General features: G+C 38.3%; 1 long non-coding RNA gene across 3 annotated transcripts; it reads right to left on the bottom strand.

Moving 5' to 3' along the window:
• Positions 1-20,112: 20,112 nt before the first annotated feature.
• LOC123598745 lies at positions 20,113-61,061 on the bottom strand. 3 transcript variants are annotated; one of them, XR_006712766.1, is made up of 4 exons: positions 60,873-61,061; positions 48,635-48,735; positions 22,850-22,890; positions 21,159-21,262 (listed from the first exon to the last, which is right to left on the bottom strand). It is a non-coding gene; the product is annotated as an uncharacterized LOC123598745 (long non-coding RNA). The 3 variants fall into 3 exon arrangements; XR_006712765.1 differs by lacking the exons at positions 21,159-21,262; positions 48,635-48,735 and adding an exon at positions 20,113-20,555 and having other exon boundaries at positions 60,873-61,049; XR_006712764.1 differs by lacking the exon at positions 48,635-48,735 and having other exon boundaries at positions 60,873-61,050.
• Positions 61,062-72,089: the final 11,028 nt, after the last annotated feature.

Raw genomic sequence — 72,089 nt, 5'->3', positions numbered from 1 at the left:
AGTCTGTTTCTGTTTTGTTTGTTTTCTTTTTTAGATTACACATATAAATGAAATTATATGGTATTTGTCTTTCTCTTATTTCATTTGATATATACCTTCTAGGTCCATCCATATCATCATAAATGGCAAGATCATTTTTAATGGTTGAGTAATATCCTATTGTTTACATACCACATCTTCTTCATTCACCTATGAATGGGCAGTTGGGTTGCTTTCATATCACGGCTGTTGTAAATACTAGTTCAATGAACATAAGTGTGTATGTATCACTTTGAATTAGTGTTTTCATTTTCTTTGGATAAATACCCAAAAGCAGAATTGCTGGATCATACGATGGTTCCATTTTTAAATTTTCTGATGAGTACTGATGTTGAGCATCTTCTTATGTGTCTATTGGCCCTGTTTGGAGAAATATCTATTCAGGTCCTCTGCTCATTTTTAATTGGATTTTTTTTAATATTGACTTGTGTAAGTTCCTTATAGATTTTGGATGTTAACCACTTATTGGATATATATTTTGCAAATCTCCTCTCCCATTCAGTAGATTGCCTTTTCATTTTGTTGATGGTTTGCTTTGTTGTGCAAAAGCTTTTTAGTTTGATGTAGCCTCATTTGTGTTTGTTTGTTTGTTTGTTTGTTTGTTTTGTTTGTTTGTTTTACTTTGCTTTGCTTTGCTTTTCTTGCCTTCACCTGAGAAGACAGATCCAAAATAATATTGCTAACACTGATGTCTAAGAGCTTACTACCTCTGTTTTTTTTTCCCCAGGAGTTTTATGGTTTCTAGTGTTACATGAAAGTCCATACTCCATTTTGAGTGTATTTTTGTACATGGAGTAATGAAGTGGTACAGTTTCATTCTTTAGCATATAGTTGTCCAATGCATCCAGTTTCTTGAGAATAATAGCTTAATTCTAAGATAAAACCATTTGTCAATACAGGCAAAATGTAGTTTCTCACGTTATTGAAATTTCTATTTTAATTTTTTTTTCCAGAGTGAGGGAAGGAAAGCCAACTATAGTTTACCATGGTTGACTATAGATAGATAGAATGTTTAAATTTGTAAATAAAAATTAATGCAAATGCAAGCTCTGAAATATTTTAGCACAATGGAGCAGGGTGTGTTGGGGTAAGGCAGTCAGTCTTTTTGGTGGAAACCACAGCAGGAAATCTAGATTACCTATCTCCAGCACTTCCATTTACAAAACAAGTGCCTAGCAATAAGTGATTGGTATTGATACAATTATGATCTGCTTAGAGTATCATGGATATTGCATTCTAGGTGGAGAAGCAGGATAAACAGAAAATGGAGAATGAAATGAGCAACTTGACTGCAAAGGAGACTTCCATCTACAGTATTAAAAAGGTAGGGGCGCCTGGGTAGCGCAGTCGGTTAAGCGTCCGACTTCAGCCAGGTCACGATCTCACGGTCCGTGAGTTCGAGCCCTGCGTCAGGCTCTGGGCTGACGGCTCAGAGCCTGGAGCCTGTTTCCGATTCTGTGTCTCCTTCTCTCTCTGCCCCTCCCCCGTTCATGCTCTGTCTCTCTCTGTCCCAAAAATAAATAAACGTTGAAAAAAAAAATTAAAAAAAAAAAAAAAGGGAGGAGCTGGGAGACACCAGAAGAGTGAATCCAACAAAAGAGCAATAAACAGATAAATCAAAATTAAAACTAGGAAATGGTGAATGCCATCTTTTGATGTGAAAGTGAAACTTTTGAGTTGTATTTTCTTGCTATGAATGCTATCTATGGAGATGAAATGTTGACAGTCTCTACTCTGCAGAAGGTAACCATCTTGGAGAATAGCATTCTCAGATCACATTCCAGAGGATACTTGATGTAGCGGAAAGAGGAGTATGTGGAGTCAGTATCTTACTTGCCAGTGACATTGGCAAACTACTTCACCACTATGGACTTGTCTTCTCATCTGAACACTGAAAACAATTCTCTTTTCCCTCTAGAGAGAAGCATACAGCAAGACTTCAGAATGGGTACCATTACCTTTGCCTATAGAGCTGAGTGACTACCATGTGCACCCACCCCACCTTATCAGTCTGCATGCCCCTCCACGACCCTGTGCAGGAGCAGCTCCAGGTGCTGTCACTCATCTTGTCAGTCCTACCATGGTGGAAGCTCTGGACGAGGGGAGACTTTGGCTACCCACCCACACGCCATCCCTCCCTGGTCCACACTCAAGAGCTGGCACCTCTGAAGACACTGGAGAGAGAGCCCCATTAGCTCTCAACTGAATGCTGCCAATTATTTTATGAACACCTTAGAAACCAAAATCTGGAAGAAAGACAATATATATATTTTTATAGATCTTTACCATGGAAATAAACAAATTAACCTTCCTTCCTTGGCAATAGCATGAGAAATGTCTTTGCTTTAGTGGAAACCTTGTCATAGCAGTCTTGGCTTTTCACCATCAGCAGATGTTTTATAAGCTAAGGCCTCAGACAGAGATGAATTAATGATTTTTTTCTTACTTCAAAGCCTCACAAAAGATAGTTTGCCTGAGAATTCATTAGAAGAACAGGATTTGTCAATGTTTCTATGGTTTTATTATTTAATGACAAACAGTTTAAAGCCACAGGTAATTGTTTTTTATGTTTCATTGACTGCCTTTGATTACCATGCTAATTATATTGTAAACAGACTCCGAGATTCTCAGAAAGTTATGACTTTAATGTTATTTCAAGGTAAAAGACCTGTTCAGGGATCATCAGAGCAGGACTCACTCCATTCTTCTGAGGATGAAAAAGCAGAGTGAGACTTTCAGGGAAGCCTCTGAAAACTAATTTCAGTTTCACATATATTATGGTGCATGCTTGCAACACTAGGAGCCAGGGAGATTCCAACTATAGAGGTCCAAAACAGACAGGAGTGTGTTCACATGTGTGAGTTGGTGTGATAGGGGCAGGTGCCAGGTCTTTGGAGACTCCTCTGAAGGCTGTGAGTCAATCTAATCCCACCTTGGAAGACTTAAAGTAGAGCCCATGCTGCTGCCACCTCACAAGGACTCCCCTGGGCTCCCATAGCACTTCCAAGGTCCCACAAATGAGGCATAACTGGCTGCTAATTGGAAAAAAAATGCTTCATTATTGTGATATCACAAGGACCAACAAGCCAGAAAATAAGAGAAAAACCCTGACCTCTTATTCTTTCTCACAGGTTTGGGGGAAGGGTTTATGTTCCATTGCCACTGACTCCCTGCTTTATGATTTCATTTAACGGTTTCTTCTAATATTTACCTCTTGTTTCTTCTTTTCTGATTCATTTCAGCAAGGACAAGGAACAGAAATAGGCTGTGCTCAAAGGTATACAGTGGCCCCCACATTTTTGTACACAAGTCCCGTAAAAACCAAGATCATGTGCATGCAGAAGAGCATCTTTGTCCATGGCCGGATGCTTATAATGTAATAAGGTTCAGCTTTTCCCTTTCTACATGATGTCACCCATACTTGTACCACAGGTCAACCTAGGGACTGTATAGAGCTCACCCCCTTTGTCTTTCTTTTGATTCTTGGTAGAATAGAGAGAGTCTGGGCTTGCTTTTCCTTTGATCCTTGGTGGAGTATAGAGGATCTGAGCCTTGGGAATCTGGGGCAGGGACAGGAAAGATCCCAAAGATCAGTGCTCTCCTCCCATGATGAGTAACTGTGGCTAAGCTAGGGTTGCCTCACCAAGCACCAACCTCCCTAATTGTCTGCATTGAGGTATGATCACATCACTGGTTCTTACTGATGCAATGCCAGTGGAAATCCTGTGAATCATTCTCAGGCTGTGGTCGTTAAATACTGGGTGAAAGATTCTCCATCTCATCTGCTTTCCTCATCCAGCAGCTGGATGGTGCCAAAAGAACTGAAGCTACAAAATGGCAAGTCTTCAGAGGAAGCAGCATGTGTTGCTAAGCTGAGTGACTGCCTGGGGCAGGGGCTGTCTGTCTAGGTGCATGTTGAACTTTGCATGAGTGAGAAAGCAACTTTATAATATTAATCACAGAAATGTGTAAGCTGTCAGTTAAGATAGCTGTGAAAGTAAAGCCAGTGAATAGAATACATGGTCAGACTGTTCTGAATTGAAATATGGTCTCTTCCATGTTACCTTTGATCCTGGGAAACTACTTACACCTATAAGCCTATACAACAATACATATTGTATTGTATACAATATATACATATTGTACATAACAATACATATTTTTGAACATAATATATAAGTAGACAAAGAAGACACATTAGTTAACTTAGCTAAGAAGGGTAATTGGCTCACAAAATCTAAAGATAGATCAACAAGGAAGCCATGAAAAGGGCAGGGAGGGCTTTCCACTGGGAAATGAGAGCCCCAAGGTCTCAATGCAGGGTTAACATCACTACATTCCAGTTCTGCCTCTCGTCTTTGCTGTCTGTGGATACCATCCTAATTTTCATTCACTAGCAATCACTTTTCTCCAAATGGCCAAAATTGTAAAAACACATATACTAACAACACCTAGGTTATATCTCACAATCTTCACTTCAGGAAAAGATGTATCTAGCTTTCAGGTTTTCAAGTCCAAACATCTGTCATCAAGACCAAACATCTGTCAGGTGTTTGTGTTTGGAGAAACTGGCTATAGCAGGTGGTATTGGGAGGCAGGTGGGGCAACATGGGACAGGCTGTATCATAAAAGGTCAGCTTTTGTGGAAGCCAGGTGCATAGGAAAAGAACTAAGCCATGAGTGGTGTCCACCATGTAATACCAATCCTACAGAGTTAGTAGCAGGACAAGCGAATGGATGCAGGTGTGACCATGGGATCTCCCTCAGCTCTGAAATAATAACTCCAGCCACAGCTTTTCAAATGCCTAATGAACCTCACTACAATCTGAAGTTGATTTTTGGTAAATCCAACCAGATGGCCTTCCTGGTGTCTCTGTACTTGGGAGAGGCCCCACCAATAAATACCAAAGCTGAAAACTAGATGCAAGTGTACCTCTACTATCTCTGGTTACAGTCCCCAGTTTTCTTATTCTTTAGATAGTAAATATTCATAAAAATCCCTGGGGTTTCCCCCACATGCCCAGCAGTGAGCCACCTTTGGGTTCAGTTTAGCTATTTTCCTCCTTGGAATGCCCATCTGCACTTCTCCTCATCTCTCTCTCATTCCCTCCTCTACAATCAGCTCAGCACAAAGTCTCCAGGAAGCCCCTCAACACCCCCAGGCTGTGTGGAGGCCCACCCAGTTCACAACCCCTTATGTTTTAATTGCACACATCTATCTGCTTCTCCCACTGGACCATGCCTCCTGAAAGGCTGTGTGGACTGTCTTCTCATGTCTGTATTTTACGACTGACATCTAGCACAGTACCTGGCATGTGGCTGATGCTCTAACATCTGTTAAGCTGAATTAATTACTACAGAAAGAAAATATAATTCATCTAAAGCATCTGCTTTGGTACCTCCTTTAAATGCCTCCTTCCAGCAATCTTGGTCAAGATATTCTTTGTAGCTCAGTCAGAGCGACCCTCCCCACACAGCCCCTTATGTCCCCTGCACCCAGAGGGAGCTCACCCTCTGGAGCCTGAGGCACTTTGTAACTCTGTGGTTTTCACTGGTTTCTCTGGAACACACCTGGCCTGAGCACATCCACACAGTACAGCATAGGGACTGGGAACAGATGCCAACCAGACCTGATTTTCACTGGGGGAACTGAAAGTAACTTCTTTATACAAAAATAAATCTTAAACTATGCTGTATTAAAACATAGTGTAATAGTAAAAAGCATGGATCTAGGGAAATTTTATCAGAAACCTTTCCCTTTTCTACTGAGTGACTTTGAGGGAGTCACTGGCCCACACTGATGGCAGCTGTCATGTCTGTCAGATGAGGTTAAGAAGAAGATCTAGGGAGCTGTTCAGATTAAGTGTGATCATGACTAGGGAAGCAGCACCAGGGCCACAGCACAGCACAGAGCTGCCACTTGTCATCATTATTGCCCCAAAATGATTTCTCCTAGTTAATAAGTAGTATTAGTTAATGTTCCATAGTAGATGAATAAATACTGTGTTAATTATTTTATAATATTTTATAACATGGAATTATAAAGAGTAATAGTAATAGCTAACACTTAGCCAGGTCCGTTCTAAACACTCCTCATAAATTAAATAGCTTAATCCTCGTAACAATCCTAGAAGTAGGCTACTAGTTACTCATATCAAGGATAAGAAACTGATGCCTACAGAAGTTAAGTGATGTGCCCAAGGTCACCCAGCTTTGAGAGGTAGAGGTGGAATTCAAACCAAACCATGTAACTTCCGTCTTTGTGTTCCTGGGTGTGGTATGGACTAAATATTTGTATGTCCCCCAAAATTCATTTGATGAATCCATAACTCCCAGTATGGCTGTATTTAGGCATAGAACTCTAAGGAATAATTAGGATTAAATGAGGCCATAAGAGTGAGGTCTTAATCTGACAGTGTCTTTATAAGAAGAGACATCAGAGAACCTGTCCTGTCTCTGTCCACCACTTAAGGATACAGTGAAAAGGAAGCCATCTGCAAGCCAAGAACAGAGGCTTCTCCAGAAGCTGTCAGCACCTTGATCTTGGACTGCCTAGCCTCTAGAACTGACAATTTTCTTTTGTTTAAGTCACTCAGTCTATGGTATTTTGTTATAGCAGACCACGCTAATACAAAGTGGAATACCAAGAGTTATGTCTCTCATAAGCAAAAATAGCAATTATATCACTGATAATTAGCAACAACTTATATCATTAAAAAATAATTATATCTAAAGAAATGGGGCAAAGCTTCATGTCCAGGAAGAGAAGCAGCATCATAAAGAGGGTGATGGATCTATGGCAATAACGTCAGGTGGCTAGAGGGAGCTTGGAATCTGAGCAGAAGGGAACCCTAACCACCAGTTCATCCCAATATTGCACCCACCATGTGCCTGTCACTCTGGTGAGAGCTGGGTCTGACATGAAGCAGGAGGCACAAACTCCCACCATGGAGTTAGAAGGAAACTGAAAGGATGTATGTGTTCTGCAGCATTATGCTCCTTGACAGTGTGGACATTGGGTGGCTTTGATGATCCAGATTTGGTGACAGTACTCTGGACTTCTGTCTGCTCTTCTCTTCTCATATAGGATGCAAAGATCTAGGCATCTGGACATTGGGCATCACTGCACTTGTGAGGATTTGTCCTTTACACTCCATATGATTCTGTTCATTTCTACCTCTTTTAAAAGGCATAGTGCCATCTTTTATCCTTTGATCTACAAATAGAGCAAAATTTACATTCCTGTTATATAGACTAAAGAGATATACTTCTTTTTCTCCACTTAACAGAAAGTCTGTGCATCCAATGTTAAGAATGTAACGAAAACATGACATCACCTCACACGTCCCTGGAACACATGTCCAGTCTTGCCTTACAGAAGTAGGTAGAGTTCCAGAATGGGGTCACTGGAGTGTTATGGGAAGGAATGGAACTTCAGAGTGGGCATGCTCTGCCCAACCTTCTCCAGCTTTTATTGGCTGTGTGACATTAGGCAAATCATTTAGTTTTCCAGATCTCAGTCTTTTCAATTCTACAATAGAGCTAAAATCACCTACCTTGTGTGTTGCTATAATAATTAAATAATTGAAAATGTGTCACAGGGTTAGCCCATGTGGAGAACTCCACACCCCACAAATGCTTCCAAGAACTACTGGTTTAAGGATCAGCCTTACACATTTCCTCAGTGTCTGTACCTGGAGGGAGTGGAGGGTTCACGAGGCCATTGACATATGTGCACTTTCAGATGACCACCTGAGGCTGTGAGGGGGCCACCCATCAGGGAGGAACTGCTTCTTCAGCATGAATGGAGACTCTGGTATATGGTAACAAGGTGGGTTCAGTCACTTGAGTGCAGAAGGAAGCACTGTCCTGGCTGCCCCACAGCCGTGAATGATGGAAACATTCTCATTCCACCACACAAGTGGCAGAGTCTATTCTTAACCAGTTCTGCAGTTAACTCTGTTATGCTTTCCCTTGAGGCAATCATTCTTGATTTTTTCCCTCTTAGCCACCCATTGCAGGTGACTCAGACACCTGGAAGCAGAGTATGAGGTGGATGGGGTGGGATGTGTGAGGACAGAGGACTGGCAGCCCAAGGTCATACCTGCTGCTCTCAGAATGCCTTCTCTGGGCTTTGGGTCCAGGGACAAACTGTATTTTAAAAATATTTCTCTTAGGCCACAATCAGTTATCATACTTCTGAGTGCACAGACATGAACCAGCTCACATCATGTCGCAAACCACTTTAGCCACCCACATGAATATGGTTGGCATGAACAGTCTAAGCCGTCCAGAGACCCCAGAACTTGCAGTGAAGACTGCAATGTCATACTGTGGTTTTGTCCTGTTTTCTAATTTTTAGTTAGAAAAAAAGTGAAAAGTGGCAGAAGGTATAGAAGGAAGGTTTGATATCTATCTCAGAGAAATGAACTTTTTTAAAATTTGAGTATAGTTGACACATAGTGTTTGTTGCATTAGCTTCAGGTGTCTAACTTAGCAATTTCACACATTTATACATTATGTTATATTCACCACAAGTATAGCTACCATATGTCCCATTACATCACTACTACAATATCATTGACTGTATTCCTTATGCAATGCCTTTTAGTCCCATGACTTATTCATTCCATAAATGGTGGCCTGTAACTCCTACTTCCCTTCACACATTTTATCCAACCCCCTTCCCTCTGGCCACCATCAGTTTGTTCCCTGTATTTATAGGTCTGATTCTGCTTTTCATTTGTTTGTGAATTTGTGGGATTTTTGTTGTTGTTGTTGTTGTGGTGGTGGTGGTGGTTTTAGATTCCACTTATTAGTAGAATCATATGGTATTTGTCTTTCCCTTACTGACTTATTCCACTTAGCCTAATACTCCTTAAGTCTGTCCATGTTGTCTCAAATGGCATGATTTTTTCAATACTAAAATTTTGTAAACCTCCCAGTACAGGGTCCATTTACAGAGAAGCAAAGAAAAGGATAAGTGTTCCCCAATAATGCTCACAGCCTCCTAGCTTGCACGACCAGACTTCTAGAGACAGGCTTGAGCCTGTCCTGTCTGGCTCAGAGTTCCCCTAGGGTATGCTGTGCAGAGCCCAACAGGGTGCTGGTTGCCAAGATGTGCTGGGCACCGCCTGGCACAGAGAGTTGGCTGTCTGCAGAGGTGCAGCCTAAGCACAGAAAGGGACAGCTCTAAGTGTTGATTTTGGGACAGAGAGAAAGGGGTGTGGAGCCCAGAGCTCTGACCAACTGAGAGAGCTCAGAAAGGTCTGAACTGGACATGTCCCTCTCATCCTCCCTGACAAAGAATCTGAAAGTATTTTATAAACTGTGAAGCTTTCATTAAAGGAAAGGGATCTTTGACATGACCCAAAAGGGACCTAGTCTAAGATATAATTGTGGGGAATATATTTTTATTATTAATTAATTCATTAATTTCTTTATATGTATTTATCATGCCATGTTATATGCTTTGTCATGTCTTATATTAGAAACAAGGATAAGATGAGAGGTCAGATTTAGCTCCCATGTAGAGTCTAGTAAGGGAAAAAAAAGTAAAAACAAAGAATTGTGATATGATTGAATTTTACAGACACTTTTATTTTTTTTAATTTTTTAAATGTTTTATTTATTTTTGAGACAGAGAGAGACAGAGCACGAGTAGGGAAGGGACAGAGAGAGAGGGAGACACAGAATCCAAAGCAGGTGCCAGGCTCTGAGCTGTCAGCTCAGAGCCCAACGCGAGGCTCAAACCCACAAATTGTGAGATCATGACCTGAGCCGAAGCTGGACTCTTAACCAGCTGAGCCACCCAGGTGCCCCCAGACACTTTTCATCACCACTGACAAGTTTTGCACCAGGCTCTTGACTACAAACATGAGGAGAGCCTGGTGGCTACTTCCTTAGCACAGCCTGGCCATATCCTGGATATTATAATGAGAGTGAGTCCTGAGGACTCTCAGAACTTGGGAAGGCATACTGGGAAGGGGGCCATGGGCTGAGCCTTCCAAGGGAGCTGACATCTTTGCCATATCTTAAGAGAGGAAAGGAAAGTTATAAAGTGGCTATATGGCACAGAAGGGCATTTCTGACAGAAAGACCAGCTGTTCAAAGGTGCAGAAGCAGAAATAAGGCATGCTGAGAAACTTGCCTGGCTCCCAGTACATCTGTGATGAGCTGGGTGGATTAACCCTACCATATCCTTATCATATCCTGGAGTCATTGATTCATGGACTTACCTGACCTATCTCTGTGGGTGGGGCCTCAGGGTGGTAGAATTTCTTCTAAAACAGGTGGTAGAGAAGGTTCAGGAGGGAAGATAGAGCCAGGCTTCCCACCACCTATCCTGCTGTCTCTCCTGTTCTGTGGCGCATCCAGGTGAGCACATCTGCACCTGTACTAGTCGATGAGCCTCAGTATGGAGGGACATATCCTATTCATCTTAGAATCCTGGCTTTGTCAGGGCGCCTGGGTGGCTTGGTCGGTTAAGCGTCTGACTTCGGCTCAGGTCATGATCTCACGGTCCGTGAGTTTGAGCCCCGAGTCGGGCTTTGTGCTGACAGCTCAGAGCCTGGAGCCTGTTTCAGATTCTGTGTGTGTCTCTCTCTCTGCCCTTCCCCTGTTCATGCTCTGTCTCTCTCTGTCTCAAAAATAAATAAACGTTAAAAAAATTGAAAAAAAAAAAAGAATCCTGGCTTTGTCAAAACGTCTGCCTCAGATTCTGAGTTTTCTAAAAGTTTGTTGACTGTGAATCGAAAACTGGACAACTTTCCATTCTTACTGAGGAACAAACCCTTAAACAGGTATTAAGTCACTTTAAGGGAACAAAATAAACTTCTAGAATAAAAGCCCCTCATGCAAATAAAGCTGGTATGGGGAAAGGCTGTCTGGAAATTAGACTCTGAACATTCAGAAGAGAATTGCTTCTATCAGATCTGGCTCATATTATCAAGGGTCCTTGCTCTATCGACACTTGTTTGTTGAAAAGTTAAACACTACAGAAAATGAAGCAAGATATTCCAAGTTTTCAGGCAGTTGAAGTCATTATTCAGAGTCATCAAGTGGCTGACATTTCATAGGTGTGGAATTAAACAGATGTGATTTGCAGACCCACTACAAGTTTCAGTAATGAAATGTAACTTTAAATATTATAGTCCCCAGAAAGATCTCACCATTTCCACATAGGCTAAATTTGATAAAAGCATCCTAGATGTCTCAATTTTTATCTACCTGAGAGACAAGATTTCCTTTGACATATCTAAAGGAATTCAGTTAGCACCATTTGCTTCTTGGCTGCCCTCTTGTGAATTCCAACAGTGGGCTTCATTATGAGTTGTGTTTCAGATTGGCCAGATTGTCTTTTAGATGTGGATGTGTTTTAGACACATGAGACTATTGTAATGTGTCTCGAGGAAATAAAACAAGAAATTAAATTTAACTACATTTCTACAGTCTTACTGCAGTGTACGACTCAAGGGGAAGTGGAGGCAGGGGTCATTCTTGGCTTCCTAGCCTGTCACATCTCTAGTCCTTCAGACTATGACAGTTATAAAGTGAACAGATGGCACAGAAGGGCATTTCTGACAGAAATGGGTTCAGTCCCAAGAAGCCTGGGTTCTGGTTGAATTTCAATGGCCATCAATCACTTTGGTTTGCAGTACATAGTCCTCTATTCCAGACTATATTTGGAGCATTATGTCTGGAGAAGCACTGTGGTCTGGGGGTACTAATTTAGATTTGAGGTCTAGCAGGTTTAAGTTTCTGCTCTTAGTAATTGTGGCAGAATAAATGGCCTCCTAGTATCTGCATGTTTGGTCATATAACTTTATGCTTTCCACACTCTCTGATTATGGAATTGGCATGTGACTTGTTTTAACAAAAGGATTAATAACAAGGCTGACACAAAGATAGTCTTTACAAAACACTTATGTATTTCACTTCTTTCTCATTTCTCTGTCATTGTTTTTAAGCAAGTGAGCAAACAAACAAAAACAACAACAACAACAACAACAAAATCCCACCCAGGCTGGCCTTCTGAAGGGAGATGTGAGACATATTCATGTGAGAAGCTAAAGGAGACGCCAGTTGTACCATTTGAGGCTACTCTAGACCAGCCTGCAGCCAACTGACCCACAGAAATGGGAGAAAGCCCAGCCAAGAGCACCAGAGCTGCAAATGAATGCCCAACCTGCAACTGAATGCACACACAAGAGACCAGAAAAACCACTCGGCTAACTTGGGAAACTTGTGAGAGGCTTATTATTTCAAGTCTCTGAGTTTTGAGGCTTAGTTTTGAGGTTAGTTTTTTTTTATATATATAAACTAAAAGACAATGATACAATAGCTCTGATAATTTGAACAAATCATATGATATCTCTGAGTTTCTAGACACAGATACTCACACACGAGCCCATCTCTTTGCATTGTTATAAGTGCTAAGAAAATATACCTGGTATTAAGTAGGTCTTCAACAAATAAAAGTCACCCCACCTGGCACCCTGAAATTGCCTACTCATATTACTGTTTCTTATCCTTTCCTTTGCAAAATAATTGTCTATTTGCTATTTGATAAAATTCAACTGTACTAAAGTGTTGTTCAGAAGATTCTGCCCCACATCTATTTCTGTTTTATTTCCTCTATATCTACAGTTGTGAACTTTGCTCAGACAGTATTGATTACTGAAGGAGAGATGATGAGACTGACTACTATGCATCTGAACATGCATGGCACCGTTCTGGATGCTTTCCACTCATGATCTCACTTAACCCATTCTTCTCAATAGGTATAATCATGTCCTTTTGTAGGTGAATATACTGAAGCTTGCTAAGATTAAGAAGTCTGTCATCAATATTACACAATTTGTGCCTAAACTGGGGTTTGAGCTTATAATTATCTGACATTCAAACCGATGCTTTCCTGCTTTTTCCAATAACTGCTTAAGATTAGGTGGACTGGACCAGGTTAAAACACTAAGGAAGATGGTAGATAAAATTTTAGTCAGGAGTCAGGACAATAAACTGAAGTATTAAGCAATTAAGTGAACAATTCTCAGAATGTCAGAACTTACTGCTTGGATATAATGTGCCAAGGGGTTAGGTTGGGGCATGTATACAATTGATAAGTCAAGTGCTTGAATGTTACCTTATATTCTGGGGGAAATCATTCACTGAGAAGACATGGGAAATAAATGGAAAAGGACCTGTGTCTTCTGGCTTGGTTAATGGAGATCCAAAAGGGAGAGTTTGGGGGCCCCTGGGTGGCTTAGTTGGTTAAGCATCTGTTGATTTGGCTCAGATCATGATCTCATGGCTTCTGAGATCGAGCCCAGTGTCAGTCTCTGTGTTGACAGCACAGAGCTTGGTTGGGATTTCTCTCTCCCTCTCTCTCTGTCTCTCTGTCTCTCTCTCTGTCTCTCCCTCTCTTTTTTTCTCTCTCAAAAAAAATAAATGAGTGAATAAATGAATAAATAAATAAACTTTAAAAAAAAGACAAAAAAAGGAGAGTTTTAGTAGACAAGTTTAAAATGTGATAGTAGATCAGGGTTTGAACTCATGTTCTTATCCATTCTAATAAAGAACAAAATGCATAGAACTTTCTCTTGTAAATAAAATCACAAATTCCTCTAATATGAAACTATTTGAATTAGAGTAGATATAAAAGCAGCCGAATTTCTTAAGAACTATTGACAACTATTAACTTTTTCCCTGTTTTTAAAACCTTTATTTTTAATTTTGAAGTAGTATAGTTTTATAGGAAAGTAAATTATTACAGACAGAGCTTATTCATATTTTACCAGTTATATGCTTGTGTGTGTGTGTGTGTGTCTCAATGTAATTTTATCACACGTGTAGTTTTGCATAATTGGCACAAACATAAACATCCTGAAATGTCAAACCATGACAATACTCTCTCATTCACCCCCTATAGCCACATCCCTACCAGCTCTATCCCTAACCCCTGACATCACTACTGTGTTGTTCAGATCTACAACTATGCTATTCCATGAATATACACTATAAGAAATCCTGAAATACATCTTATCTTGATTTTTCCCACATAACATAACTTCTATGAGGTTTATTCCTGTGGTTGTGTGTATTGATGATTTATTCCTTTTTATTGATGCATAGTATTTCATTGTACAGATGAAACAGTTTGTTTAATTGTTCATCCATTGAGGGACATTTAGGGAGTTTCCAGTTTGGGGGATATTTACAAACAAAGCTACTATAAATTTTGGTTTACAAGTTTCTGCCTGGAAATAAATTTTCATTTTTTTTTTTAGACTTTATTTCCAAGAAGGAAATCGCTGGGTTGTATGAAAAGTTCATTTTTACTTTCTAAAGGAACTGTCAAGATATTTTCCAGAATGGTTGTACTATTTTCCCTCCCCACCAGCAATGAATGGGAAGCTCCAGTGTCTCTGTCACCTCACCAGTATTTACATGTATAGTATCTCTCATTGTAGCTTTAATTTGCACTTACTAAGAGCTAACAATATTGAACATCATTCCATGTGTTTATACGACATTTATGTAGTATAATTTCTTCAGTGAATTATCTGTGCATTTCTTGGTCCATTTTCTTTTAAATAATATTTATTTTTATTTTTGAGGTGGGTAGGGGCATAGAGAGAGAGAGAAATCCCAAGCAGCCTCGGTACTGCCAGCACACAGTCCTACATGGGGCTCCTTCCCACAAACCATGAAATCATGACCTGAGCTGAAATCAAGAGTTGGACACTTAACCAACTAAGCCACCCAGGCATCCCACCATTTTTTTCTCAATTACTTGTATTTTACTGGTGAGTTCTGAGAGTTTTTTGCATATTATAGATATGAGTCCTTTGTTAAATACATAACTGGACAATATTTTCTGAGTCTATAATTTGTATTTTCAAACTCTTAACAGTATTTCACAGAGCAAAAGTTTTTAGTTTTGATGAAGTTTAATTTATGAATTTTTCATTTTATGTATAATGCAATTGGTTTTGAGTTTAATAATATTTAATCTCATGTTTTATTCTAAAAGATTTATAGTTTCATATTTCATATTTAAGAATGGCGATCCATTTTGAGTTATTTTAATATTAGGCATGAGGTTTAGGTCGGGAATCAGGTGTTTTTTGTTTTTTGGGTTTTTTTGCTTATGAATATCCAATTGTTTCAGCATCATTTATTGAAAAAGGTGTTCCTCCTCAATCGGGTTGCTTTTGCTCCTTTGTTGAAAATTAATGGAGCATATTTGTACAGACTTATTTCTATTGATTCGTGTCTGTCCTTCTGCCAATACCACAATGTCTTGATTACTGTAGCTATAGAGCAAGTTTCAACATTGGGAAAAATGATTTCTTTCACTGAATACTTTTCAGCCTTGTTCTGGCTATTCTAGAATGGGTCCTTTTCCTGTAAATTTTACCACACTTTTGTCTACATCTACAAAAACCTTGTTGAAATTTTAATAGGAATGTTGTTAAACCTACATATCAATTTAGGGAGAATTGACTTCTTTACTATGTTTAGTCTTCCAGTACTGGTATGCTACTTTTCATAAAGCATTTAGGTATGCTCTGATTTTTTCCATTAGCGTTTCATAATTTGCACTGTATATGTCCTGTACATGTTTTGTCATATTTATACCTATGTATTTAATTGTTTCAGTAATATTGCATGTTTATATGTGCTTCCACTTGTTCATTGTTAGCACATAGACATATAATTAATTTTTTGTGGGTTTATCTTATATCTTATGATCTCACTTAACTCACTTGTTAGTTCTATGAGTTTTTGTTGTTATTATTGTAAATGTCTTAGTATCTTCTAGGTAGTCATGCAGTTTGCAAATAGAAATAGTTTTATTTCTTCTTTTCGGTTTTGCATGCTCTTAATTTTTGATGCCTAACCACAGTGAAGAAAACTCTTAGAAAATTGTTTAATGTGTGTGGTGACAAAGGATTCTTCCTGATACCAGAGGTAAAGCATTCAGTCTTTTACTATTATGATGTTATCTGTAGACTTCTACAAATACTCTGAGTTCGAGGAATGTCACTTCATTCCTAATATAATTAGAGTTTTTATTGTGACTGAGTTAGAATTTTTCAAAATATTTTTTTTTCTGTATCAGTTGATAAAATCATGATTTTTCATCTGGAGTTTATTCATATGATGAATTGCACTGATTGATTTTTTTTTTAATATTGAACCAGCCTTGTATATATGGAATATATCCCACTTGTTAGAAGACTATATAAGCATTGATAGATTGTAAAAATTGTATTGAGGATTTTGCATCCATGTTTATGAGAGATATTGGGAGCATGCATGTGCGTGTGCATGCAGGGTGTGCAGGCACATACTGTTCGGTTTTGATAACAGGGTAATCCTGACCTCACAAAACCAGTTGGGAAAGATTCCCTTTTCTTCTTTTTCCTGGAACAGATTGTGTAAAATGTTAATTCTTTTTCAAATATTTTGTAAAATTCTACAGTGAAATCATTTGGACCTGAAGAAATGGGAAAAGGGATTTTAATTACAGATTAAATTTATTTGATGGTTATAGGTCTAGTCAGATTATCTTTCCATCTTGACTGAATTTAGGTAATTTGTGCAGTTTTTTTAATGAATTGGTCTGTTTCTTCTAACTTGTCAAATTCGAGTTTAAATTTGTTCATAGTATTCCTTACTACCCTTTTAAAGATTTTTTTAAGCTTATTTATTACGTGAAAGAGAGAGACAGTGCAGGTGGGGGAGGGACAGAGAGAGAAGGAGAGAGAGAGAATCCCAAGCAAGCTCTGCACTGAGAGCGCAGAGTCTGACACGGGGCTCAAACTCACAAAACCGTGAGATCATGACCTGAGCTGAAACCAAGAGTCAGAGGCTTAACAGACTGAGCCACCCAGGTGCCCCTTACCCTTTTAATGGCAGGATCTATTATGGTATACCAGGTTTTATTTTGATATTGGTGATTTTTGTCTCCATTTTTATCCTTGTAAATATTGTTATCGTTTTATATATTTTTTAATTTTAGACAAAATTTTGCCTTATTGATTTTTCCTGTTGTTTTCCTGTTTTCAATTGCATTCATTTCTTTTTTTTTTTTTTTTTTATTTCCTTCCTCTTCTTTTGGGTGTATTTAGTTCTAATCTTGAGACAGAAGCTTACATTGTTGCTTTGTGGCTCTATTAATGTTGATTCAAACTTGATGGTTCAATGTTATTCAGTCTTCCATATCCTTGCTGTTGTTCTCCCTAGAAGTTCTATAATTACTGACAGTGGAGTATTGAAGTCCCCAACTGTGGATGGAGATTTGCTTATGTCTCCTTTCAAAACTATAGTGTTTGTATCATAAATATTGAATCTCTGTTGTTGGTACATATGCATTTAGCATTATATGTCATTGGTGAATTAATCTGTTTTATTATGATGCAACATCATGTTTCATCCTTTTATCTGAACTCTTTTATCTGAAATCTTCTTTAATTGATATAAGTATAGCCACACTTACTTTTTATAGTTAATATTTGCATTATACATCTTTCTCCACACTTTTGTTTTCAAACTATCTATGACATGGGTGTCTGAGTCTTGAATTTCTCATATGCAGTGTATACTTAGTTCATGTTTTTTAATCCAATCTCTTTAAATTTTTCAGGCCATTACATTTGAGGTAATTATTGATATGTTAGACATACATCTGCCATTTTATTACTTTTGCTTAATCTTTCTGTTGCTCATACCTCTGTTTTCTTCCTTGCTTCTGTTACTTGAACAGTTTGTGAAATTTATTTTTATTTATTTTCAATGATTTTGAGCATGGTGTTTTATAGAGTTTTTAATGTTTACCTTAGATATTGCCATATACAAATTTAAAATACCAAAACCTACCAGTGTCCATGTTTTATCACTACGTGTGAAGTATCGAAACTTTATTTACATTAGGTTCCCTTATATCACCACTTATTAAGTATAATTGCCTTAAGTCTTTTCTCTACATTGAGCACTGCATCAGATGATGTTACAATTTTTGTTTCAAACTTAAAATATCACTAAGGAAATCATAAACAGAAAATCTATTATGTTTACTTCTACTTTTACACATTTAATTATTCTATTTTTCTTCATGAATTTTCCAAGATGTTTCTTTTGTTTTGTTTTTTGGGGGAAATCTTCCTTCAGGTATTCTTTAAGGATCAGTCAGTTATCAACAAGTTCTCTTGGCTTTTCTTCATCTGAGAATTTCCTCATTTCTCTTAAATCTTGAAGGAAATTTTTGCTGATATAGGACTTGGAATTTAAAGTTCTTTCTTATAAGCACTTTAAAAATGTTATGTCACTTCTTCTGGCCACCATGGTTTAAGAGGAGAAATTTTCCATCATTTAAATTGTTTTCACCTATGAGAAAAGCAGTTGCTTTTAGAATATTTTTTCTTTGTCCCCAGTTTACAGAAATTTAAACATGATGTATCATGGCATGATTTTTTTTAGTTTATCTTGAAATCCTCTCAGCATATTAGATCTGTGGGTTTATGTCTAATGCCGTGTTTGGGGATTTTTAAGTGATTATTTGATTAAATGCTTTTTTCAGCCATGAATTTGTACTCCTTCAACTCTGATGATACAAATTTTAGATATTATTATTATTATTTCACATGTTGCCAAGGCTCTGTTCAATTTTTCTTCATTGATTTTCTCTCTATTGTTGATTAAGTAAATATTATTGATGTATCTTCAAGTTTACTGCTTCTATTATCTGTTACCTTGAGTGTAGTATCTTGTCCAACCAGCGTGTTTTTTTTAATTTTAGTTTAATTTTCAGTTTTATGATTTCCATTTGGTTCTTTTATATATTTGCTGAGTTTTTACATCTGTTTCAAGAGATTTTCTACTTGATTATTGAAGTTTATTTATGATGGCATCTTTAAAATCCTTGTCAGACAAAGGGCTAGTATCCAAAATCTATAAAGAGCTCCCCAAACTCCACACCTGAAAAACAAATAACCCAGTGAAGAAATGGGCAGAAAACACGAATAGACACTTCTCTAAAGAAGACATCCAGATGGCCAACAGGCACATGAAAAGATGCTCAACATCACTCCTCATCAGGGAAATACAAATCAAAACCACACTCAGATATCACCTCACACCAGAGTGGCCGAAATGAACAAATCAGGAGACCATAGATGCTGGAGAGGATGTGGAGAAACGGGAACCCTCTTGCACTGTTGGTGGGAATGCAAACTGGTGCAGCCACTCTGGAAAACAGTGTGGAGGTTCCTCAAAAAATTAAAAATAGACCTACCCTATGGCCCAGCAGTAGCACTGTTAGGAATTTATTCAAGGGATACAGGAGTACTGATGCATAGGGGCACTTGTACCCCAATGTTTATAGCAGCACTCTCAACAATAGTCAAATTATGGAAAGAGCCTAAATGTCCATCAACTGATGAATGGATAAAGAAATTGTGGTTTATATACACAATGGAATACTACGTGGCAATGAGAAAGAATGAAATATGGCCCTTTGTAGCAACGTGGATGGAACTGGAGAGTTTTATGCTAAGTGAAATAAGCCATACAGAGAAAGACAGATACCATATGTGTTCACTCTTATGTGGATCCTGAGAAACTTAACAGAAACCCATGGGGGAGGGGAAGGGAAAAAAAGAGGTTAAAGTGGGAGAGAGCCAAATCATGAGAGACTCTTAAAAACTGAAGACAAACTGAGGGTTGATGGGAGGTGGGAGGGCGGGGAGGGTGGGTGATGGGTATTGAGGAGGTCACCTTTTGGGATGAGCACTGGGTGTTGTATGGAAACCAATTTGACAATAAATTTCATATATTGGAAAAAAAAGAAGAAAATGAATAAATAAAAAGTTTTCAAGTAAAAAAAAATAAAAAAAATAAATAAAATCCTTGTCAGATAATTTCAACATCTGGTTCTTTTTGGGACTAGCACCATTTGATTATCTTTTCTCATTCCACTTGTGGTTTACCAGTTCTTTCTATGACATGTTATTTTTTTATTGTGCTCTCTATATTTTGTTTATTATATTATATATTATTGTATGGGTCCTATTTAAATCTTCAAGTTTAGTAGATAATTGTCCAATTTCTCTCTGCTTTATTCTTCAACTGTGACTGGTTCTCCCCCTCGTTCCCTGCTAACACCATCTGCAGTGGTGGAAGGCACATCTCTGGGCATTCAACAGTCCCTACAACATTCTGGGCAAAGGAAGGGCAGAAGCCACTGGGCATGAGTTGTCTTATGCCCCTGAGTGTAGGGCTTCTTTGATGCTGTCACTGTGGATAGATTGGTCCTTCTGCCAGTAAACTGGTTGTGTGGTATTGACTGGGATGACCAGGGCTTGGCTGATGCTGGTGTGGATTTGACACTTGAGTCTAAGTTGTGGAATGAAGGGAGATGGTGAGACTAGTTCAGACCACCCACTGGAACTCCCTTTGTGAAACAGGAGTGGGATTCCACACTTGATCCTGCTTGGGCTTCTCTTTTCCCAATCCTGTGGACATGGAGAGAAGACTTTTCATTTGTCTTTTCTTGGGGGTAGGGGAGGATGTTGGCTTTCAAGCCTGCATGATGCCCAATTCAAGAGCACATGGGAGATAAAAATGAGGTACTGGTAACTCACAAAGCACTGGTACTCAAGCCCTAAAGTCCTTAACCTTTTACTTTCTTCTCTCTAGTCTTCAGAACTATCTCATTGTTTGTTATATAACTTGCAAGGAATTTAGTTGTATTTGTAGGGAAGTATAGACAAGACCACCCATCAGAAAAAGTAAATCTGTACCATCTTGTTCTGGAACTGGGCAGGAATGTCTTTTGTCTTTTATAAAGTTGAATATAATATGACCTATTGTGGGGAAATGAGAGACAATCCCATTTAATCACTGGACTCAAATGCAAAGCATATGTATTCCCCATTTCTTGAGAAAAGGCAAGAGGAAGGCTATCTATCTATAATAATGACCAAAATATTTCTCCAACATTTCCTTGCAACGTCTGGAATTATAAAATAATTTTCCCTTGAACTGATATCTGGGTATCTTAAGTTATCTTTCTTAATGGTGAAAGATGTTTGCAAACTTAGGCATTAACATTTTGGTGAAAGTAGTTTATTTGGCCATGACAGTCACTTCCAGTTAGAGTCTATGAAGTTGAATGAAAAGAGAAAGGCTAATACTTCATGGGGACCCACACTGTGGATCCCTGGAAGACAAAAAGGCAAAAGACAGCTGTAAGAACCAGAAAGGGTAGCTTGGGGGAGGGAAGGGTGTTGGAAGAAGACAACTGAGTCTGATGCTACAAAGTCTCAGGTTCAATTGCTTAAGGTAGTACAAAGGACTGTCCCCATTCACCCAGAGAATACCTCACTTACCACTCTCTCTACCTAGCCCAGCTTTACCTTCTTGGTGGTTCTGTTAGTTGGTAATTGAGTTGGTTTAGGTGTCTGTGCTGTTTCCCCATTGGCATATAATCCCTATGTGTATAGCGTCCTTTTCTGTCTACTGTACCCTTGGCACCAAGAAATTTGCCTCAAACACAGAAGCTGAGCTCAATGCCAACTCCAGGAAAATCAACACTCAACTATCATGGGACAGCATCCAGGTTCAGTTAAAACTGTGAAAATGTGGGGGAAAGATGAATAATTACTCAATCAAGTGGGGCTGAGCACAGGGCCTAACTGCTGCAAGAGGGGGAACAAGCCTGGGGACAGTAAGAAGCGCACCTTCCATCCCAGCATTTCCATCAGCACTAGCCCTGAGGCTGAGAGGAGTACTTGAAGATGGAGTAAGGGTCTGGGGGTTGTCTGGATCTATTTATTAAGGAATTAGGTCATCTTTGATAACCTAGGCAACATCAGTTAGGTAAGATATGAGAATAAACATCAGCATGTCTAAAATAAGAGTGCTAGACACTGAAGTAGACTTCCATTACTGATGGATTTTCAGTTATTAATATTAGCATTTTGCAAGTGAGACATCTATATTTTGGAGGAAGCTTCCCAAAGATCACACTATCTCTGTGTTGGCATGAAGATTTTGAACCAGCTCACCCTGACTACAAAGTGGAGTCTCTGAACTACATGTTCCCACTCTCCTACTGTTCACACCTCAGAGCATATGGTCAAGGAAGATGTAGAGCAATAAAATTAAATATAAGTATATTTAAAAGTATTGGAAGGGGTGACTGAAGAGCAGGAAAGGGCAGTGTTTATTGAACAGGAATATTTCAATAAAGGCTAAATAATTTTGAATTATTATTTGAATTTTAAAATTCAAGTGCACGTATATTTTCATTGAATTAAAAAGATAACAGTGGGATTAAGTATAGTAGTACTAGAAAGATCTGAAGACACTGGCCAGAATTCAGTGCAGAGTAGTAAGACAGAAAACATTAAAAATAATTCATGTTCAGTGTGCCTGGGTGGCTCAGTCAATTAAGCATCTGACTCTTGATTTTGGATCAGGTCTTGATCTCACCATTGTGAGATTGAGCCCCATACCAGGCTCCACACTGTGTGAAGCCTGCTTAAGATTTTCTCTCTCTCTCTCTCTCTCTCCCCTTCTCCCTCTGCCCCTCCCCACTTGTGCTCTTTCTCAAAATAAAAAAAAATGATGTTAATCCAGAGATGAACTTGTAATGAGCTTGGAAATCATCACTACCATCCTTACCAGAAAAAAAGCTAGGTAAACTTGAACCCATCAGAAAACTGAGGTCACAAGGCAAACAACCACCCTGAAATCTGGAGAGACAGACACATCCAGAGAGATCCAGCACCCAAGAGTTGCTTACCTGGAGTTGTTTACATGGTTTAAGCCTCTGAAGTCACAAACCTGTAGAAATAAATGGTCATTTTGAGAACTTACTGGAGGTTGAATGTGGACTAATTGAATGGGAAACTCCAGGGAAGCTTCTGTATTAGTGGCTCTCACACCTCCATGACTCTTTCTTTTATAAGGTTCTTATGATAAGGATCTGTGAAAAATACACTGGAAGGGGAATGGAAATATTAATTGTCAAACATACCCACAACCTTCTTCTTCCCCTTAGTCTCCAGGGGGAATGACTTTACCAGGGCACAATTCTGAAGCCCTATCCAATCTGGGAATGGTATTCTTCCTGAGTCCAATTTCCTTTGGCCTCCCTATCTCACATAAGAAGAAATAAAACAAAGTCAGCTGGGCACAGGCATGATGCAGTCAAGGAAAGGAATCAGAGGGAAGGGGAAGTGGGAGAAAGTTGTGTCAAGACTACTGCCTGAGAAAAAGCCACTGAATTACTGAGCCTTCATCAAAAGATTCTAAAATGCTCCCATACCCAAACCCTTTCCCCACACCAATTCTCCAAAATTACAGTGGATTACATTGGAAAGAGCTACAAGACAACTTTTCTTTGAGGGTTAGTTTATAGGGAAGCCTCAAACCAAGATGAGAGATGAAAATTTGAAGACACTAGCGCTGACAACTACAGCAAGAATTAAATACATCTCACCTCCTAGAAATAACAGCAGAGGGAGCCTGGGTTGCTCAGTCAGTTAAGTGTCTGACTCTTAGTTTTGGCTCAAGTCATGATCTTCTGGGATCAATCCCTGCATTTGGCTCTGTGCTGATAGCACGAAGACTGTTTGGGGTTCTCTGACTCTCCCTGTCTCTGAACCTCCCCTGCTCTCTCTCCCTCTCTCAAAATAAATAAAATTAAAAAAAATAGCACAAATTCTCACACTGAAGACCTGCTATCTCAGCACCAGTTACCCACTAGAACATGTCTGCTTGCAACAAAAAAAAATCACAAAGCATGCAAAAACATAAGAACAAACAGTTTTTGACAAAGAGACAAAGAAAGTATAAAAGCCATATTCATATGGGACACAGATGTTGAAATTAGCAGGCAGAGAATGTAAAAGAATCAACATGTTAAGGACTCTAATGCATAAAGTACAAAATTTGCAAAATCAGATATGAATTGTCACCAGAGAAATGGAAACTATAAAAAATAATCAAAAGAAAATCATTGGCATCAAAATCACAGAAAAAAATAATGAAGAATACCTTTTACAGGCTCATCAGTAGGCTCAGCACAAAGAATCAGTAAATTTTAAGAAAAGTTAATAGCAACTTTCCAACCTAAATGCAATGACAAAAAATTTTTTTAAATATAATAGCTCTAAGAGATCCAAAAAGTCAGGGAAGTTATTAAAAAGTGTAACGTTCATGTAACTGAAATACCAAATAGAGAAGAGAGAGGATGCCATAAGAAATACTTGAAATAACAGTGACTAAGAATTTTCCAAAATTAATGACAGGCCAAAAAACATGGAGCTCAAAGAACACTAACAACACAGAGAGAATCTTGAGTGAAATCTGAAAAAAAAAAAACTTACACAGAAATGAGGATAAAAATTACATTAGACTTCTCATAAGGAACCACATAAACAAGAAAAGAGTGGAGTTGTAAAATATTAAGGAGTGCACTTGCTGTGATGAGCATTGGGTGTTGTATGGAGGTGTTGAATCACTATATTGTACACCTGAAATTAATATTATGCTGTGTGTTAACTAACTGGAATTTAAATAAAAACTTTCAAAAAAAATAAATAAATAAAATAAAATGCAAGGGGAAAATGTCATCCTAGAATTCTATATCCAGTGAAATTATATTTCAAAAGTGAAGGAGAAATATTTTCTTAGCACATTATAACTGAAAAAAAATCATAGACAGCAAATGTTCTCCGGGGGAAAAAAAATGTTAACATAATCTTTTCAAGCAAAAGAAAAAAATAACACAGACCAGAAATTTGGATCTACATAAAGTGAAGATGAGCATCAGTGAAGGAATAAAGGTAAAATAAAATAATTTATTGTTTGTATTCTTAATTGATCTGAAAGATAATTCAATGCTTAAAATAATAATAATAATAATAATAATAATAATAATGGATGATTATAGTATATAAATAAGTGAATTCAATGACAGCAACATTCCAAGAGATGGGTGGGGGAAATTATAAATATAAGGTGACTAGAGTAAATGTTAAATAGTATAGTACTATTTGAGGGTAGATTTATATTAGTTAAAAATGTATAAAGTAAGCTCTAAAACAATCACTATTTTTAACTATAAGTAATATGATGAGAAGAGATAAAGTAGAGTCATATAAAATGCTCAATTAAAACAAAAGGCAGAAAATGAGAGGAAAAAAGAAACAAAGAAAAAATGCAATAGACAGAAAGTAGTTGCAAGATGGAAGATATTAGTCTAGTTATATCACTAATCATTTAAAATGTGAATTACCTAAGCACACCAAGTAAAACATAGAGACTGTCAGAGTGGGTTAAAACAACAACAATAACAACACCCAATTATATGTTGACTCTAAGAATCCCATTTTAAACATAAGGACACAGGTTAAAAATAAAGAGATAAAGTAACATATGCCCTGTTAGCACTAATCAAGAGAAAGCTGCAATAGCTATATTAATTCAAGAGAAAGTGGACTGCAGAACAATGAGGCTTAGTAGAGTTAAAGGAAGGACATTATTTAATTATAAAGGGGTCAATTCTCTAAGAAAAAAAAGCAATCCTAAATCTGTGAGCATCTAACAATAACAAAAAATATATATAAAATTTTTGAACAATCACTGATTAGAAGTGAAAGGAGAAAAAATAAATCGACTGTAATAGTTAATGATTTCAACATGCTTCTGTCAATAATTTACAGGTTAAGCAGGCAGGGAAAAAAATGTGTAGCTGAATAGCACTGTGAATCAAGTTAATCTAGTGGACACATACAGAATAGTCCATACATCTGTAGAAAAATACATATTCTTGTCAAGCTAATATGAAACATTTATGGCCATATTCTGGACCATAAAAAACACACAATTTTAAAGTAATAGGAATAATAGAAAGTATGTTCTTAGATTAAATGGAAAAAAAATAGAAATCAGTAGCAGAAATAGCTGGAAATTTCCCCAGTGCTTGGAGATTATACAACACATCTCAAACATTAAATAGAAAATTTTTTTTTTTTTTAATTCAAGAGAAATTAAAAATTTTGAATGAAATAAAATGAAAATGCAACTTATCAAAGTGGGGAAACAGCTAAAGCAATATTTAGAGTAAACTTTGTACAATTAAGTGCATATATTTTTTAAAAAGAAAAATCTAAGGGCCCAGTGTGGCTCAGTAGGTTAAGAATCCAACCCTTTATTTTGGCTCAGGTCATGATCTCATGGTTCCTGGGATTGAGCCCCACATAGGGTTCTGCATTGACAGTGCAGAGCCTGCTTAGGATTCTCACTTTGCCCCCATCTAAATGAATGAATGAATGAATAAATAAATAAATAAATAAATAAATAAATATTTAAAAAGAGAAAAATCTAACATAAACTACCTGAGCTTCTACTTTAAGAAATTAGAGAAAAAATAAACAAAATAAGCTGAAACACTCAGAAGAATGTAAATAATAAAAATTAGAAGAAATTCAATATAGTTGAAAACAGAAAAACAGAAAACCAACAGGATCAAAAGCTAGGTCTTTAAAATAAACGATAAATTAAAAAATCGTCCTATCCATCTAACCAAAAGAGAAGTACACTTGGAGTATAAGTTAACGGTATCAGAAATGAAAAATGAAAGTGATCCAACTACTGCTGATCTGTGGACCTAAAAAAAAAAAAAAAAAAAAAGATAAATGAATACTGTGAACAACTTTATGCCTCCAAAGTTGACAACTTAGATGAAATGAATCAATTCTAGAAAGAATTAAATGAGAAAAACCCACTCCGGGAGAGAGAAATAACTTGAATAACACCATACCTACTAAAGAAATGGAATTAATAACTAAAAGCTTACAAGGCCCATAGAGTTCCTTTGAGGAATGCTACCAGCTATTAGAAGGAAAATTAATATCAATTCTACAAAGTTTTTTTTTTACATAATAGAAGGAGGAGGAACACACTCCAATTCAATTTTTTGAAAATGGAATTTATATAAAAACAAAGCAGCTAAACAAATTAAAACTATGATATTAAGAAAATACTAGTAAATCAAATCCAGTGAGATACAAAAATAATAATACATCATGACCAAATATGGTTCATTCCAGGAATATAACCTATTTAACACTTGAACATCAAAAAACAGTCTAATACATTACATTAGCAGACTGAATAAGAAATGAACATATTATCCTATTAATAGATGCAGGAAAGTCTTCAACATAATTCAACATGCATTCATCATCATCATCATCATCATACACTCTCAAAACCTTAGGATTAGGAAGGCTCTTCCTGCAATCTCTATCAAAATAACACCAGCAGGCCTAAGCAGGGAGGATGATGGCGTAGGAGGATGCTGGGCTCACCACATCCTGCTGATGACTTAGATTCCACCCACATCTGCCTAAATAACCCAAAAAACTGCCAGAAGACTACAAGAATGGACTCTCTGGAGCCAAGTGTAGACAAGAGGCCCACGGAAGAGGTAGGAAGGGCGGAGAGGCGGTGCTCACTACACGGACTGGCGGGAAGGAGCTGGGATGGTGAAGGGGCTGCCCACCTGGCAAGGCAGAGGCCCTGAATCTGACTTGCAAAAGCGGAGGGGCTGGAGGGAGTGAGTTCTGACAGCCAGCAGAACTTAACTTGGAATGTTACAAGTCAACAGCACTGCTGAGAGAGCGGGAGGGCTAGAGAACAACAGGAGGGAGAGTTGTTGCGCCCCAGAGGAGAGAGCTCAGCTCCGCAGGGAACAAAGGTGCTGGGAAGCGCCATCTACCTTGCCCATCCCCTTCCAAAATCCCAAAGGGAACCAGTTCCCATCACGGAACTTGCTTGCACAGCGCAAACACCCAAGCTGTGCTTCTGTGGATCCATCCCTCTGACAGGTCTGCCTTCCTCCCAGTGCCACAGGGCCCCTCCCGCAAAGTCAAACCGAGTTGAGGCTGCCCCTCTTGCCACTGTACACCTTGCGGATCCATCCTGGTTAATACACCAGATCCCATAGAAGCAGCACCACAATCCTGGCAGTGTGCAAGTAGCCCAGACAGGGGCCACACCACTCCACAGTGAGTCCTGCCCCTGGGAGAGGGGAAGATAAGGTACACACCAGTCTGACTGTGGCCACAGCGGTGGAATGGGGGCAGACATCAGGTCTGACTGTGGCCCGACCACCAACACATGTTACTCCAGACAGCACAGGGGAGGTGCCCTGCAGTTCCGGGCCACTCCATGGACTATCTAAAATGACAAAATGGAAGAATTCTCCTCAAAACAAACTCCAGGAAGTAGCGAGAGCTAACAAACTGATCAAAAATGATTTAGGCAATATAACAGAAAATGATTTTAAAATAATAGTCATAAAATTAATCGCTGGGCTTGAAAAAAGTATACAGGACAGCAGAAAATCTATTGCTACATAGATCAATGGACTAAGAAACAGTCAGGAGGAGCTAAAAATGCTACAAATGAGCTGCAAAATAAAATGGAGGCCATCACAGCTCGGATTGAAGAGGCAGAGGAGAGAATAGGTGAATTAGAAGATAAAATTATGGAAAAAGAAGAAGCTGAAAAAAAGAGAGATAAAAAAAATCCAGGAGTATGAGGGGAGAATTAAAGAACTAAGTGATGCGATGAAACGCAATAGTATCCATATAATAGGGATTCCAGAGGAGAGAGAGAGAGAGAAAGGGTTTGAAGGTGTACTTGAACAAATCATAGCTGAGAACTTCCCTGATCAGGGGAAGGAAAAAAGCATTGAAATCCAAGAGATACACAGAACTCCCTTCAGACATAACTTGAATTGATCTTCTGCATGACGTTTCATAGGGAAACTTGCAAAATACAAGGATAAAGAGAAAATTCTGAAAGCAGATAGGGATAAACATGCTCTAACATACAAAGGGAGACTGATAAGACTCGTGACGGATCTATCTACTGAAACTTGGCAGGCCACAAAGAAATGGCAGGAGATCTCCAATGTGATGAACAGAAAAAATATGCAGCCAAGAATCCTTTATCCAGCAAGCCTGTCATTTAGAATAGAAGAGATAAAGGTCTTCCCAAACAAGCAAAAACTGAAGGAATTCATCACCATTAAAACAGCCCTACCAGGGATCCTAAGAGGGATTCTGTGAGACAAAGTACCAGAGATATCACTACAAGCATGAAACCTACAGACATCACAATGACTCTAAACCCATATCTTTCTATAATAACACTGAATGTAAATGGACTAAATGCTCCAACCAAAAGACATAGGGTGTCAGAATGGATAAAAAAAACAAGACCCATCTATTTACTGTCTACAAGACACTCATTTTAGACCTGAGGACACCTTCAGATTGAAAGTGAGGGGATGGAGAACTATCTACCATGCTACTATAAGTCAAAAGAAAGCTGGAGTAGCCATACTTATATCAGACAAACTAGTCTTTCAATTAAAGGCTGTAACAAGAGATGAAGAAGGACATTATATAACAATCACAGGGTCTATCCATCAGGAAGAGGTAACCATTATAAATGTCTATGCGCCAAATATGGGAACCCCCATATATATAAAACAATTAATCACAAACATAAGCAACCTGATTGATAAGAATATGGTAATTGCAGGGGACTTTAATACTCCACTTACAAAAATGGATAGATCATCTAGACACACGGTCAATAAAGAAACAAGGGCCCTGAATGATACATTGGATCAGATGGACTTGACAGATATATTTAGAACTCTGCATCCCAAAGCAACAGAATATACTTTCTTCTCAAGTGCACATGTAACCTTCTCCAAGATAGGTCACATACTGGGTAACAAAACAGCCCTACATAAGTATACAAGAATTGAGATCATACCATGCATGCTTTCAGACCACAATGCAATGAAGCTTGAAATCAACCACAGGAAAAATTCTGGAAAAACTCCAAAAGCATGGAGGTTAAAGAACACCCTACTAAAGAATGAATGGGTCAATCAGGCAATTAGAGAAGAAATTAAAAAATAATGGAAACAAATGAAGATGAAAATACAACAATCCAAACGCTTTGGGAAGCAGTGAAGGCAGTCCTGAGAGGAAAATACACTGCAATCCAAGCTTATCTCAAGAAACAAGAAAAATCCCCAATACAAAATCTAACAGCACACCTAAAGGAAATAGAAGCAGAACAGCAAAGACAGCCTAAACCCAGCAGAAGAAGAGAAATAATAAAGATCAGAGCAGAAATAAACAATATAGAATCTAAAAAAAACTGAAGAGCAGATCAACAAAACCAAGAGTTGGTTTTTTGAAAAAATAAACAAAATTGATAAACCTCTAGCCAGGCTTCTCAAAAAGAAAAGGGAGATGACCCAAATAGATAAAATCAAGAATGAAAATGGAATTATTACAACCAATCCCTCAGAGATACAAACAATTATCAGGGAATACTATGAAAAATTATATGCCAACAAACTGGACAACCTGGAAGAAATGGACAAATTCCTAAACATCCACACACTTCCAAAACTCAATCAGGAGGAAATAGAAAGCTTGAACAGACCCATAGCCAGTGAAGAAATTGAATCTGTCATCAAAAATCTCCCAACAAATAAGAGTCCAGGACCAGATGGCTTCCCAGGGGAGTTCTACCAGACATTTAAAGCAGAGATAATACCTATCCTTCTCAAGTTATTCCAGAAAATAGAAAGGGAAGGAAAACTTCCAGACTTATTCTATGAAGCCAGTATTACTTTGATTCCTAAACCAGACAAAGACCCAGTAAAAAAAAGAGAACTACAGGCCAATATCCATGATGAATATGGATGCAAAAATTCTCAAGAAGATACTAGCAAATCGAATTCAACAGCATATAAATAGAATTAGACACCATGATCAAGTGGGATTCATTCCTGGGATGCAGGGCTGGTTCAACATTCTAAAATCAATCAATGTGATACACCACATTAATAAAAGAAAAGATAAGAACCATATGATCCTGTCAATCGATGCAGAAAAAGCATTTGACAAAATTCAGCATCGTTTCATAATAAAAACCCTCGAGAAGGTCGGGACAGAAGGAACATACTTAAACATCATAAAAGCCACTTATCAAAAGCCCACAGCTTATATCATCCTCAATGGGGAAAAACTGAGAGCTTTCTCCCTGAGATTAGGAAAATGACAGGGATGCCCACTCTCACTGCTGTTGCTTAACATAGTGTTGAAGTGCTAGCATCAGCAGTCAGACAACAAAAGAAGTCAAAGGCATCAAAATTGGCAAAAATGAAGTCAAGCTTTTGCTTTTTGCAGATGACATATTATACATGGAAAACCCAATAGCTCCACCGAAAGTCTGCTAGAACTGATACATGAATTCATCAAAGTCACAGCATACAAAATCAATGTACAGAAATCAGTTGTATTCTTATACACTAATAATGAAGCCACAGAAAGACAAATAAAGAAACTGATCCCATTGACAATTGCACCAAGAAGCATAAAATACCTAGGAATAAACCTGACCAAACTGTAAAAGATCTGTATGCTAAAAACTATAGAAAGCTTATGAAGGAAATTGAAGAAGATATAAAGAAATGGAAAACATTCCAGGCTCATGGTTTGGAAGAATAAATATTGTTAAAATGTCATTGCTTCCCAGAGCTAGCTACACATTCAATGCAATCCCAATCAAAATTGCTACAGCATTCTTCTCAAAGCTAGAACAAGGAATCCTAAAATTCATATGGAACTACAAAAGGCCCCGAATAGCCAAAGTAATTTTGAAAAAGAAGACCAAAGCAGGAGGCATCACAATCCCAGACTTTAGCCTTTACTACAAAGCTGTAATCATCAAGAAAGCATGGTACAAAAACAGACACATAGACCAATGGAATAGAATGGCAACTCCAGAACTAGACCCACAAACGTATGGCCAACTAATCTTTGACAAAGCAGGAAATAACATCCAATGGAAAAAAGACAGTCTCTTTAACAAATGGTGCTGGGAGAATTGGACAGCAACATGCAGAAGGATGAAACTAGACCACTTTCTTACACCATACACAAAAACAAACTCAAAATGGATAAAGGACCTGAATGTGAGACAGGAAACCATCAAAACCCTAAAAGACAAAGCAGGAAAAAAACCTCTCTGACCTCAGTCTCAGCAATTTCTTACTTGACATATCCCCAAAGGCAAGGGAATTAAAAGCAAAAATGAAATATTGGGACCTCATGAAGATAAAAAGCTTCTGCACAGCAAAGGAAACAATCAACAAAACTAAAAGGCAACCAACAGAATGGGAAGAGATATTTGCAAATGACATATCAGACAAAGGGCTAGTATCCAAAATCTATAAAGAGCTCACCAAACTCCACACCCGAAAAACAAATAACCCAGTGAAGAAATGGGCAGAAAACATGAATAGACACTTCTCTAATGAAGACATCCAGATGACCAACAGGAACATGAAAAGATGCTCAACATCGCTCCTTATCAGGGAAATACAAATCAAAACCACACTCAGATATCACCTCACACCAGTCAGAGTGGCCAAAATGAACAAATCGGGAGACTATGGATACTGGAGAGCATGTGGAGAAATGAGAACCCTCTTGTACTGTTGGTGGGAATGCAAACTGGTGCAGCCACTCTGGAAAGCAGTGTGGAAGTTCCTCAAAAAATTAAAAATAGACCTACCCTATGACCCAGCAGTAGCACTGCTAGGAATCTACCCAAGGGATACAGGAGTGCTGATGCATAGGGGCACTTGTACTCCAATGTTTATAGCAGCACTTTCAACAATAGCCAAATTATGGAAAGAGCCTAAATGTCCATCAACTGATGAATGGATGAAGAAATTGTGGTTTATATACACAATGGAGTACTTTGTGGCAATGAGAAAGAATGAAATATGGCCTCTCGTAGCAACGTGGATGGAACTGGAGAGTGTTATGCTAAGTGAAAGAAGTCATACAGAGAAAGATACCATAGGTTTTCACTCTTATGTGGATCCTGAGAAACTTAACAGAAGTCCTTGGGGCAGGGGAAGAAAAAAAAAGAAGCTAGAGTGGGAGAGAGCCAAAGCATGAGAGACTCTTAAAAACTGAGAACAAACTGAGGGTTGATGGGAGGTGGGAGGGCGGGGAGGGTGGGTGATGGGTATTGAGGAGGACACCTTTTTTGTTGAGCCCTGGGTGTGTATCGAAACCAATTTGACAATAAATTTCAAATCATATTGAAAAAAATAAAAGTAGGAACAGAAATAATAAAAAAAATAATAACTCCAGCATTCTTCAAAGAGCTAGAACAAACAATCCTAAAATTAGTATGGAACCAGAAAAAACACAGAATAGCCAAAGCAAACTTGAAAAGAAACCAAAGCAGAAGGCATCACAATCCCAGACTTCAAGCTGTATTACAAAGCTGTAATCATCAGGACAGTATGGTACTGGCACAAAAACAGACACACAGATCAATGGAACACAATAGAGAACCCAGAAATGGATCCACAAATGTATGAGCAACTAATCGTTGACAAAGCAAGTGGTGCTAGGAAAACAAACTGGACAGCGACATGAAGAAGAATGAACATGGACCAGTTTCTTACACCATACACAAAAATAAACTCAAAATGGATGAAAGACCTCAATGTAAGACAAGAAGCCATCAAAAGCAGGCAAAAACCTCTTTGATTTTGGTCGCAGCAACTTCTTACTCAACACGTCTCTGGAGGCAAGGGAAGCAAAAGCAAAAAATGAACTATTGGGACCTCATAAATACAAAAAGCTGCTGCACAGCAAAGGAAACAATCAGCAAAACTAAAAGGAAACTGATGGAATGGGAGAAGATATTTGCAAATGGCATAGCAGATAAAGGGTTAGTATCCCAAATCTATAAAGAACTTATCAAACCTAACACCCCAAAAACAAATAATCCAGGGAAGAAATGGGCAGAAAACATGAATAGACACTTTTCCAAATAAGTCTTCCAGATGGCTAACAGACAAATGAGAAAAATGCCCAACAACGCTCATCATCAGGGAAATACAAATCAAAACCATAATGAGATATCACCTCACACCTGTCAGAATAGCTAAAATTAACAACTCAGGCAACAACAGATGTGGACAAAGAGGAACCCTCTTGCACTGTTGGTGGGAATGCAAATTGGTGCAGCCACTCTGGAAAACAGTGTGAAGGTTCCTCAAAAAATTAAAAATAGATCTACCCTATGACCCAGCAGTAGCACTGCTAGGAATCTACCCAAGGGATACAGGAGTGCTGATGCATAGGGGCACTTGTACTCCAATGTTTATAGCAGCACTCTCAACAATAGCCAAATTATGGAAAGAGCCTAAATGTCCATCAACTGATGAATGGATAAAGAAATTGTGGTTTATATACACAATGGAATACTTTGTGGCAATGAGAAAGAATGAAATATGGCCTTTTGTAGCAACATGGATGGAACTGGAAAGTGTTATGCTAAGTGAAATAAGTCATACAGAGAAAGACAGATACTATATGTTTTCATTCTTATGTGGATCCTAAGTAACTTAACAGAATACCATGGGGGAGGCGAAAAAAAGAAGTTAGAAAGTTAGAGAGGGAGGGAGCCAAAACATAAGAGACCCTTAAAAACTGAGAACAAACTGAGAGTTGATGGGGGGTTGGAGGGAGGGGAGAGTGGGTGATGGGTATTGAGGAGGGCACCTGTTGGGATGAGCACTGGGTGTTGTATGGAAACCAATTTGACAATAAATTTCTTATTTAAATATTTAAAAAATAAATATAAAAACATAGACACCAAATAATAAATAAATAAATAAATAAATAAATAATAAACAAACAACAAAATAAAACATATAGCTAACATCATAGTTAAAAATGAGCAACTGAACAATTTTCTAAATAAGACAATGAAAAGACAGCAATGTCCTCTCTCACCACACCAATTCAACATTGTCTTAGAAGTCCTGTACAGGTAATAAGCCAAGAAAAAGAAATAAGGGGAGAACAGTTTGAAAAGGAAGAAACAAATCAGCAATTTTTTTTTCCTGATGACATTATCGTCCATGTAGAAAACCACAGGGAATCTACAAAAAACTCCCAAAAGTAGTAAGTAAGTATAGAAAAATTGTAGGATACAAGGTCAATGTACAAAATGTAATAGCTTTCCCATATACCAGTATTAAACTATTGGAATTTGAAATCAAGGAAACAGTATCTTTTACAATAGTCCCAAGAAAGAAAGAAAGCAAAGAGAGAAAGAGAAGAAAGAAAGAAAGAAAGAAAGAAAGAAAGAAAGAAAGAAGAAAAAGGGGAGAGAGAGAGGGATGGAGGGAGGAATGGAGAAAGGAAAAGAGACTGATGTGTAAATCTAGCGAAATATACATGGAATCTATGTAGAGAAAACTAGAAATACCAATAAAATAAGCCTACACCTGAAATCTTATGCAAAAATAAAAGCAAAATGGATTATAGACCTAAAGGTAAAATGTGAAAGTATAAAATGTCTTGAATAAAACCTGGGGAAAATCTATGTGACTTTGGGTTTGGTAATAAGCTTTTTAGATAAAACTCTTAAGAGCATGATCCATGAAATAATAAATAGGTAGGCTGTACTTTATTAAAATTAAAATCTAATGCTCTGCAAAAAAAAAAAAAATGATGCTAAAGAAAGACAAGTAACTCCTCAGAGAAAATACTTAAAATCCACATATCTGCATAGTATCTGTATGATACCATACAGTACAATAGTGTATGATGCTGCATGATACCATGAGGGTAAATACATGACAATATATGTTTGCCAAAGCCCATAGAACTTACAACACAGAAAATGCACCTTATTGTATACAAATATTTAAAATTAATTTAGGAGGTTGGGGTGTCCCAGGACAGAATACAGACACTGGCTAGAGAATCTAATTGTATTACAAATCTATGATACATTCTCACTGAAGGGAGTTTTAGAAAAAGTGTTGACCTAAGTAACTTAGGAATAAGTGGCCATTATAATATCAAAGGTAAAAAGAACAGTAAATAAAGCACCCTACTCTAATTGGCAAAGTTGATTCCCCCTGGGCTACAGGTTAAAAATTCTGAAACTTCTACCACATTGTGGTGAAACCTCTAACCATATTGTGGTTTATGATAAGAAACATTATGATAAATATTTGGTCTTTGTGCCCATTTTTGGAATCTACCATGTGATTAGAGGGTTGGAACAGTTAGTCCCATGCTTGACTTCCCAGGACCTCCCAGCAGGGGGGAGGAGTTGGAGATTAAGTTCATTCACCAATGACCAATGATTTAATCAACATACACAGGTAATGAAGCCTTCATATAAACCAAAAGGACAATGTTCATAGAGCTTCTGGGTTGGTGAACATGTGGAGATTCTGAGAGTGGTGCCAGGAGAGGACATGGAAGCTACATGCCTTTCCACATACCTTGCTCTATGCATCTCTCCCATTTGTATGTTTCTGAGTCATATTCTTTTATAATAAACCAGCCACCTACCAATTACAATGTTTCTCTGAGTTCTGTAGCGTGCTCTAACAATTTAATCAAACGCAAGGAGGGGTTTGTTGGCACCTCCAATCTATAGCTGTTGGGGTCCAGCTGTGACAACCTGGACTTGCATTTGGTGTCTGAAGTCAAACAGACGATCGTCGTGTAGGACTAAGCCCTTAACCTGAGGGATATGAGGCTATCTCTGGGTAGATAGTTGAATTATATGATACCTAGCTGGTGTCTAGAGCGTTGGAAGCACACAGACACTGAAAATTGAGAACAGAACCATTTTACCATGTGTACTAAAATCAAAGTAAATGAGTAACAGAGGTGAGAGCTAGTTTTCTCACTGTTGATGTGAAGGTTACAAATAAGCAATGAGCTAAAATAATCAGTGCGGTACTTGACTGGAGTTGAATATATCAGTGTCACCTTATATTTAGCTTGTTTTGGTTCATATGTGTGAAACTCAAATATTTATAGATATATGTAGATACATGAAATAGCATATGCACATATATTCCCTTGCTTTGTCAGCTGAGAGTACCTAGAAGCAACCACACTGCATAAGTATGAGCACATTCAGTGTCCAGATATTTATTGTACTATTCTCTACTATAAGAAAATAGAACTCTTCAGATAAATGACTGATTTTAGGGCTGAAGCAGGGAATATGCAAAATATGCCTGAAACAACTTGTAGTGCCACAAGTTAAGAAAGTACTCAAAAAATGTAAATTCACATTGATGGGTATGTCAAAGGGGCACCAGGAGTCAATTGAAAGAACTACCAATGGCCAAAGCTGAAATATTTGAGTATCTTAATAAATAATGTACTATAAGATTTTAGCCCAAAGTATAAAATAAATATCCATGAGTCCATACCCATATAAATAAGTTATTGAATAAATATGGAGGAGTGACCAATACCCTGTGCAGAAAATTTCTGAAAAATTGTATGTAGCTCTTTCTCCTCAAGTATGCAGAGTATCATTCTCCCCCTTTTAAATCTAGGCTGTGAATAGTGGACTCCTAATAAAGACTCCAGTATGCAAAAAGGGAGGAAACAGTAACTTTAGAGTGGAAAAACCTAGCAAACACCTTTTCAGCCCAGTGGTCAAGGTTAACACCAGCAGTCATGTTGACCGGATAGACATTTGATATGATGTGACATAATTCTGTGCTCTTTCTCCGCAAAACTTGTAACTTTAGTCCAACTATGGCAAAAGCATCAGACAAATTCCAATCAAGGGCATTTTATAATGTGTCCTACCTGTACTCGTTGGGAATATGGATAGGAAACATTTTGACAATTCAGTTATTGTGCCTGATATAACAGAATAAGTAAAGCCCAAGAAGTCAGAAAAACAGAAGGAAAGGAACCCCAAAGAAAGAAAATAGACCCCAAATAAGAAAAAAAAATTAAAGGTATCTTCATACAGGGAAGATAGTTTAATAGTCATTTCATTATTTTATTCAAACATCTAATTTGTGGAGGGCACCTTTTGGGATGAGCACTGGGTGTTGCATGGAAACCAATTTGACAATAAATTTCATATATTGGAAAAAAACAAACAAACATCTATTTGTGAAGGATCATTCTGTGCAGACGTATTCTGTACTATAGAAACGGCACAAGAAAGCACACAGATACCTCTGCTTTCAAATTTTTGGCACACTGGATAGGAAGACAGATCATCACATCATCAAGTCTATGTGGTAGATCCACTGATGATAAGTACTATGGAGAAGAAGTAAGCAGGGAAGAGGAAATCATGTTGTTTTAAATCAAGTCTGCAGGGAACGAACTGAAAACTAATACCTGAACAAGGAAGGAGAGACAGGAGGATCATCAGGGACAACATATTGGGGTGGGAGTGTGCTTTCAGTCTTTGAGGAGCAGTCTGGAGGCTTGAAAAGCAGTCTGCAAACCCACGGGTAGCACTGTGACTGCTGTAGGGTATGTGAGGGGCCCCTATCTGTTTAAAATACATTCAGCTTTAAATAAAAGGGCTGGACTGCATCAGAGATGGTGAATATGTAACATTCTCCCCACCCCACCACCCCAGACAGTGCTAATTAATCACATTTCCTTTTCCAGATGTGCCCTTAAAATCCCATTGGCATCAAGTGCTGAAATCCACTGTCACCTATTGATCAGGGATGACAGAGTTCCTTTTGAAAATATGATGGCTTTACTGAAGGAAGACATAGATCTGTCATCCAGGAGTGCTTTGGGAAAACTGGGACACAGGAATAGGGGCTGAATTAGAACAGGGTAAGCGAGGAGGAAATCTGAGCATCATGTGTAGCAGATGCTTAGATGAGCAGCTGTGAGAGGTAGTGCAGCACACCCAAGACAGGCCTTCCCCACAGAACACTCTGAAGATGCAGAAGGTTCTGAGAAAGTAAGTGGTGGATGTCCCCTCCTCCAAATGTCTGTAAGCTCCAGGGCTACAGACACCCATTTAGCCTCCCACATTGCCATGTCTTCCTTCTGTTTTACCCTCCTTGCATTTTCTTTAATGTAGTAAGTAACTACAGATTTATTGCCAGGCACCACTTTTATTGAAGGAAAAAATGTGCCCTTCTTTATTTGCATTATGGGCACTGATAAAATATAATAATTATATCAAATGGTGTCTTGAATGAGTCAGATTTATAATTTTTCCCACTTTGACTTTGTTCAAGAATTAGAGAGATTGAAAATATTGTTGGCAGTATAAAATGGCAACTTAATTGGTGGTTAAATAAAACTCAGCACCAGATATTAAAAGGGCTTTCCTATTGATGTTAAATTGCTCCTTCCCAGGGAGGATGAACAGGTATTATTTTATGCCTAGGGGAAAAATAAGTTCCCTTCGTTGCATAGCACAAAGCAACAGCCTTTATATGCATATTTAAAGCAAAATTAAGCAAAAAGTGCTAATTATGTAAAGGGCTAATGGAAATGGCCTAGGTTGGCAGGGCTAGTTCAAATGTAGGGTCCAAAAGACACTGTAAATTCATCTATGACTCATTCCTCCTGTCTTGGTCTAAGGATCACCAAAGGACTTTGGATTTTAAACTACCTATTACTTGTACCGTGTGACCTGCATGATAAATGTCTCTGATTGCTACTGGTCAGCACAGGGTGAGGGAGAGATGAATCATTTATTTAATACATATATATGACTGCTTTCTGTGTGCTATCAGTACACTAGGTGCTAAACACAGCCTGGAAAATATAAAAGACTTGGTACCTGTCTTTGTAGATTTTAGAGTCTAGGACAGGCCACCTAGGAGAAACCTGTTTCTAAGATTCAGACCACAAGCATAATCAATCATCTACCAGAAGATACAAAACGGTGATCATTGGACAGACTCTGGCCTCAAGTCATGAGGTATTTTTTGGGTGTTCCCTGGCTTTATTTTAAGTTGAATTTCAGTGCCAGGAATAGAAATCAGTGTTTTTAAATGACAACTGTATTCATAAGCCAAAAATTCATCCTTTTAAAGTGTACATTTTAATGTGTTTTAGGATGAAGAGTTGTGCAACTATCACCACTATTTAATGGTTAAGATAGTGCAAAGGCTCATCACCCTTTGAGGTAATGGAAATTCTGAACCCATTAGCAAATATCCTCTTAATCCCTCTCTCTCTAGCCCAGGAAAACCACTAATCTACTTTTTGTTCTTTATGGATTTGTTTACTGCGCACAATTCATGTAAACAAATTCATACAATATGTGTTCTTTTATGACCGGCTTCTTTCACCTGTATTTTCAAGGTTCATCCATGTTGTAGCATGTATTCCTTTTCCTTGCCAGATAGTATTTCATTGCATGTATAATATTGTGATTTCTAATAAGAAACAGGTCTTTGTGCCCATTTCAGGCACAGAGCTCCTAAAATCCTTGGACTTTCCTAAACTGGGAGAGCAATAAATATGTCTTTTGTTATGTTAGTGAGTGGACTTTTGGAAAGCATCTCAGGATGGCTGCTGGGAGAATGAACCACAAAATTGTAGGCTTCGAACTTTGAGTCTCACCTCCCTGACCTCCAGGTAGTAAAGTGGGGCCAGAGAATGAGTGGGGCTGAAGTGGGGACAGAGACTGAGTTAAACTGCCAATGATTCCATCAATAATGCCTATGTAATGAAGCCTCCATTAACAGGAATGCTGGTGCATAGGGGCACTTGTACCCCAATGTTTATAGCAGCACTTTCAACAATAGCCAAATTATGGAAAGAGCCTAAATGCCCATCAACCGATGAATGGATGAAGAAGTTGTGGTTTATATACATAATGGAATACTACTTGGCAATGAGAAAGAATGAAATAGGGCCTTTTTGTAGCAACATGGATGGAACTGGAGAGTGTTATGCTAAGTGAAATAAGTCATACAGAGAAAGACAGATACCATATGTTTTCATTCTTATGTGGGCCCTGAGAAACTTAACAGAAGACCATGGGAGAGGGGAAGGAAAAAAAAAGTTAGAGAGGGAGGGAGGGAAACCATAAGAGATTCTTAAAAACAGAATAAACTGAGGGTTGATGGGGGGTGGGAGGGAAGGGAAAGTGGGTGATGGGCATTGAGGAGGGCGCCTGTTGGGATGAGCCTTGGGTGTTGTATGGAAACCAATTTGACAATAAATTTCATTAAAAAATATAAAAATAATTAAAAAAATTTAAAGGACTGGTCAGTGAACATGTGAGCATTTAGGGAGAATAGTGCACATGAGTGAGCATGGGAGGTTTGTACCCTTTCCATATGTCTTTCTGTGTGCATCTCTTCCATTTGGCTGTTTCTCAGTTACATCCTTTTAAAATAAACTTATAATCTAGTAAGTAAAATGTTTCTATGAGTTCACTAAGCTGCTTTAGCAAGTTAATTGAATCCAAGGAGGGGGGGTGGTCATTGAAACTTCCAATCTATAGCAACTTGGTCAAAAGCACAGGTGACCACCTGGAATTGTAATTGGCATCTTTGTGATCCGAGACTTAACCTGTGGGATCTTCTGTTATCTCTAAAGTGTCTGAATTGAGTTGAGTGGTAGGACACCCAGGTGGTGCAGGAGCATTGCTTTCTGGCATGGAGAATCAGTACTTTTACTCTTAGTACGGATATGCCACATGTTATTTATCCATTGATCAGTGGGTGGACTTTTTTTCCTTTGGGGCTATAATAATGTTGCTATAAATATTTGTGTAGAAGATTTTTTGTGGAAATATGCTTTTATTTCCCTTGGGTATATATCTAGGAATTGAGCTGCGGGGTCATACAGTAACCCAATCTTTAACATTTTGAGGAGCTACCAAACTGTTTTCCAAAATAAATGCACCATTTTAAATTCCCCAAAGCAACACATGGGGGTTCCAATTTCCCCATTTCCTTTTCAAAATTTGTCATGATCTGTCTTTTTAATTTTAACCATCCTACCACATGTGACTGGAATCTCATTGTGGTTTTGATTTGCATTTCTCTAACAACTAATTATGATTATCATCTTTTCCTATGCTTATTGGCCATTTGTATACCTAGTTTGGAGAAAGGCATATTCAAATATTTGCCCATTTTTAAAATTGTATATTTTAAGCAAAATTAAATAAAAAGTGCTCATTATATAAAGGGCCAACAGAAGTGGTCTACACTGGTGGTAATAACTTAAATCTAGGGAGCTGAAATCCCTGTAAACTCACCTATCACTCATTCATCTTTCCTTGATCTGAGCTGTGCCAGATTCGCTTGAGGCCTTTAGTTTTTGAGCACTCTCTGCCTTCTACTCCATGGCTCATCTTCCTTCCTTCATAGAAAGTGTCTTGATTTGCTACTAATGTTTAGCAGCAAATTATCATTGAATTATATTTCAGAAATCTTTTATTAGGTATGATTTGTTGATATTTTTCCCCATTCTCTTTTTAATCTTTTCAAACCCTTGATGGTGTCCATTGTAACATAAAAGTTTTCAGTTTTGTTGAAGTCTCATTTTTAATTTTCTTTGTTGCCTTTGCTTTAGTGTTATATCTAATTTTAAATGCCCAACCCAAGGTTATGAATATTGAATCCTATATGTTACTCTAAGAGTTTTATAGTTTAAGCTCTTAACAATACCTAGGAATAAATCTAACCAAAGAGATGAAAAATCTATACACTGAAAACTATAGAAAGCTTACAAAAGAAATTGAAGAAGACACAAGAAAATGGAAAAATATTCCATGCTCCTGGATAGGAAGAACAAATATTGTTAAAATCTCAATACTACCCAAAGAAATCTACATATTCAATGCAATCCCTATCAAAGTAACACCAGCATTCTTCACACAGCTAGAACAAATAATCCTAAAATTTGTATGGAACCAGAAAAGACACCGAATAGCCAAAATGATCTTGAAAAAGAAAACCAAAGCAAGAGGCATCACAATTTCAGACTTCAAGCTATACTACAAAGCTATAATCATCAAGACAGTATGGTACTGGCACAAGAACAGACACTCAGATCAATGGAACAGAATAGAAATCCAGAAATGTACCCACAAACGTATGGCCAACTAATCTTTGACAAAGCAGGAAAGAATATCCAATGGCATAAAGACAGTCTCTTCAGCAAGTGGTGCTGGGAAAACTGGATGATGACATGCAGGAGAATGAACATGGACCACTTTCTTACACCACACACAAAAATAAACTCAAAATGGATAAAAGACCTCAATGTAAGACAGGAAGTCATCAAAAGCCTCGAGGAGAAAGCAGGCAAAAACCTCTTTGATTTGGTCGCAGCAACTTCTTACTCAACACATCTCTGGAGGCAAGGAAAACAAAAGCAAAAATGAACTACTGGGGCCTCATCAAAATAAAATCTTCTGCACAGCAAAGGAAACAATCAGCAAAACTAAAAGGCAACCGACAGAATGGGAGAAGATATTTGCAAATGACACATCAGATAAAGGGTTAGTATCCAAAATCTACAAAGAACTTACCAAACTCAACACCCAAAAAACAAATAATCCAGTGAAGAAATGGGCAAAAGACATGAACAGACACTTCTCCAAAGAAGACATCCAGATGGCCTACCAACACATGAAAAAATGCTCAACATCACTTGTCATCAGGGAAATACAAATCAAAACCACAATGAGATGCAGCCTTACACCTGTCAGAATGGCTAACATTAACAATTCAGGCAACAACAGATGTTGGCGAGGATGAGAAAGAGGATCTCTTTTGCATTGTTGGTGGCAATGCAAACTGGTGCAGCCACTCTGGAAAACAGTATGGAGGTTCCTCAAAAAACCAAAAATAAAACTACCCTATGATCCAGAAATTACACTACTAGGCATTTATCCACGGGATACAGGTGTGCTGTTTTGAAGGGACACATGCACCCCCATGTTTATAGTAGCACTATCAGCAGTAGCCAAAGTATGGAAAGAGCCCAAATGTCCATCAATGGATGAATGGTTAAATAAAATGTGGTATATATATATATATATATATATATATATATATATATAGTGGTATATATATATATATATATATATATATATATATAATGTGGTATATACACACACACACACACACACACAATGTAGTATTACTTGGAAATCAAAAAGAATGAAATCTTGCCATTTGCAACTATGTGATGGAACTGGAGGGTATTATGCTAAGTAAAATTAGTCAGTCAGAGACAGACAAAAATCATATGACTTCACTCATATGAGGACTCTAAGTGACAAAACAGATAAACACAAGGGAAGGAAAACAAAAGTAATATAAAAACAGGGAGGAGGACAAAACAGAAGAGACTCATAAATATGGAGAACAAACTGAGGGTTACTGGAGGGGATTGTGGGAGGGGGAGTGTGCTAAATGGGTAAGGGGCACTAAGGAATCTACTCCTGAAATCATTGTTGCATAATTTGGGTACAAATTTTTTAAAATAAAAAATAAAATAAAATAAATAAAAAATAAAAGGAGCTCCAGTTCAAAAACTGGACAAATTAGAGACTAATATTCAAAATCTGATAGTAAAAATTTTATGTTCTTTCCTAGGATAAAATGGAAGTATGTACCCAAGGGTAAAGAAACCTTTGTAAAGTCTTTATGAAATAATTTCTTATAGCATTCCAAAACCACATAGCTCTAAATCTATAACATCATAATTGTTTGATTTCCACCTTAGTTGGAAATCTCCCTGATATGTAAAAAAAAAAAAAAAAATAGCAGATAATGTAGTTGGTCATCCCCTTGATATCATTTAGAATGCAACCTATTTGAGGAAGTAAAAACAACAGTTCTTGTCTTACAAATCGAGTTTTTACCAAAACAAACATAGGTCTCTAGAAGGAATTCGAAGCCCACCTACTCCTTTCACCAATCCCAATGGAATAAAATGTCATTCACTGGCTGCCATTCTCAGGGAAGTATTCTTAATCCATCTTCCCATTGCATCTTGGTAGCAGAATACCCAAGAAAAACACAACATAAACAATGGATGGAAAAATGTTTTACATTTAACATTAACATTAAAAAAATGTCTTCTGTAGCAGTTATTGGTCCCTGTTGGCCAGTAGTCTTTCTCAACAGCCAAAACAGTTCAATTGACCTGCCACATCCCTTTCTTCCTTCAGTGGAGAAACCCATCCTCTCCTAATGGAGGGCAGATATAACAGTGGGTTGCTCAGATGCCACATGATGCATATACTTTAAAAAGAAACAAAGGAGTCGGGGCACCTGGGTGGTTCAGTGGATTGAGCATCCAACTTTGGTTCAGGTCATGATTTCAGGGATCATGAGTTCAAACCCTCATCATGCTCTCTGCTGTCAGCACAGAGCCTGCTTTGCATCCTTTGCCCCCTCTCTCTCTGTCCCTCCCCCACTCCCCGCTCACTTTCCCTCTCAAAAATAAATTAAAAAACAAACTAACAAAAAGAAACAAAGGATACTCAGAGAGTTAAACAAGGTGAGATAAGGTGTCACAAGGTGAAAGTGCTGACACAGGTCGAGTGGGCTCTATCTTGACTGGTAGGAAAGTATTCTGGACCCAATGCCCATTCTTGTGTGGCTAAGTGGGGATTGTGGGACTGCATACATGAAACTATCCTTCCAACAATTTCCAAATAAGATAGAATTCTAATATATTGTTTGCTAAACATAGGTTTATCTACTTTTACCTTCTTATTACAGAGAAGCTAGAATGTTTGGGTTTATTAATAAACATGTTTTGTGCCACATTGAAAATTTTCTTATGAGAAAGGACATATTTCCAGGAATTATGAAATGTAGTCACAAATTTGCGAATCTACTGAATGCTGCTGTAACAGACAGTCTACAATTGCTTACTTAGTTTTCACTAGAAATTAAGTTCTCTAAGGGTTAAGAATCCTAATCATTATATGGAATTGAAACTACTAGCAATAAGAGAAATAACTTTGTATGCAGGGGATAAAGGATTTTTTTTTTTGGTAGGAAAATGTATGAAATATGAAAATACATTTCTGAAGGAAAAGAGTGATTTTGTCCAAAGCAGAATTATTAGTTATTCAGAATGAGAAAGAAGAAAAAAAAAACTACATGGATATAGAAAATAGAGAGGCAGAAACTCTTAAGTGGTCAAGTTGGCTAAAATATAATGAATTTATAAAGTTTTTTTAATGAGCTTTAATATCAATAGTATGCCTATGCAAAATTAAAATGTAATTCTCTTTTACTTGTTAAAAGGAAAACATTTTCTTGGACTATCGTTCTGCTCTTGGTAAGAGATTATGAAAAGTTTTCCTTTACCTTTTGGGTAATTTGTGTTTTATCAAAATAATTTTCTTTGCTTCATGTTGTCAATATCACGTCTTTTATTACTTAGGAGAAGATTCAGTTCTTTCTCAAGGTTTTTCACAAAATGGTAACTTGCTGTATTTGCCTTAGAAGTCTTTGTCATTTTGATTTACTAAATAAACAACAGTATTCAAACCTTTTGAATTTTTTTCACAAACTTTCCATAATTAAATTCTAAATGACTTTTTGACCTTGAGGCAACAAAGGGTCCCTGGAACATCTCAAAATAATTTTCTCTAACTTTATAAAAAAGAGATGTTAACCTGACTAGATTTATTTGGTATGTTAAAATACACAAGAAAAATTGTCAAATAAGAAGTGATCCTAAACATTCTTTAGGATATATTTGTATGGATATATGTTATTTATGTAAGTATTCCAGAAATTGTATGGAATTTTTAGAAATCTTATATGTCTGGGTGCAATGTTATCAGTCATCATTGTAGTTGTCTTAAAACGTATGCCACAGAAATGAGGGCACTTCCTTGTAATTTCATCATATTCTAACCAGATACTGTTTTACTCTGATGTTTTTACACAAGTGCTTCCTCTAAAAAGATTCCTGGAAAGGATTTTGACAAGTACAGATTTCTTATATATTTAAGATCATACTACTGAGCAAGGTAACATTTTTTTCAGAACACTAATACATAGGTTCATAATACTGCTAACTGAATATCAAATATTAATCAAGAATTAATTACATGGGACTAAACTAACTGATGACTATCATTATAATTTTTTTTTGACAGAGAGTGTGTGAGCAGGAGAGGGACAGAGGGGGACTGAGAGAGAGAGAGAGAGAGAGTCTTAAACAGGCTCTAAGTCCAGCACAAAGCCCAACACAAGGCTTGAACTCATGAACCATGAGATCTGAGCCAAAATCAAAAGTCAGAAGCTTAACTGACTAAGCCACCCAAGGTGCCTCTATGATTATAATTTTTATGACTGCTTGAAACATTGCTGGTTCTTCAATGTTTTGTTTTCCATATTTAAATAACCACTTTTCTCTTTTGTTTTAAGCTCCTCATAACTTATAGCAATTTGGTAAATTATTCTCTTATAAATAAAAAGTGGATATTTTTACTCACTCTCTGATCCCTACAGTATTCAAAACTCTTATTAAACATTTCTAGTGTTTCATGATGATATATTAATTTTTGTAAGTTCAGTAAGAATCCATTGTAACAAGACACAACTGAGCAAGTCCTTGAATTGGCTTCCTAGCCCAAAGAGGCTTTTAAAACTCTCACCTGATATTCTTTATTACCTGACAATTTTAAGAAACCAAGATGGATTTTATGGAGTCAATAAAACCCTTTAACTATCACCAAACTTTAACTGCAATATCATATTTGAGAATACTGTTGATTCTCTAACAACATAGGGGTTAAGGGCACTCCCACTCCCACACAATTGAAACTCCATGTGTAACTTTTGGGTCCCCCCAAAACATAACTACTGATGGACTAGAAAGCCTTACCAATAACTTAAACAGTCAATTAACACATATTTTGTGTCTGTATATATATGAAAATGTTATTAAGAAAATCATAAGGAAGAAAAATACATTTACAGTACTATACTGTATTTATTTTAAAAACCTGAACATAAGTGAACCTGTACAGTTCAGACAGTGTTGTTCAAGGGCCAACTGTATGCATGAAATCATTATTCTCACTGCACTTAGGTAAATAAGCATAGTTTAACAAGACTAGGCTTGTTTTGCAAACAAGTGTGCCTTACTGTGATTGCCTTTTTTGGAAATTGGGAATAATTAAAGACAGAAAACTTAAGTTTTAGTATAAAACCGTAAAACACCCTTGTGGATATGAGATCCCAGTCCTATTCACTGTCTTTGAGGTTTTGCTATTTACCTATAAAATTGACTGGATCCTAAATTTTTCATATATTTCCTCCAATATCTGGCTACAACTCTCCAAATTAACATTTTCAATTTTCTTCCAGCTTTTTGATTTGGAATCACTAAGAACAAAAATGCCCATTTTCCAGTAGCCCTGCAAGCTGAAGCTGGATTATCTAATATAAATTTCATAGACATCATCCCAATCGTTCATGTACGGACAACCTTTGTGCCTGCCGCCATGTGAACCACCCAGAAGTTTCACCAGTACACTTACTGACATCACCAGAAACATTCAAATTACAGAAGATGCTTCAAGCCTAATGTCTAGGAGCCCAACATCTGAAATTGTTGGCTCATTTTCCTGTGGGCTCAGAAACTGATTTTTAGTCTGCTCCAACTATTACCTTTGTTTTTCTTTTGTTTCCATAGCAATGCTTCTTAATAAATATCTGCTTGCCCATACCATATAGGCCTCACTTTGGGAGCCCACCTGCAACACAACTTCCTGAAATGAAAAACAACTGTTTAATGAATTGACCTGTTATCAAGAGTAAAAAACTGATTCAATGAGATGAAGCAATCTACAAATTCAACTTCTAAACTATAAAATTTTTTAAAGAAATTTCAAAGGCAGGGAATAAAGGGTAACAAATATGCCATCCCAAAATATGCCTTTTTAGCATAAGGATTGTTTAGAGCTGATAAGTTGGTTTTAGAAAGTAGAATTTAAATTATTTGTTGGCTATACAAGGAGAATTCTGTGCCATAGCAATTACTTCCTGCTGTATCTAGATCAACACATTTGGTATTATAAAAACTTAAATACAAAAATTACTTGTCACTTGACTAAAACAGGTTAATACTTTGTCAGGTACACTCTTGGATTTATTTGGTACCAATTGATTTGGTTCACGGGGGCTCTGGCTAAGAAATATACTTCAATCTCTTGATATCCTCCTCTTGAGAGTCATCGCTTTATTCCCCCTAGTGCACTGGGTTTTCTCATGAGTCTTAAATTTCTGTGTGTAGCCAGCAGCACTATATCAGATCGTCTCATTGTGCTTGGAGAAACAGAAACAAAATAAACAATGAAATGAACAGCAGAAACAATCCTTCCACGAACATGACATCATACAAATGAATTTTATGACAAGACAAGAGCAATTTAACCTAATGATACCTGAGAGTGGTGCTAATACCAAATTTTTGGTCAATCTGTTATGTATGAAAAGATGATCAAAAGGGATAAATTGTTAAAGTAACTAAATGAGGAGGCCAGTAGACCAGGTGGTACTAATGCCCTGGTAGCTCATATAAACAAAACCTAAGCTAGAATCAATGCACTGAAATCTAAGAAAATGAAATCTAAGTATAACCAAGTACAAACAGCCAACCAGGCTTTCCCCAAAAAGGAAATTGTTTAAACTATAAGTAATCAAATAATCTCTGGCTTTGCTTCCACATGAATGTATGCTCAAATAAACTCTTTAAAATTATAATATACTTCAGTTTATCTTGCAACACTCTAATCTCTATTTCTTTCCTTCTAATTGCCTTGAGTTTGCTTTGCTTGTTTTTTTTTCTAATTTCTTTAAGTGGAAGGTTGGGTTATTGATTTTAGGTCTCTCCTTTTTAACATAGATTCTTACAGCTATCAGTTTCCATCTGAGTTCTCCTTTTGTTGCATTCTGTAAGTTTTGGTATATTATGTTCCAGTTCTCATCTACGTTAAAGTGTTTTCTAATCACTTTTGTGATTTCTTCTTTGATCAATTGTTTATTTAGGACAATGTTGTTTTGTTAATGTACCAAATTCTCCTTTTATTGCTTTCTAACTTTATTCCATTGTAGTTATTTTACATTTATTGAGTCTTATTTTATTGCCTAGGATTTGGTCTATTCTAGAAAATTTTTCATGTAAACTTGAGAAGAATACATATTCTAATCATTTGGTGTAGTGTTATAGAGTGGTCTTTTAATGTCCAGTTGACTTATATTGCTGTCAAAGCCCTCAGTTTCTTTGCTGATAATCTTTCTAGTTTGTCTATCAATAATCAAAAGTGTGTTATTGAAGTCTCCAACTATTATTGTTGAATAATCTACTTCTGTCTTAAATTCTGTCAGTTTCTGCTACATATATTTTGATGCTCTGTTGTTAAATATGCAATACATACATATTTTCAATAATTAGATCTTCTTGATATATTGACCCTTTATCTTTATCATATTTTTTGTCTTAAAGATTTTTTATCTTAAAATTTATTTTGACATATTAGCACAGTGAATTTAAGTCACATTTGGTTGTTGTTGGGATGGTATATCCATCTCCATCCTTTTACTTCCAACATATTTATGTCTTTGAAGCTAAAGTGTGTCTCTTATACACAGTGTATACTTTAACAGGTTTCTATCCATTTTGCCATTTCATGTTTTTTAATTGGAGAATTCAACCCATCTTTATTTAATGAGATTACTGATAAGGTAGGATTTACATCTGGTACTTTGTTATTTATTTTCTATATGTAATGTACTTTTTGTTACTCTACCTCCATTGTAATCATCTTTGGTGTTAAATATGTGTTGTCTATTGTACCATTTTTATTCTTTTTGTTTTTGTTTTCTCCTATGCATTTTTGAATAATTTTTTATTGGTTGCCCTGAGGATTCTAATTAATATCTTAATTTATAACAATCTAATTTAGATTAGTATCAACTTAATTTCAGTAGTATACAATAATTTTGCATAGGTAGATAGACAGATCCTACTTCCCCCTTTATTCTGGTATTGTCACAAAAATATCACTTTATTCATTGTGTGTTCATCAATATAAATCAGTAATTATTGCTTTGTGTAGTTAACTTTTAAATCATCTGATTTAAAAATGCAAAAATGTGCATTAATACCATCTATCATATTTACCTATGCAGTTACTTTCACTGGGATTCTTCATTTCTTTAATGTGTATTGTATCCTTTTACTTGAGCCTGAGTGACTCCCTTAATATTTCTCATGCAGGAGAACTATTATCGTACTTTCAAGTCCAGAATTTCCATTACATAATTCTGATGCATTTATTGATATTCTCTATTTGGAAAGACATAATTCTCACACTTTCCCTTAGTGATTTGAACATATTTAAAATAGCTAATTTAAAGTCCAATAAGAACAATGACTGGACTTCTTCCGAAACAATTTCCATTCTTTGTTGTTGTTGTTTTTTTTTTCCTGGCTCTAGGTCATACCTCTTTTTTATTTGCATGTCTCATAATTTTTAATGTTGAATACTGTATTTTTTTTTATTTTAGAGAAAGAAAGAGTTCACATGCACAATGCACATGAGTTGGGGAGGGGCAGAAGAAGAGAGAAAGAGAGAACCCCAAGCAGGCTCCATGCTCAGTGAAGAGCCCTACCCAGGGCTCAATCCCATGACCTTGGGATATGACCTGAGCTGATGTCAAGAGTTGGCCACTCAACTGATTGAGCCACCCAGGTGCCCCAGAATACTGTACATTTTAATTCAGCAATCCCAGAAATAAAATTCTGCCCTCTCCCTAGGTTTGTTGTTGGTTCTGCCCAGTCCAGCTGTGATTTGCTTATTTAGTGACTTTTCAGAACTAATTCTTTAAAGTCTGTACTTTTTTCCCCCCACATGTGGCCTTTGCAGTCTGTTCTTAGCTTTGTGCTTATCCAGCGACTGAACAGAGATCTCCTTGAGTCCACAGAACCAATAAATATCCCAGTTTTTGCCTAGGGGTTCTGTGTGCACATTCAACAGTCAGCTGAGCAATTTATACCTCCACTTTAGCTTTCACTTCCTGATGGTGTGGAGTCTCAAGCTCAGCTAGAGACACTGGTTTATGACATTCTTATGTCTTCCCTGAATTTGAATGTAGCCCCACCCATGTGTGTGACCTAACAGAATCTCAGAACATGTCAGACTTTTCAAAGAACCTATGAATAGCTCATTCCTCAACTCTCTATAAAACTTTTTAGTCTATTGCTCTCCCTAACTCTTATTGCCTCTGGCAGCTGCCAAATTAAAAGGCTTACCTGTAATTTCCTTCAACAGAAGCCTCCAGGAAGATAGCTGTTCACACTGGGTGACATTTGAGCCACTTTCTGAAATCAGGTCTTTGTTGAAGCAATCACACATGTCAAATAATGACAATTCTGTAAGAATGAGGTTTTGAAACAGTTACACCATTCCAGCAGCACCTGTGACGCTTCCATAGAAATGTGTGCTATTATATTTGAAGAGTATCACTGAGCTAGAGAACAAGAGATGGGACTAAGTCACATTAAAACACCACTAAGTTTGCTGTTATTACAGATAGTTGTTTTTCTTAAGTAAACATTCCTGGGAAGCTGTAGGTAAATTTCAGACCTCTGCATAAGTTGATTCTGACAATTTTTGAAACTTAAAAATGTCTTTTATAGAGTGGTAAATTTTTGGAAGTCCTTATTCCACTATTTTCACTGGCATCATTATATTTGTTTGGAATGGATTTTTAAATATTCAATAAATCTGCTGTTAACATGAGTTTGTGTCCACTGGAAGTTTACCTCATTTTTATTTTTAGGGAATTTTCCTTGGTTTTGTATTATAGAAAAACACATTGTGTTTCATTAGTTTGAAAGTATTATTTCACTTTCTTTTGAATTCCTTTATTTTTGTTAAGAAGTCAACTGACAATCCAATTATTTCTCTTTTGAAGATAATATGCATCCCTAGTAGCTTTTAATATTTTCCATTTTATTTTGCTTTTAATAGCTTATATTTAATTTATTCTGCTTTGGTGTATGGAACTTTGAATTTTTGAACCTTGATACCATTTATTAGTTTTGAAAATGTTCTCAGTCATAGTCTTTGAATTTTCTTTCTTCCTCATTCACATTTGCTTCTTCTGGTAGAACTTCTCTTATCCTTTACCTAAACATTGAATATCCTAGGTTTTCACTTCCTTTTTTGTGTTTTCCATGTATTTTTAATATTAATTCTTTATTCTACATATTTTATTGTGACATAAGTTTTAGTTAAGAAGGTCCCACTTCTGTTTAAAATATGGGAAAAAGAAAGGCAATGCCACCTTGATCCTTACAACTCTCCTATCATCCATTAGGTGATAAAGTTGCATAACCTATAAAATCATAACACTTTTTAACTCACAAGAGGGCTGAAAACACAAGGCAATCAGGTGAACTGGATTTTAAGGAAATTCAAAGCCTTTCCAAGAATAGACAGGATGCATGAACTCTTTCATTTTGGGCAAAGCAAACTAGGAAAAAGTAGCTGCCATAAAAATTAGAAAAAAATGCAGTTAAAAATTTTAACATTTTAAAAGTTTAGCTATGTATTAACATACTAGTTGAAACAATTAGAGTATCAGACACAAAGGAAGTGTTCAGTCACTTGCAAGGTTTTTCTCATTGACTTTCCACTAGACTCACAAAGATTCACAAGTAAGAGAGATATGAAACACTGACTGCTTCCCTGGACTCTTCCCTTGCAAAGCAAAAACCTTAGGTTAGGTTACCGAGGAAGAGACAGAAAAATCTCCTGCCCTAGGCAAACATACACTCTTTCTGATGTAAGGGTGTCAATGAAGACTTCTGTCCTTGGAGAAGGACAAGGAAAACTTAGTCAAACTGCTACAAACCGAGGACATCTAAAAATCAGATTAAAAAAAAAAGAAACATTACATAGAAAGAAACAAAGATGAGAATTGCATTATAATTACAATTAATGGATATTGCCAGGTCTCTTGAACTAGGTAGCTGAAATTTCAGAATTGGCAAATTGGTGTGACCAATTTTTCTTTTTTATAAATGCCTAAGACTCAGGAAATGGACATTCATCTGTCAGAAGTTTCCAAGTAATTTGCAAAGGATGCTATTTAATTCTGAAGGACATATAATTCAATTATGCTGTACCAGTTTTAAACAATCAAAGGAACAGTCCAGAAAAGAGGGATAATTGGAACTGATTTTTCTCTTCCTCAAAGCAGACCATTAGGAATAATTTCATCATGCCTTAAGTCACTCTTTGGGATGTCATAACAAGAATCCCAAGGCACTCTTCATGCAGACTTTCATTGAGTTCTTTCTTTCACTTAATCACCAATCTTTTAATGTGCCCTCATTACCTAACCCTTCTACTCTGCCCTGAAGATTATCAGTTCTCATTAGCAAAATCCTCTATATAGTAAATCTCTTTGAAAATTCCCTTCACAATCTTGTTCTAAACAAACCCTAGCTTTCCCCTGAGGACTTACTCCTCTATTAGTGGGTTCTTTTCCTTTCCCCATGTCATGCACATTAAGCATAAATGTGCAGCTGGTTTTCTTTCTTCCACATTGCTATTTCCAGAGCACTCTTTCTTCCTCCTCTTTGAAACTTTGTAGGCCCTTTGAAGTCAATACCGTTAGTTCATATCTCAATTCTTTTCCTTTCTATCTACCTTTCTTCCCTCACTATCCTTTATTGAGGCTTACTCACAGTTTTGCTATCTGCTTTCTGCCTTTCTCTAAAAGTTAATCCACCTAAAACTCTGGCTTTCAAACATATCTCAAATCTGACTGCTTCTTTTAGTGGCATCCTCATGTAAAGCATCCTCACCTTTCTCATCCTGACAAATAAAATAACTTCCTCCCTGGTATCTGTAAATCCACTCTTGCCCTTATGCAGTCCATTCTGCCAAATAAGTTAGAACAAGGCTCTTAAAATGTAAATATGTCACATAAGTGATTTCTCATCACACTTAGAATGAAACATAGAAGCCTTAGCATGGTCTGTAAGCCCTACATTTAGTGACCTCTTTTCCATGAACTTCTCCAAACTCAACAGTTACAAGGCCTGCTGATCTTGCTGTTCCCCAAACATACAAAGCACATTTCTGTCCAGAATTCTTCCATTTTCCTCCAAACTGTGTGGCAGGTACAAATGGTGCTCAGAAATTCTCAATCTTTAGCACAGATTAAGAGCCATCCCTGCAATATTGATTCAGAGAAAACTTGAGCCTCCAGGTGTGAAGCACTTTAGACTCAAACTCTGAGTTGAGTGCTGAGGATGAAAGTGTCAAATTACTGCATATCAGAAACACATGCATGTATTTGAAGTAACTGTATGCCCTTTCTTTTTACTTGATATGTTTTTGTTGTTTATGAAAAACTTTTTTTATTTCTCAGTGATGCAGTACACAATAATATTTGAATTGGTCAGAGGAAGAATTTTTATTTTATTTTAAGTGACCTTAAGGGGTGCCTGGGTGGCTCATTCATTTAAGTGCCCAACTCTTGATTTCAGCTAAGGTCATGATCTCACAGTTCATGACTTCGAGCCCCAAGTGGGGCTCTGCTGACAGAGCGGAGCCTGCTTGGGAGTCTCTCTCTGCTCCTCCACTGATCTCATTCTCCCTCTGTCTCTTTATCTCTCAAAAACAAACAAACAAACAAACAAACAAACAAACAAATAAACTTAGAGCCAAAGCATAAGAAGACTCTTAAAAACTAAGAACAAACTGAGGGTTGATGGGGGGTGGGAAGGAGGGGAGGGTAGGTGATGGGCATGGAAGAGGGCATATTTTGGGATGAGCACTGGGTGTTGTATGGAAACTAATTTGACAATAAATTTCATATAATAAAAAAAAAGAGAAATCTTTCTCAACATTTGCATCAAGATTCACAAAAATTAAATTATATTAAAAATTAAATTATATCAAAAATAGTAATGTGAAATTACTTTAACTTTTGATTGTTTTGCTATTTAGCATTATTTATTTGAGATTTATTTATTTATATTTATTTTTATTTCAGTTCAGAGAAGTTATTGTTCGTGTCTCTCTTTCACTTGCTCTATCCTGTCTTCTGGAATTCCCAATGCACCCATTTCAGGACTGAAAATCTTTCTACTTCTTTTTATCACTCATATATTCCCTCTGTCTATCTCTTTCATCTGAGATGCAGGAGAATCCCTTTAAGTAATTATATAGTTTGCTTTTCCTTAGTTTCCAATGTGCTGTTTATTTCAGTAATCATGCCACTCTTTTTTTTTTTAACATCTAATAACTCCTTGAGATTGCTGCTTTTCATAACTTTCTACCGCTGCCCACCAATTCTCCATCTTTCCTGCAGCTTTCAAAAATACGATTAGAGTTTGGGCGTTTATTGTTGAAGCAGTTTGCTCTCTTTTTACTGTACATTTCTTCTTCCTGGGGTAAGTTTATCTGACAGGAAAACATTTATTTTAAATGCTCACACTGTGCTGTTCTAAGAGAATTGTAGTTTTCCTAGGTTCTGTGATCTTGCTCTTTGCAAACATTCACATGCTTCATTCATACTGAGAGTTAAAGATGAGCTGTCAGAGATTTTGTAGGTCAGTGTTCAATTTTTCATGGCTACTGACTGTGATATAGAATTTGGTCTTTTATATTTGTTGAGTCATTTTAGTGGGAAATTGGCAGAGGAAAGTGTTTAAACATTATCACTTAGGATATCATCTTGATCCTGAAGAATCTCAGGTTTATTTCTTTTTTTTTTTTAATTTTTTTTTCAACGTTTATTTATTTTTGGGACAGAGAGAGACAGAGCATGAACGGGGGAGGGGCAGAGAGAGGGAGACACAGAATCGGAAACAGGCTCCAGGCTCTGAGCCATCAGCCCAGAGCCCGATGCAGGGCTCGAACTCACGGACCGCGAGATCGTGACCTGGCTGAAGTCGGACGCTTAACCGACTGCGCCACCCAGGCGCCCCTCAGGTTTATTTCTTTTAAATATTACCTTAGAGGTAAGTCTGTGTTGGCTCACCTCTTATATAGTGGTACTAGTAAAAACTATAGTGTTTTAAATGTTGTTTTAAGCAAACAAAAACAAGAAATGTTGTGGTTTTTATGTGGATGTTTAAATATAAACACTATATTCCGAAGGCACCTATAAGAACTACTGTCTACTCCTACAAGATGCTCATTTATATGGAGACTAGAGCCATCCACCATCACCCATGCTTCTGATGAGCCTGGGGCACAGATTGCTCTGAAGCTACCAAAGGCCTTCTACTGCTTTTTTTTATATGAAATTTGCTCATGCCTGCTTATTCTGCCAGTTCCATAATGGTCAAAACTTCTATATCTGAAAGACCTTCCCCAGAAAACCTACTCATTGCTTCTGTGCAATATCTATAAATATTCTCAATGTAATCTCCAGAATTTTACCAGACTTCCCTCCATCTGCCTTTATCCACTTCATTTCCCTCATGTGGTTATTTTTCCTTAGCTTCTCCCCTATGCTCATGCTTCAAAAAGAAGGCATACCACTGTTGCTTTCCCCATGAGCCTATGGGGAATATGGGGAATAACATCTATGTGTTATTCATTTGTTACAACTTCAGGCCCATGAGGCTTGGCTCAGGGCCCATCCCAAGCCCCAGCACACCTTTCAGGCCCCACTGTGCTGACCCACCCTCCCATACCAGATAAGGGAGAGGCTTTAAAGAGCTGCCTCCAATTTGACCCTGTTTGGTTCTAAAGGCTTTTAAGATGCTCCTTAGGCTCATCACAGGCAGATACCCAGGCTGTGCTGGCCTTCCAAATACTCCATGTGAGTCTCACTGCTCTCAAACTCATCACTGGTGAGCTTTAGCTGTTCTCTTACACTGCTTTTATCTTATTGCGCCACCATGTCATACAGATTCACTTTTGTCTCTACAGTCAGAATGCAAGTCCATTGAGGTTTTTTTTTTCCTTTTCCTTCTTTCTTTCCTTCCTTCTTTCCTTCCTTCTTTCCTTCCTTCCTTCCTCCTTCCTTCCTCAAATTTGTAAAAGAGATTACAATGATGGGTTTAAATGTATTCTATGTGCTCCTTTCTATGATACCTGGCAAGATATTCAATCTTGTCCAGTCTCAGATTCCTTTGCTGTGAAATGGTGATAATATTGATCCAGAAGGATTGAGTAACAGCTAGAAATAATGCTTATAAGGGGTGCCTGGGTGGCTCAGTCAGTTAAGTGTCCAACTTCATCTCAGGTCATGATCTTACAGCTTGTGAGTTCAAGTCCCACGTTGGGCTCTGTGCTGACACCTCAGACACTGGAGCTTGCTTTAGAACCTGTGTCTCACTCTTTCTGCCTCTCCCCCACTTGCACTGTCTCTCAAAAACAAACAAAATTTTAAAAAAAGCAATAATTCTTGTGCTTATAAAATGTCACATCTATTCAGGAACTATTTTATTAATAACTTATTTTGGCAAATAGGAGATACTCTCTGTACTCATGTTGAGCAAATTAGCCACATTACACAAGAGTAATGTCTCCAGTTAAAAGATGTGCACCTCATAACTGGTCATTTCCACTTTCTCCCCTAATTGTTTTGCTACATAGAATTTTACTCAAAGTCATATGTCTCCCATATGCTTTTCAAATTCCAAAATTATTTTTATGATTTAGTTCCAAAATCCCTCTTTCCCCAAGTAAAAAGTAAAATCCTCTGTCACTGAAAGCCAAGGATTCAGAAAACTTCTTGGAGAGGACCAACTGGACTGTGTAACATTTTAACAAGTACTGCCAATCTTGTCTCTGAGACACTGTGGCCCAAATGAGATGCTCCATCTCCTCTCCCCATTGTGGTCCACACTCCTGAGGACCATTCTAGACTCCCAGGTCCCCACCCACCCCTGTTCTTTCCTGGCCCCATCCCTCAGTGTCCCTTCTGACCACAGTCCCAGGCCCCACAATTCCTTCCATCTAGAATTCCAGCCTCCCTGTGCCACCCAGTCAGTGCCAATCAGCTAACAGCTGTAAGAGCAGGTTTGTCTTCAAAGATCTCACCAACTAGCACAACTCAGGAATCACAATGCAATGTGATATGCAACCTTACAAATATGTGATATGAACATCCATATTTTCTCTGGGGACAAGAGTTAAGCAAGGCTTGGAAGAAGATAATGAGAACAGAGGCAGGCCTGGCCTGGACACAAAGCACCACTTCACCACATGCTGTTGTGTGTTCCCTTATGTGCCTTCATTTATGAAATGGGACAGTAATATCTCCTCCCTCCTTTTGTTGTAACGGTGGCATTTGTAGGTCACTTTGTACTTTATCCCACAAAGGTTAGCCATTTAACTCTAATAAGTATGCATTAAATCCCTGAAAAATCATTGAAGATGATCTAACTTATTCATTCATGTAGTTGCCTTTTTCAGACACCTACCTTCTGCTGTTGGAATGGAATAGAGTAACGAATAGGACACATCCCCTGTCTTTATTCTAACAGGTGAGATAAATGAGATGAAAACACACTTCCCACCAGGAGATTATGGCAGAACTATGATTAGGTAATCAATGTCAAAGAAGAAGTAATTGTGAATTAAAGTACCCTGTCCTTCCACATCATCACTTAACAAGAGTTGGGACAAGCAGATTTCTAATCCAGTTCTAAGGAGAGGGCCAGCATTCCTGCATCAACTGTGTATCCTCTAGTCTAAGGAAAGGTTCTGCTTCCCAGGCCTGAGATACAAAGCCAAGGTTTTAAGCAACAATAAATTATAATGCAAAACTTAGCTACCCTCTGTGCCTGAACCTGACTATGAGCCAGGCCTAGGAATACAATTGATAAAAAGCTAATCATCCCTCTCTTCTTCTTTATTCCCTCAGAACTGGAGAAGCTCACTTCTGGGGCCTGATTTATAGATCTGGGAACAGTTTGCTGGATCTCCTTAGTCTGCTCAGCAGCACACCTGGCACTGAAGCATGTAGGAACTGTGTGTATTACATACACTTTTTAATGCCTACAGGATGCCATCTAACTCAGCCCTAAGTTAAATTTGGGATTAGAAGATGAGGAAATGACAACTGCAAAGAGAATGCTCCAACTTTCCTGGCCACAATGGGCACATTTTCATATTTCCCTTTGTTGTTAAAGCTCTGATCAATGAATGGCTTTTGAATATTTTTTAGGATTTCCCTATGAAGGAAAAACAAATTTCCAAAATAAAACACAGCTTAAATTTGAACCCAAATCAAAAGGAATATTTAAACATCAATGAAACATGCTAAGTGGTAGAGAAAATAAGAAAACCAGAGCTTGACCTTCCCCTTGGGATCTCAGCCTGGGGAATGCAAGGTAAGAGAAGTCAAAGCCAGAATTCAATGATAGGGCCATGTCAAGTGAGTCAGGGAGAGCTTCCTGCAGGGGCCAAGGGCTGAGAAGTGTTGAAGAATGGATAACAATGGTGTGTGCAAGGGAAAGACAGAGCTGAGATGGGAGAGAGATCTTCCTGTGGACCCACAGAAGTAGAAAGGGTATAGCTTGCTATGAATGACCACCGATCAGTGGGCAGAGGGGCTAGAGAGGAGGTTGAAGAGTTGAACAGGGTCTGTGCTGCTGGGAGCTCAGGTACCAAAATAAGGTTTGAGGTCTGCTGTCAGTTTTCAGGTATCATATGCTGGGAAATGGCATTTTACCACCTGGAAGATGCAGAGAATAAATTTGAGAGTAATGAAACCAAAATTATCTTCTAGCACTGTAGGGCCAAGACCCAGGTTTTGTCTTCACACAAAAACATCCCAGGAACAGGACGACCTGCGCGGCAGAGGGCCAGTTCCCCAGACTTTTTCTCTGCACAAAGCCATCCTGAGAATTGAGCTGTATTACCATACTGCTGTGTTGAATTCTCTCTGTGGCCACAGGCCCCGTCCACCATCTGCTTCCAGGACTCAGCTGGCGCCTCCATTCTGCCTCCCAGGTGAGAGTTCTCCCTTTCAGCCCTGTGGTTAGTCCTTGGTCTGTGCTTGTCCTTGCTGCTTAGCAGCTGATTTACATTGTCACCTCACTGCCAACCAGCTGGTGACATCACTCACAGCGGCCGCCAGCCCCGGAGGGAAGCCAATCTCCTCCGGAATCAAATTCTGTCCAGACATATGCACCAAGAAGGCTGGCACTTTCCACTTGATTGATGCATGCAGAATTTCCTGTTAGTGGATCTGATGGAATGAGGCTTTGCTCTAGTCTGCTTTCATTCCCATGGTTTCAAACTCCTGTGTTCATCAGACTGATCCTACTTCTATTTCTTCCTAGCTTCTCTCCTTGTCTTTACCTCCTAGACACTGAGGCAGTAGCTCACAAGATGAAAGCCATCCTTTCTGGGGCTATGAGCTTTCCAGTATGGTTTAGAGTGAAAAGGTGGTACACACATGTGGACCTATGACAGCCCAACTGAAGGCAAGTGCGATGCACATGTGCCTAATGGCCAGTGCACTGCCTGTGTGTGTCACCCCATGTGCAATGTTTTCCTCACATGACAGGTTATGGATAGTTTGTGGTGCTTTTTACTTTAGAGTACATAATGGTCAGTACTGCTAAGTGGTGTCTGCTGACAGGTACTATGTGATGCTCATGTGTGGAGCCCAGCCAGCCAGACGACCAGCTTCCTGGAACGGTGTGTTCAGAGTAGAATTAGTACTATCATGAGGAACTCTGTTTACATACATGAAAATGAAAATGTGTTAGAGCTGTGATCCTGATGACATGGCTATAACTCATGATGGTCACTGTCATAATTATAGTCTGTTCCAGGTTTTGTGTCCCTGTTGAAGAAATAAATCCATAAACGCTTTGCTCATTTTTGTATCTCTTATAAGATGGTGATTGGCAGAACTCAGTGAAGACCCCTGCCCTGACCCACCTTTTATTTCCAAATTCCAATTTTAAGTGTGAAAGCTACTGACTATTTTCACCAGGAGAGTGCAAGCAGTGCCATCTGTCAGAGTCCTGTTTGATCATAGCTTAAGGACACAAGAGACCTTTGTCACAAGTATCCTGCTAGGTTGTATATTTGTGTGCCACGGAAAGATGCCTCAGACATTAGTGGAACATCTGTTGGACTCTGTGTACTCAGAAATTGCAAAAATAACATGAGAGACAGAAGAAGTTGAGAGCTACATTGGCAGGGTCTCTTGTTAAATTGCACAAACCTTGGGGTGCCTGGGTAGCTCAGTCAGTTAAGTGTCCAACTCTTGATCTCAGCTCAGGTCTTTAAAGATTCTGAGTTCAAGCCCCATGTTGGGCATGGAACCTTATTTTAAAAAATTGCATAAACCTTGCAATGCATCAGACTTTCAAAGAAAGTCTTCTTCAAGTGAATATTCAAATCACCATGGCTACTGGTGACTCTCGGGGATTTTAAATAGATCACTAAAAAATGGTGAACACTTTTGATCCCCCAAAGGCATCAAAAAGATTTGCTACACATGATCTCAACAGAATATTAAAGGATACAAACTGGTTCATTTAGAATCAACAATATTCTGCAACATAAGAAAGTAAATCAAGATGTGTTCTCTGGTTAAATGAGTACCCAATATTACCATCTTCACTTCCATTTATTTGGCAAAGAAGATATTGCCTCCATGATTTCAGGACATTTTCTCTACTGGTGGGAGCATCATTAATGCCATCACAGGACATGTTCCAAACCAATGCATCTCCCATGCTGGTGTGGCTCACTTGGCACTGAGTACTCTGTGTGCTTTATTATAGCCTTAGACTTGTTAAAATTATAGCAAATTGGAATCATTTGTTAATTTCTTCACTCCCAAGCAGGAATTTTGCTACTGGCTTTGAAGTGGAGAGTTTATAAATTGGCTCCAGTACATGGCCCAAACACCCAATGCCTCAGTGACCTGCCCGACATGTAGTGGGATTGACAGTAGAAATAGCCCAAAGAAGCTATTTTCTCAGGCTTCTGCCTGTTGGGTCTAGCAGAGATACCCACCCAGACTACACATTAAGATCACCTAAAGAGCGTTTTAAAAAATACATATATTGATAGAAGCACGTAGGTGGCTCTGTCGGTTAAGCATCCGACTTCAGCTCAGGTCATGATTTCACAGTCTGTGAGTTTGAGTCCCACATCAGGCTCTGTGCTGACAGCTCAGAAGCTGGAGCTGCTTCAGATTCTCTGTCTCCCTCTTTCTCTGCCCCTTCCCTGCTCATGCTCTGCCTCACTTTCTCTCTCAAAAATAAATAAACTTAAAAAAAAAAAACAACACATGTTGGGCCCATAGGCCATGAATTTGATACAACTGGGCTGGAGTTGGTTCAGACATTTAGCTTTTCTAAGAATCCACCAAGAAGTGAATCCAGTGCAGCTGTGGTTAAGAATGACTGGCAGAAGAAAAGAAGTCTCCCCACTTTTCCTTTTCTTGAATAAGCAGTATTTTTTTAGGTAAAGAATATTTTCAAAACAAAAGTGACATTTTCAACCTTTGAGTAAGAAATTTCACAAATATTTTCCAGTCAAATTACCCCAACTCTCAGTTGCTAACCTCTTCTACTCTCTGTTTGAACCTCTTCTTCAATGCTGGTGGCAGTGTCTGGTGGTACATGGCTGACTTGGGTAGACAGTGACCTGACTACCCAAGCACTGGGGCTGCCAAACATGAGCAGATGAATAATATCCCTCTCTTTGATTTTTACTCTTCTCAACAGCTGACCTGCTTTGCCAATGTCAACATGTTCCTTGCCAGCAGAATTTAAAGTCACACATATCCAGTTAGGGCCAAGTTGGAAGAGTGCTTTATTCAGCTGGTTTCATTCTAGGATCTATAGCCCCTCTGATCTAGGCAGAAAGCCTCCAGGTGGCCCGGACATACTCCCTGTGATTCCATTCAGGGTGTTAGGCCACAGACCAAAGTAAGTGTTCTTTTGCTAACTATTGTTCCCACTTGTATGAGAGCTAGTAGATATAGCTAGACCAGGAGAAAAATGAGTGTTTGGAGACCTATGCCTCTGGAAAAATATGGTTGTTATCACAAACCATCTGCAGAACAGGACCAAATGAAAGGTGGGGCACAGGAGCAGCCCACCCCATGTAGAGGCAATAGGCAGCACATTGTCAATAGAGGACTTTAAAAATGATAAAACTTACTCAAATTTGATCTATTTTCTATTATCACCAGTCTAAAGAATGTCACTAATAACATGTTTTTCCTCTAGAAAATCTTATGTTGGTCTAGGCTTTAAACAATTGCTATGTTTCATGTTGAGTTCATGAGTTATATTATTAAAATTATGTAATTATATTATTAAAATAATATAAACATTAGCCTAATATTAGCACATTTTCATTACTTATGTTTAAGTAAAGATTGTATTCCACGTGGAAGTTGATTCAGAGACCTCCCCTTATACAGTATACCCCAACACACACCAACTCAACCAACTCAGCTCTTCATGTTTATTCAATCATAAAATGGTAACCATTCAAAATTTTATCAAAATTTCATCTCCTTGGGTGCAGTTTGCAATTCCATCCCTGAAAGTACTCATATTCTTGTATTTAAACAGTATATTCAAAGTCATCAGTGGTAGCATAAAAGCAAACACATGAAACTAGTCATTTCGACTCTAATTCTGTGTGACCCCATTGAGTTTTCACTTTTGTTAAAACTTTAAAATAGTGAAACAGTAGAGATTACAATATATTTTGTTTGGTAAGTGCAAAATTTATTTCATACATGAAATACTTTTATTGAATTTAATAATATATTTAAAATTGAATCTACCAAAGAAAACAGTATCCTTGGATATGACAGGATCATTAATGACAGTAATTTGGTTGAGCAAGGAAGGAAAGAAATGGTGTATTTTGTGTGGTAACTGTGCTGGATGTTCCCATGCAGCCCAGTGTTGACAAGCAGCAGTTCACCTTTGCCATCAGTCCTTGGGGTTGCTGAGGTCCAGCCCCAGACCTGCTTCATGCCCCACAGAGCTTTGAGGACTCATGTACACTTTCAGGGTGTTTCTTCATCAGCAAAGTAAAGCTTGAGGAGAAGAGCGTCTTTCATAATGGAGATCAAATGTTCATTCTGAAGCATATGGTGCATTCACTACTTTGAGGTACTTGCCACACAGTTAGAAAGATGAGACATGCATCACGTGAAAAGTTAACTACAGAAGATGCCAGCACAAAATAAATCACAAAGCAGAAAAACTGTAGACAAGGAGTAAATGGAAGCATCAATTCCTGTTCTTAGAGCCTGGAAGGTTCTGGAGAGGCATTCCTAAACACAAGGGGTCTTGGGGAAGCTTCTAGAAGAGCTTCACTTAGTTATATTTAATTTATAAACCAAGTCTCATTTTACTAGATTAATGCAGTCTTTTTTGGGCCAGGACCTTCAAGTCCCAGGGATACCACTGACATAGTGCAAAGATGGAAAACGCTCCTGGGGGCAGCCACAGACAGCTCTTTGTCTGCACTCAGCCCTCAGGTGTCCATGATCATAGTGAATTCTGCTTCTCTCCCATCAGGTGAACAGGTTGTAACCCCCATTTTCCCAGACACCAGCACATTTCTCCCAACAGAACAGAAATCATGTGTATGTTTCCCCATTAGCCTGGAACTTCAGTTTTCAAGGTCCATTCCCACTTCTTCTTCCCGGGATCCAGGACTACCACCCAGCCTGTGTTCAGGCAGAGCAGTAGGAAGTGGCTGGACAGCATTTGGCAGTGCAGACATCTTTAGGATGGCCAAGAATGAGCATATGTGCTCAGACATGTCTTGAATCTTCACACCAGAAAGCTGATTTTATTTTTTTCTTCTCCTACACTGGAGAAACCAGCTTTCTGCATATTCAGATTTACAACGTTGCTGCCAGTCAGGCCATGTGTAGCTGTCCTCACTGTAATTCTTCTGGTTTATTTATAAGGTTTCTTTCTGCATTCTTGCTTCTCCAGATTTTTTATTCCCCTAGGGGCAAAGGGAAACCAGGCTGCCCCACATTTATTGCAGCTTAGTGTTCTCTGAAATGCAATTAAAATGTTAAGGAAGATGGACAATCAATATTTAATAATCTACACAAAAACATCCCTTTCCTAATGGACTGGTGTGGGTTGCAATACTGGCAGTGAACCCAAGGCTGTATCTACAAAATGTCAAAGCACCTGCTTGCAAAGTGAATAATTTCTACCTCATTGTCAGTCTCGTCTACCAGATCTGATCTTGGCCCTCCTCCCCATAACCCATAAGTGGTTAACAGGACAATTTGTTATGACATTGTGGAAGGCAGAACCACAAAACTGGAGACCCAGATACAAAACCAGGGTGAATAGTGCCTGACAGAGTCTTTCTGTGACTCCCTTTCACACTGTCTCCAAGAGGAGAGCTACAAAACATCACCATTCTCTTGCCTTAAAAACATGTTATCCTAGGAGGAAATGACACATACAGTTGCTGAGAACACACATTACCACTCCAGCTTTCTCTGTATCCCAGACTTGGCCCCAGAATCCTTTCCATGAACCCCCAGCTGTCCATGACCACCTAGCAGCAGAACTTGAAGGAAAAAGGATTTGCTGTCAGGGGTTCAGTGCTTCTCTTATGTCATTTTTCACTCTGGAAGCCCAAAGAATAGCAAAGTTTCTTATTGTTTAAATGTGGCAAATGGGCACAGAGAGTTGTCTAATAGCTTGTCATGCTCTGCAGCTAGTAAGGAGCAGAGTGAGTTTGTAGTCACTGTCTACAAAGCCCCAGGCTCCTTCCACTGACCCACATGCTGCTCACTCACCATGCATCAAACGAACATTAGCTGTGCTCCCGACACCATGTGAGACATCAGGCCATCAATAAAACAGAGCAGCCCTTCCTTTAAGAGCCCTCACACTATGGGGATGTTACCTCTGCTCATAATGAGTGAGACACTCCTCCTGCTTTGGGGGATAAGATAAGGCTGATAGCAGCATTTGCAACCTAAGCAAGGATGTTGCAAGCCTGGCATACCCTCTTAGGTGAGGCAGAGAGTGATGCCTGTAGGACCTCAACTGGTCACACCCCTGTGGCCTGGGGTGACCAAGGTGGACACACATGGACATGGAAATTGGTGCCTGAGGAGGTTTCCCATAGGAGACTAAGACAGGCAAAGAGGTAAAGCTAAGAGGCACCTGCAAGTGAAGTTAGAGGACAGGGAAAGGGCATAGAGACAGACTTGTGTCAGGAAGTGAGAAACTTCATGGTTGTGGAGTGGGCAGTCTGTGGTGAGAGCTCTGTGCCAGCACTTCTAGGGCTACCAACCATGTGAGAAGAGCAGAAGATAGGGGCCAGAGATGTTAGGGATGCACACGCATGGATGGAGTAGAGCAGGCATGCCTACCCCAAAACCTGTGGTCCCTACCCAGCCCTGCAAGAAAAGCACCTGAGGGCAGGTCCTGGGAATCCAGACTGGACTGACACCATGCTATGCATGTGAGAAGTGGGAAGCTGAGAAGATCGGCTTCATAGTTTAGACAAAGGATAGCTGAATATTTTTAATAAAGAATATTAAATGACATGGTCAAAATTGGGTCTTATGAAGGTTGGTCTCACACTGGTGTGAGGCATGAAGGGTTTGAGTGAGGTGGCAACTGGGAGATGATCCTACACCCACGTAGAAAGACAGTCTGGATGGAACAAGGAGGAGAATAGATGAAGGAATGGGTGTGGGGGACCCTGAGAGGGGGTTACTCCTGACTGGTGGCTGGAATAAGAAGAGTCAAAGGGAATTTGAGTTCCAGGTGCCCAGGTTACAAGGCATGGGCCCGGAGGCTAGGAATGGGTACTGGAAGAACGATGCCAGACCTCATCAGTGTACAGCTGTCTCCATTAGTACACTACTCCAGCAGTGTACCAGAAGTGATGCTATTTTCTCAAGAGCACTTGGAAATGGAACTAAATAAACCAGGTTATTTTGAGCATATAAAGCCCAGAGTATCTGCTCAGAAACCATTTCAATGGGAGAACTGAGTTTCTGGAAGACACAAAATCAGCATTTTGGCATAGACTAAGACCTAGCAGGCAAGACACTGGCCAGACCTTAACGCTCTCTGAAAGCAGTAGATGGAAGCAGACATGCTGCCTGTAACACTGGACTTCTTTGCCTCCCCCACCTTATCTTCACTGCATCATGAGATTCTGTGGCTGACTTGAATGTGGAACGCAAGCAAGGGAATGGAGCTGTCACGCAGTTCTGCCACTGCCCGTATTGTGGTCCACTCTGGTGCTCGGTACCCTCTCTGAAAGCAGGAGGTCAAATAAGATTGTCTCTGAGGCCTTTTCCATGAATCTTTGAGTATTTCTGAATATCCTGTTGGGGTCATACTCACAAGTAGTAGAATATTTCCATGAACACCTGAAGACTTGCTGAGGAAATGATCAAATACCCAGGTGAGACAGGAAGATTGCAGCTATGGTCTTTCTCTCTCAGAAAATAAGACGTGGACTTTTAGCCAGGCACATCCATATTCGAATCTGGTCTATCACTTGCTTCTTGTGAGCCCTGAGTAAGGCTGTTATAGAATAAATCAGTGTATAATGAGCAATACACTGAATTCTTCATATAATAAATGCTACAAGGCTCAACATGGGGTGATACAGTCCAGGAAGGTGTTTTGGAGGAGGTGGGGTTTGAAGTCCTGTGAGTGTATACATAGGAATAGGCATGATTGGGTAATGACAAGTAGAAAGGCTCTGGGAGAGAATAACCAATGACCTGCCCAGACATAGGGGCAGTGTGATTTACAGAAATAGAAGACATGATCGTGAGATCAAGTTAGACTCAGGACAGAATAAGATGGACCAAGAGGGCTCCCTTGACAAGTTACATCTATCTCTGACTGAGACAAACGCATCTTACTGGTGTCCCAATCCCACAACTTTCTAAGAGGTCAAATAAGTCCACCTTTCATCATATCTTGTTTTTCCTCCTCTGAGTATTACACCATGGGGCCAGAGCCACTGGGACATGTCAATTTTGCTTAGCTAAAAGGAATTTTTTTTATTAATACAGGCATGTCGTGGAAAAAACTCCTACAAAATTTTATGTTTAAACACAAGATGTCAGAAAACATTTTTTGATGTGACTCCCTTGGGCTCTTTCAGAGGATTGCCTCCAACCTCCTCAACCAGGAGAAAAGCTGGTCTCTTGGCTTTTTGTTCTCTCCTTTCACCCATATCTTGGCCCTGAGACTCCAAGATAGTCAAAGAGGCAGGAGATACATAATGAGTGAGTGGTGGTATCTTGTGGCTTTACCTCTGCCCTTGATATGGAGCCCACGAAGTCCAGGCAGCCATCAGGTCCTCTCTCTGCACCCAGATGTGGGTCTTCCACACCCCACCATCTGTCAACACTAAGGCGCTGTGCCCAGCATCTTTATGCTCTCCTACAATAATGCTCTGAGTGACTGACCTTGCTGTCTCACACTGGGGTCCCAGCCAATGGCCAGCACACCACACCCTGTTCCCATTTATGCTCAGTTCCAAATTGGTAGCATGCACCCCAAACATAAGCTTGTTGAACAAAGAAGCACACGACTGAGCCAAGAGTAGATTTGTATCTCCCAAAGCCAAGTCATCTTCTGGAGGTATGGAACCCCTCGAGAAGCCCCAATTTTGTTCAATCGTTCATCAAAACTTCTAGAAAAGAAATATGTTTGCCTGATAATGAACTTATTCTAAATACCTTACTCTGAACAGAAAAAGGTAAAATATATTTTCCTATGTGAAAACATGGCTTTCTGTTAATTGTGCTCTTATTCCCTTAAGAAAGAATATGAACTCCATGTGGCAGTTTCTCTTCTTTTAAGAGAGGCAATTTCTCATATTTCCCTGACAAGTAGGGCATATGTTCCGAAGAGTATAGGGATTAAAATACCAAACAAATTCTTATAATCCACATCAGCAGTGCACTCAGAGGGCTTTGTTGACAAGGTTTTTAACAATGTGTCCCCAACTCCAGATCCAGCAGTAATTTGAAGGATAAGCACAGTCCCCAGGACATATGCAATTCATTTTTTATTTTTTAATTATTATTATTTTAACTAGAAATATTTCTTATTATGGTAAACCAGGCTAAAGGCATCAAGGTCCCAGCTAAACTGGGTTTCTTGTTTTGACTCTCACAAGCAAGGCTTCCCAATGTCCTGGTGTAACCTGTGTGGGTGTATACCAGACCCTAGAGGGAACTAACCCTCCTCAGTTACTGAGACATTGAGCAGGTGGGATTTCCTTTAGGAAAGCCAGGAAACTGGTGCATGTTCCTCTTTCTTCTAGACAGCTCTCCACCACTGCCTGAGCAACCAACAACTGGGGATGGTGTAAAGACTAGTAGTCAGAGAAACTGGCCTCAAATCAGGCCAGCAGCAGTCTGAAGGTGAGCATGATTTACAGTCTCAGAGGGCCCTGATTATTCCACAGAGCATCTCTGCATGGTTATAGGGATAAGGGCTCCAAACCTAACCCCCATCTTGGCTTCCCACCACACACAGACATACATAGACTTTCTCGCTCTCTCTCCCTCCATCTCACCTCTCTCTCTTCTGTCTTTCTGTGTATCACTCTCTGTCTCTCTCTCTCTCTCTCTCTGTCTTTTTGTCTCTCTCTTTCTCTCTCTCTGTCTTTCACACTTTCTCTATACATTGCTACTCCAACCAGAACACATTTTTCCTCAACTGTTCTACCTCAGGCTGGAATTTAAGAAAGGTTATCATACCTCAAAATACTTGGTTGCCATTGGCTTAATGACTAAAGAATTAACTTTGGACACAGACAAACTTGTTTGGTGTGGGCTTGCATACATCAAGCAACCTCTCAGAATCTCATTCCTCTTAGCCATAAAATAAAGCAAACTCTGAATATTTTGCAGTTTTGTGACAAATGAGAGAGAAAAAAAGGGTTTTTTTTCCCCATAGTACCTGGCACTGAGAAAATAATAAGTAAATATTAGTTATTTTCTTAAGTACTAATATTATGTGGAGCTTGCACTCATCTATTCACTCATTCATCCAAAAACTATTCATTGAGTGCCTTCCTTGGGCCAAGAACTGTTTTTATTCAATGTTATTACCTATAATAAATTATACCTATATTACAAATACTGGTAAACATATTGAAGCATTTATATCTTTACCCTCAAAAATCAATGCATGTACAAATATCAAATCATTATGTTGTATACATGCAACTAACATAAGGTGTCATTATACCTCAAAAAAAAAAAAAAAGAATCAATTCAGCAATACTACCAATAATGCATGTCTCTGTAGGTCTATAGTATGTTTCTGTGCACCCCATGCCTGTTCACTTGTACCTCAGCACACCCTTCCTGGGTTTGGTACACTGTAGAAATGGGATGCAGACTCTGAAGGAGTGCACAGTTTGACTGTGAAAATAGGATTATAACAAATGGAGAGGGGAAATGCTACAGGACAAGCAGACACTGAGCAAGTGAGAGAGGGTTTCCCAAAAAAGGTAAAATTTGAGTTGAGTTCTACTATGTCATTGGTTGATACACATTTCTTGAGTGAGCCCATGAACATCCAGCACTTCTCTTACCTCCCACCATCCCGATTTCTCTTGAAAAAAAAAAAAAAAACTTTTATCCTGTCAGTCCATTCCATTCACCACAGTGGTTGGCCCTGGGTGGGCACACATCCCTATCAAGGCCAGTGAGAATGACATCTGGACCTTATGCTGCATTGCTGGGAAATAGAGGCCTTCTCTTTCTTCTGGATGTGCATTAAGGAAACACTTCCTGACCCATCAAAGAGACTGATTCAGACCTAACAAAGCCTTGACCTTGGACTCCAGTTATTCCAGCAAATGGAATCAATCCAATTTGAGTGTGATTTTCTGAAAGAAGAACTTTGAAAGACAAAGACATAGAGTGTATTTTAAGAAACACTTCCCATCACTCCTCAGGGAAAAACTGGTTCAAGCCCTTAGCCAGCTATCTCTAAGGGAAGAATCTGTCCAGATGTGTCTGGATCTTTTCTCCTCTTGTATCACCAGTTCTGCTGGTGCGCACAGCTCCACACTGAGTTTTAATTTCCATTTTACATAGT

This window comes from Leopardus geoffroyi, chromosome C1 (assembly GCF_018350155.1).
Source record: "Leopardus geoffroyi isolate Oge1 chromosome C1, O.geoffroyi_Oge1_pat1.0, whole genome shotgun sequence".
Lineage (NCBI taxonomy): Eukaryota > Metazoa > Chordata > Mammalia > Carnivora > Felidae > Leopardus > Leopardus geoffroyi.
The sequence above is the reverse complement of the archived record's forward strand: the minus strand, read 5'-3'. Positions and strand labels throughout refer to the sequence as shown.